The 72,089-nt window shown below is 34.7% G+C and overlaps 2 protein-coding genes and 1 long non-coding RNA gene across 6 annotated transcripts; 1 reads left to right on the top strand and 2 right to left on the bottom strand.

Moving 5' to 3' along the window:
- The first annotated feature begins 2,128 nt into the window (after positions 1-2,128).
- Positions 2,129-2,788, top strand: LOC105636244 (uncharacterized). The gene is made up of 2 exons (XM_012219473.1): positions 2,129-2,564; positions 2,664-2,788. Exons 1-2 carry the CDS (start codon positions 2,129-2,131, stop codon positions 2,786-2,788), a joined length of 561 nt encoding a protein of 186 aa, XP_012074863.1.
- A 20,830-nt stretch (positions 2,789-23,618) lies between these two features.
- LOC105636191 (DNA mismatch repair protein MutS, type 2) lies at positions 23,619-54,807 on the bottom strand. 4 transcript variants are annotated; one of them, XM_089721261.1, is made up of 23 exons: positions 54,329-54,807; positions 53,765-53,893; positions 53,456-53,623; positions 53,266-53,349; positions 53,089-53,139; positions 52,854-52,910; positions 52,682-52,764; positions 51,794-51,917; positions 51,648-51,707; positions 51,129-51,221; positions 50,607-50,846; positions 50,052-50,132; positions 49,773-49,920; positions 49,342-49,469; positions 48,850-48,897; positions 48,510-48,640; positions 48,189-48,271; positions 46,382-46,485; positions 46,094-46,164; positions 45,227-45,525; positions 44,888-45,048; positions 44,686-44,782; positions 23,619-24,033 (listed from the first exon to the last, which is right to left on the bottom strand). In XM_089721261.1, exons 1-21 carry the CDS (start codon positions 54,593-54,595, stop codon positions 44,891-44,893), a joined length of 2,607 nt encoding a protein of 868 aa, XP_089577387.1. In that variant the 5' UTR covers positions 54,596-54,807; the 3' UTR covers positions 23,619-24,033; positions 44,686-44,782; positions 44,888-44,890. The 4 variants fall into 4 exon arrangements, with proteins under 4 accessions (XP_089577387.1, XP_089577389.1, XP_089577390.1 ...); XM_089721262.1 differs by lacking the exon at positions 23,619-24,033 and adding an exon at positions 40,884-41,109; XM_089721263.1 differs by lacking the exon at positions 51,129-51,221 and having other exon boundaries at positions 54,329-54,806.
- Positions 54,808-60,350: 5,543 nt separating this feature from the next.
- On the bottom strand, positions 60,351-62,976 carry LOC149496302 (uncharacterized). The gene is made up of 2 exons (XR_016320823.1): positions 62,462-62,976; positions 60,351-60,572 (listed from the first exon to the last, which is right to left on the bottom strand). It is a non-coding gene; the product is annotated as an uncharacterized LOC149496302 (long non-coding RNA).
- Between the last annotated feature and the right edge of the window lie 9,113 nt (positions 62,977-72,089).

The following is a 72,089-nucleotide window of genomic DNA, read 5'->3' as shown; positions in this document are numbered from 1 at the left end:
ATTAATTTTATTTCTTTAATTGCAGGAGCTTGTTTGGGGAAAGTGTTTGAATATTCTAAACCTCTTCTGAATTTTAATATTGGTGTTGATGTGCATAATTTCTTTGAAGATACTGGATTTGAGAACTTGATAAGCTTTGGGGAAAAAGATCATAGCTATCCTTGGTATTTAATTAGTGCTTTATTTTCCAATTATGATTCTGATAGTCAAGTATTTACTTTTGATTATAAAGATAAAATGAAATTATATTTTGGTTTGAGTGATATGTTGTATATTGTTGGTTGTGAATTAGTGATAATCAACTTATAATAGAACAAGATGATGGGAAAGATATAGCCTTTGAATTAATGTGGGAATTGATCTTTTCCATAAGACAAAGGGCTTCTAGATAGAAAAACTAAGGAAGATTGCAACTGCCAAAAGTGAAAAATAGTTATATTTATAGTTTGAGCTTAGAGTTAGGACAGTTGTTCTATATCTATTAGGAAAATATATTTTTCCTAGTTCATTTAGTGGATACATGAAATCTGTATATGGAAAATTTATAATTAATATACATGAGATTAAAAACTTTGCATGAGGAGAATCTACCTTGTTGAAGATGCATCACAACTTGTTAAAATCTTTTTTCAATAAAGTTGTCAAAATTTAGGAAAACTATATGATAATATACAAAAAAAAAAAATATGCATTAATAATAGTAAACTCTTAAATAAACTCCAATTACCAATTAATGTAGGATTCTTAACCCTTATCCTAAGGGAAATATCTTAAAATCCAGTATAAATACTACAAATTTACCCTCAGGATGGGTCCATTCACAATTTATCATTACTCAATTTTTGAGCATGTTATAATTGGTGCGGTTGGTCTGGAACACACCTTCACACCCTAGGAATCTAGATCTTTTTCTACTTTTTACCCTTGACAATCATAGCCAACAACCACATTAAACACCCTACCAAAGAGGGTCAGGGCGATAACTATGGTGAAGCAGTCGTGCAAACTATACTGGTTCCCTCACCCACGACCTACCCTCAGGTGGCGGCCATCCTGGCCAAGGCTTATTCACAATCCACAATTGTGTTGAAACACCTTTCGAAAACTCCTCACCCTAACGACAACCTAGCACCTTGAGGTGAACAGATGAACCAACACCTCGGAGAACACAACCGCAGCCCCACCGTCACTTAAACCGCCAAGTCTTCTAGCGCCTGAACAAGACCAGGAGGCAGAGTGAGAGGCAAAGCTCAGCATGATAGTCCCCTATAGTCAAGAATCGAGCCACACACAACTAATCATGGATAATGCCAACCTCCGAAACGTGGCAAAGGAACTGGTTAGAGAATGTAGAGAGTTGGGGGAAGTAGGAGACTATGGTCTTCGAAGTTCAAAATTCCAACCTTTTAATCACATGATGGGTCTTCTGATCCGCGAAGCCATCTGGCGACCTTACGAACTATGATGTACCTTCAAACCATCTCAGAAGATCTCATCTGTAACGTTTTCCCAATTACCTTGAAGGGAGCGGCCCAGGAGTGGTACAAACTCTTAAGATGGGGTCTGTTCACTCCTTCTCACAGTTAGCCAAAGTGTTTCAAGCTCACTTCATAACATGCGTGCCGTCTAGAAAGATATCATCTCATTTAGTAGACTTGAAAAGAGAAGAGGGAGAGACTCTAAGACAATACGTCTTTAAGTGTCAAAGGGTGGCGATGTAAGTGGAGAATTTAAATGATGAAGTGGCAATCAGTGCCATGGCAAAGAACTGTAGGTATAACAAGTTATTTGAAAGTTTGAGCATAGATCCTCCTTTAACTTTGACTGAACTCATGGCACGAGCTCACAAGTACACTAAGCTGGATGAAGCCTATGAGGCTTATCAACAGAGATCGCCCAAGGAAGAGAATACCAGGCACATGTGACACTTATCCCTAATATGAAGGTGCTCGCCAAGGCGGAGGTTGCCCACTAGACATCTGCAAACTAGCTATGCCGTTAGAATGCCCTATATAAAAGATGATAGGTCGCAGCTAGAACAGGAGTTCACCCCTCTGAACAGGCTTCAGAGATATTGTCTTGGGCAAGGGAGCATAGGAACCATGTCCAACTTTACTATCTAAGAAGAATGAAGGAAGACACCTCAGGTAGTCGAGATACAACTAAGTATTGTGAGTTCCATAGAGATGCAGGGCATGAGACCGAAGCTTGCTGGCAGTTGAAGAAAGAGATTGAGTGCCTTAAGCAAAAAGGCAAGCTGAAGGAGTTTGTTGGGCAAACCCAAGAAGTAACAATCAAGAGGGATAAGCAATCGAAGGAATGCCACACCTTAGGCACAATTCACACCATCTTCAAGGGCTTGTCAGGCAAGAATAACAACTCAGGTCAGAAAAGGAGAGCTAGGGACATCTACTCAATCCTACCCCAACGGAAGCCCGGGACAAGACCACCCATTTCATTCTCAGAGGCAGATGGTGAGCATGTGCATACTCTACATAATGATGCTCTAGTAATTGAGGGGATATTGGAAAATTTCCTGGCAAAGAGAATTTTGATAGATGAAGGTAATGCAATTAACTTACTGACTATGAAAGCCTTTAAAGCTTTAAAGTTAGACTAGGCGAAACTAAGGCCTATCCGAACTCCGCTAGTCGGGTTGGCAGGGAAGCCTGTACAAGTGCCAGGGTCTATAGATTTAACTCTTGAGCTCGGAACTGAAGGAACATCAAGAAAACTTAAAGCAAAATTCATGGTAGCAGACATCCACTTCCCATATAATTCTTTGTAGGCTAGCTTTGTATTGAAGGCAGCCACGTGTATCAGGTATGTCACCATGAAGTTTTACTCTGATAATGGCGAGGTCATAGTTGTAAAGGGCGATTAGAAGACAGCACAAGAGGCCTACATGATAGCATTAAAGAATTTACCCATTACCCTCCTAATCAAATGGATGCTCGACGGAGAACTACATGCAAAACTAGTCGAGCACAAGCCTTTTGACATACCCAGACACAATTCAGACTCCAACCCAACACCTCTGGGTGAGCTTATGACATGGGAAGTAGAGTTAGGGAAAAGTTTAACACTGGGGGTTGAGCTATCAGAGGAAGTGCAGAATGACATTAAGGTGGTTTTAGCAGGTAGCGTTGATTGCGTTGCTTGGACTGCAAAAGATATAGTTAGAATAATCCCTGACACCATAACCCACAACCTCAACATTAACCCAAGTTACAAACCAGTCAAGCAAAAGAAGCACAATCACGGACTAGAGAGGCAGCAAGCTATAGTAGCCGAGGTAGACAGATTGTTGAAGGCCGATTTCATAAGGGAGGTTAGTTACCCTAAATGGTTAGCAAGTGTGGTGTTAGTACTGAAATCCAATTGCAAGTGGAGACTTGTGTTGACTTCACCGATCTAAATAAGGAATGCCCTAAAGACTCTTATTCTCTACCCAACATAGACCAACTAGTAGACTCAACCGTTGGCTTTGAAGTATATAGTTTTATAGATATAGGAGTAGGGTATCACCAGATAAGAACAAGCTGGATGAGGAGAAGATGAGTTCTACCACTGATAAGGGATCTATTGTTACCAAGTCATGCCTTTTGGACTTAAAAATGCAAGAGCCACATACCAGAGGCTGGTCAACAGTATGTTCCAACACCAAATTGGGCGAACAATGAAGTATATGTGGATGATATGATCATCAAAAGCACCCAAGCTACTAACCATTCTAGGGATCTACAGGAGGTATTCTAGATTTTAAACGAATTCAACATGAAACTTAACCCAGACAAGTGCATGTTCGGAGTGAAGGCAGAAAAATTTATGGGGTTCATAATATCATAGAGAGGGAAGTGAACCTTGAAAAGATAAAAGCAATATTGTAGATGCAAACACCTACCAACATTTATGAAGTCCAGCAGTTGAACGGTCGACTCACAGCTCTTGGGCATTTCATCTCATGCTCGGCTAAGAGATGCATGCCCTTTTACCAAACTTTGAAGCAATCGAAGGGTCTCCAGTGGGATGATAATTGTCAGCTCGCCTTTGAAAAGATAAAGGATTTCCTATCTTCAGCACTTCTCCTAAGCAAGCCCAGAAACGACGAACCTCTGTACTTGTACTTAGCCACTACTGAAGACAGGGTAGCATCGGTGCTAGTCAAAGAAGAAAAAGGCGAGCAGTACCCCATCTACTACACTAGCAAAGTTTTAAGAGGTGCTGAGTTGCGATATCCAAATATTAAAAAGTTGGCCTTTACCATCCTTACCTCGGCAAACAGATTACAAACATTACTTCCATTCTCATGTTGCGTTTGTCTGCACTAACCGTCCTTCAAAGAAGGTCTTGTACCGAGCTGAGACATCTGGGAGATCGGTTTAATGGTCAATTAGGCTACTCAAATTTGACATTAGGTATACACCTCGCCCTACTCTTAAGGCACAAGTATTGCAGACTTTGTAGTTGAGTTCTCTAGGGGACATCAAGAGGGCGAACCAATAGCCAGTGAGATGAATCTTGATAGCGACACTTGGTTGCTACACATAGATAGGGCCCTAGGAAGTTTGGTTGCGGCGGGAATTGCGATGCAAGGACTAGGGAAAATAAAGGTTCTATACACCGTGCAATTAGACTTTGCAACAACCAATAATGACGCTGAGTATAAGGGCTTAATCACAAGGCTCAAGCTACCCTAGAGGTACGTGCTCCAACGCTTCACATTTTCCTAGACTCCGAGCTTGTGGTTAACCAAATCACAGGTACATTCACCACCAAAGAGGCATGCTTAACCAAGTATCACTCCTTAGCCCTCTCCCTCTAGCACAAGCTAGAAAGAGAGGGCTGTACTTGGAAAATAACTCAAATAGATCGGGAGGATAACAAAGACAGATGCCATAGCTAAAATCACAGCAAAAGGGGAGGGGTTACCAGGAGCAGTAATGGTTGAGCATCAAAGCTAGCCGAGCTACAAGCTCAATGAAATCCTTGTGTCTCAGACTACCAGCAATTGGATGAGTCCGATCATTGACTTTATACAGAATGATGTGAGCCCAATTAACAGATAGGAGGCGATCAGACTCTATAGAAAAGCTGCAAACTATGCAGTTGAGAATGGAGAACTCTATAAAAGATCAAAGTCGCATCCTTGGGCAAAGTGCCTAACTGAAGAAGAAGGCAACTACATTATAAGAGAAACCCATGAAGGTGTTTGTGGGACACATGAAGGTTCAAACACAACGTTTAGGAAGATTCTACTCCTAGGGTATTACTGGCCGACAATGAAGAAGGATGTTCACCAATAAGTTCGCCACTGCAATACTTGCCAAAAATATAACCGTGTACCCAGGAAGCCTTCCACAGAGTTACAGCCCTTAGGTTAGGCTTGGCCCTTTGCTCAATGCGGAATAGATATACTAGGGCCATTTCCTGTGATGATGGGGTAGAGAAAGTTTGTAGTAGTTGCGATTGACCACTTCTCTAAATGGGTAGAAGCGAAAGCCTTGAGCACCATTACCCCAACTCGAGTCATTAGGTTCTTTAAGAATAATGTGATATTCAGATGTAGAGTACCCCATAGACTTATTACTGACAACGGCAAACAATTTGATTCAAGGGCTTTCAGATCATTTTGTGAAGATTGGCATATTGGGCTCCATTTCACCTCAGTAGCTCATCCCCAAACTAACTGTCTTATCGAAGTCATAAATAGAACTATTTTACAGGGTCTAAAAAAGAGGCTAGATGGGGAAAAGCCTAATTGGGTGGAAGAATTAAATACCATACTATAGGCTTACAGGACCACACCTAGGCAAACAACTAGGCAAACTCCTTTCTCCCTTGTCTATGGGACTGATATGGTGCCAATTGAAATAGGTATTCCCAGCAGAAGAACAGGAAAATATGATGAACCTATCAGCAATGAGAGCCTGAAAGTCAACCTAGACTTAGCAAAAGAACTTAGAGAAGAGGCAATAGTTCAAGCCGAGGCATGAAAGCAAAGGATGAGAATGTACTTCAATTGGCGAGTTCAGAGCAGATAGTTCAAAATAGGAGATACGATGTGGCGAAAAGAAAAAATAATCAGATGCTCAGTTGGGGTAGGCAAGTTAGGACAGAGCTGGGAGGGCCCCTATGAAATATCACAACAGCTAGGTCCAGGCACATACAAACTTAGGAAAATTGAAGAAAAACCGAGCTGCCTAGAACATGGAATGCAGACAATTTGAAGAAAGCTTACTGTGTTTTCACTTAAAGAGATGTAATATATCTTTCAATTGCTATAATAATAAAAGAACTTCAGATTTTTTTACTTAATAAATCATGCCTTATGAAGATAAAAGGGGGCATAATATATTAAGTTTTTCCTGAGAGTTCTTACTTCAAATTTGTTGCTTTGACTTAATCCCAAACCAAGTCCATAGCTCGGACATACGTAGCTCGCCTACATAGACCTAACCAGTCCCTAAACTAAGTCCATAGCTCAAACATATGTAGCTCGCCTACATAAACCTAAGCGGTCCCCAAACTAAGTCCATAGCTTAGACATAAATAGCTCGCCCTATATAGACTCATGCGGCCTCTTAACCAAGTCTATAACTCAGACACACATGGCTCGCCCAACCCGAAGACTTAAAATGTTCTTTTAATAAAGTCCATAGCTTGGACACACATAGCTCGCCAAGCTTAGGCATTTGTGATCTCGTAAATAAAGTCCCATAGCTCGGACATATTTGACTCTTCTAGCCTAAATCTAAATGCACTCTTCACTAAGTCCATCAGATCAGGCATATCTAAGTTCACCTGTGCTCTAACATTGACATAACAAGAAGACAATACTATTACAAGTACGGGCAAGGAGATACAACACATGGAATATAAATTATCTTCATTAATGTCAAAAAGAAGAATGTTACATGAGACGATTACAAAAAGGTCTTTACACAAAGAAACCTCCCTACAAACTAAATAAAAATAACTTATAACTAAATATTTTACCCTACAGGCAAGACTTCAATAGTGCCTCACCCCTTTGAAGAGATGATGTGAATGTCTGGTTGCACCTCGGTGTTTGCATGTTGGGAAGGCGAGACGTTTGCAATAGTAGTTTCTTGCAAAACATCAACTTCAACCTCTCCTATCCCATCCTCTTCTCCTTCACCTTCCTCATCATCATCAGGATACATATCATTAACCCAGCTCCAATTCTTATTTGGATCTCATGCTTTCAGTGTAACATCCCTTCCTGGTCCACCCGTAAACCCGAATGAACCGAACCGAGACGCTACAAACTGGTTGACTGTATGGCCTGACATGCTGAAATCATAATGTATATTGAATATAATAGCATGCTGATGGTGTTTACAAAAATAATGTATTTAATATTTACAAGACATGTTACTAGCTTACAAAATGAAATGGGCCCAACTGTGTGCCCTGTACATGCCATGAAAAGGCTAGACAAAAAATACACCTTAAAATGAGTAGCTACCCTGAAGACTGAGTCTTCTACAGATGAACTGCAGCAGTTGCAAGCTGACTCTCTACGGTCCAGTCTCAAAACCTGCGAGTTAAACAGGTAACTCGATGAGCAAATAAAGCTCAGTGGATATCTCAACATATAAAGAAACAATTAAGCACATATGTAGATAGAAATAAGCATGTAAATGCATATGGATAAGTAAACATAGAAGCACATATAGCATGATCTTATCATTATACCTTGATTATCTTTCGTATGAATGATTCATGAAATGTTATGACAAGATATCTGTATGGCTCCATAAGGTTATAGTGAAACCGAAGTGATAAGAAAAACTGTATGAAACTGGATGAATACTGTATGCTTGGCTGCTATGGCCCATATATAATCATATTCACTCAACGGCCTGTAGCCGGAGTATCGAACTGTATGGGGTGCAGATCTGCTATCCTATGTCGCGACATAGCCTTATCTACATGGTTTCTACCTAACCTCAATGGAGCATAATGTTGGTATGTCCATAGTATAACACAACATCATATTAATAGTTCATAACTTCATAAATCATAATGTTTATTTGATTTCACATCATTTGCATGCTTGCATGTTGTTTTGATACATGTTCTAATGTTGTATTTTGGTGTTAAAATGATTGGAGGCATATAAGTTAAGCAAAGGAATACAATTGCATTGAAAATGAAGTCCAAAAGTGCATGAAAACACAAGTCGCGAGCGCGCCTTGCAAGGTCGCGAGCGCGTAAAGCACAAAATGAGAGACAGTGAGTTTCAGGTGAAAGGCGCGAGCGCGCACTTGAAAGTCGCGAGCGCGTAGAGTGTAAAATGAGAGACAGTGAGTTATCGGGCACAAGTCGCGAGCGCGCAGTGCAAAGTCGCGAGCGCGAGAAGTGCCAAATGAGAGTCAAAGAGTTTCAGGTGAAAGTCGCAAGCGCGCAGTTCAAATTCGCGAGCGCGAGAAGTGCAACGCGAGCTCGTCATGCAATTCGCGCGCGCGTCGCGTTTTCTAGCCTGCACAGTCTGTACTCTTTTGATCATATCTCTCAATATACAACTCCGATTTGGATGATTCAAAAACCCATGTAAAGATAACACATAGAGGAACAAATAACTCTTCTATGACACTTCCTAATTCCATCATTAAATGGGGTCAAAATCAAGATGAAGTTACTGGTAAAATTTCCAGCAAACCCTGTTTCAACATAAACTCAATATTTACTTCATTTATTCAATTCCTCCCCTATTTTCTCACCATAACCAGTCCTCCCACTCAACATGAAGCAATATATTGTCTCACTAGCAACACACCACACAAATTCTCATGCGAAGAAAATGGAAAATGACAAGAGATATCAAACCTTTACTCCAAAAAGCTTGAGTTCTTCTTTAGCTTCTTTTTTCTACTACCTTTGAACTCACTTCACCTATAAATAAGAATTCTTATGAATATTCTAAAAATAGCACCAAATGATTCAATTATGAACTTCAAGAAGGTTTACTTACTTGGATAGAAGAGAAGTTGAAGTTAAGGCTTAACTACCATGAAAATGGATGGAGAAAGGAAAGAGATGAAGTAGATGAAGATAAGGATGAAAATGGGAAAGTGAAATGGTTAGTACGGGTAGGCCATCAAAATATCAATGAATTTTATGTGAAAATTCCTAAATGGTACCTCAAGTGGAAAAAGGCTATAACTTAATACCCAAGCTTGATCTTTTAATGCAACTAAATCCTAACCCTTATACTTTGATCTTTTCTCTCAATCAAGTAACTCCACTTATAAACCCATTCTACCCCAACCGGGTTTGGTTCAACTCGACTCAACTCGACTACTCGACTCTATGCTAAGACTCGACTCGGTAGGATGTCACATTCAGCTCAGCAATAATTTTTGTTCTAAGGCTTAAACACGCCTTCGCCAAATCCTTTGCCATAGTCCCTTCCAGATTCCGAAGTACCTGTAACTCCTCCCCTACCTCCTTTGTCTTACTCTCCAAATCCCTATTCTTAACTAATATGTCCCAGTTCTCCTCTTTTAACTTGTCAAGCTCAGTTTCTTGAGCTTCAATATCAGCTTTATGCCTAGCCTCATGCTCCCTCATAGTCATTTTTGCACTCTTTAGTGCATCTTCTAGTTGGTTTTTCTTAACCTCCATTTCTGAATAACCTCCCCTCAGCTAGGTTATCCTAGCAAAGCTCAAGTTGTTAGCGTTTAGAGCTTGGTTGATAAAGTTTTTTCTATCCAAGTCATCCATATGATCGAAGTATCATACATCAGCAGCAAAAAGACAAAGATGAGCGATCTCTTAGCTCGACCCGTTCTCTTAGAGACTACAATTCACCCCATACTTCTTCATAAAATACCCTTTGATATCCAAAGCCTCGCCAGCCTTAGGAGGAACAAAAGGGGGAATATGGAGGGGGCATTTCTCTCTGCCTCTTTCACGGAGGCTCAAATGGAGGACTCAAGGGGGTAGGCTAGGAGTGGGGGTCCCCCAAGGCAACTTCAACCTCAGGCGTGTGTTGATCCAACACCGTCGCAGGGACTTCTTTCCCAGAACTCTCAGCCGCAAGCTTGTTTCCTCATTGCCTCAGCCACATTCATGATTTTGGAACTCTTCGCTTTCTTAGGAGCCATACCTGCACAAAGGTAAGAAGAAAAAAATTTATAGATGGTCAGTTAGTAAACCAATATACAGCGTGACTAAAATAAAAAATTACCAGGGTTAGGTATTATAGTACTATTAGGGGAAGAGGTTAGATAACCCTCAGTTATCACTTGCTTCAAGTCAACCGATCTTAAACCCCTAGCCTTTATCATCACCACACATACTTCGTCATAAAGGGTAGGGGAGGCAAGTTGTCGACGAAGTGGATCGGTAGTCCATTGATTCGGTATTCTGAACCCTCCTGAGTGCTTTACAATGAAGAACTTAGACTTCCAATTTTTTAAGGAGGATATCTTTGACTTATTAGCAAACATGTTGCAGTCCTTCTTTACCTAGAGGAAACAATGATCCTCGTTCGGATGGACACCAATGTGGTAAAGCTCCCGAACCACCCGAGCTGTCACAACATGATCGTCTTGGCAAGCTAAGGCAACTATGCCACATAGAAACCTCAGACCATTAGGATGTAATTGGCTGATGGTTATATTATATTCATTAAAAAAAGGATTTGAGGGACTCTGACAAAGGGAGCCGAACCTTAGTTCTAAAACTTTCTTAATACATCATGATATAATTCTTATCCAGAGGCTCGGTAATCCTCATCTGCTCCTTGGGTCTGATTAGTTCATACTCTGAAGGAATCTGATACACTAAACTTATGTCTAGTAGCTTGCCATCATCAATATTAGATGGCATGTTAGCCACTCGCACATTCTCTTTTCTACACCTAGCCTCACCTACCCCCGAATCTACCTCCTCGTCATGATCATCATTGACCAATAAAACGAAACTCGAATATCTTCTCCACCAAGAGAACCCATGACTTCAAAAGAAAATTAGAAGAAAAACAGATATAGGAATAAAGAAACTTACTTGAGTTAGAGAGAGAAAGTTCTAAAGAGAGATGCTCTGGATTTAGAAAGTGAAGAGTGAAGCAAATAAGGAGAAATGAGCCCCTATTTATAGAGGGCCGAGACACTGAAGGGTCACGCTCATTAATTGAGAAACCCATGGGTTTCCCCTTGGCGAACGAAGCAACACCTCATTTTTCCCAAAAAAAAAAAAGAAAAAAGAAGGCTATCCCATTATAACACAAGCAGATGAAAAGACACTAAAATAAAAATGAAAATAATATGAATTAAATAAAAACTTCTATTTGGACATAAATGACCAAATAACTAAGGGGTGACTGCTGATAATATACAATAATAAAATATGTATTAATAATATTAAACTCCTAAATAAACTCCAATTACCAATTAATGTAGAATTTTTCATCCTTATCCTAAGGGAAATATCTTAAAATCCAGTATAACTACTATAAATTTACCCTAAGAACGGGTCAATTCACAATTTACCACTGCTCAATTTCTGAGCACATAACACTATAATTCTAAATCTTCAAAGGAAATTATTACGGACATTAGAGGATGCATGGTTGCTCTAATGGTAGTATATTTCTTCTATTCTTGCATTTGCTTTGAACCATATTTGTTTTAAATCATATTCAACTCAAGAAGTTTAATTTAATTTTCATTTTGTAGGCTTTTACTTTTCAATATATTAAGTCTTTATGGGAGCTATACAATGTGAAGAACTTGCATGAAGAATTTCCTTTAGCTTGTGGATGGGCTAGCAAGTTATCCAAAACTCTTAAAGGTTCATATTCTATTGTAGACTCGAAAGAAATAAGGCGGTGCTTAAAAAATTTTGAAGTTTATATGTTCCTATCATTACTCTTTTTTTAATTTTTTTATAACTGCTTTGAGAAGTTCATATTCTAATGTATGCTTAGTGCATATGAAGGATGACATTTGTTCTTCTTACGAAAGTATTTTCGAGCTTATGCCACCAAATATCAAAATAAAAAACAAATGTGATTGGTAATGGTGTCAATATTTAACTTGCATTATGGATTTTTTAATAGGCCTATATTTGTGAGGAGCAATTTTGAGCTTACCAAACAAGAACAAAAAAAAAATGCAAAACTGATTGAAGTCAAATGTGAGACAAAAAATGAAACACAAACTCATGACTTGTAATGACTAAAATGTAATATTTGCTATAAACATGAGAGAAAATGTTCTATTTCTTTATTATTAAAAATATTCTCTTTTTATGTATTAAGAAAAGGAAGTAAAAATTATTGGGAGTTATGGGAAGACAAATTGTCCATTAGTGCCACTGATGCAAGAGACCAAATACGCAATTAACAATGCAAGAGACCAAATATTCTACCAAGATGCTACCGAAGATTATAAGCTTTGGCCTCATTTGTTCCTCGTACATCGTGGGTTTTATGGTCCTTCCCTTTACAATCTCCAAAGTAACAAATCATTTTGCAATTTTACAATGAACCTGTCCATGCAAAATTCAAATCAGGTGTTATATATTAAAACAAAATATCCTACAAAAAGAATATTATGATTCTTGATACTTACTAGGTTTGGAAATGAGGGTCGATATCCCCCCCCCCCCCCAAAATATTGTACTGCCTTAAATGACAAAGGTCTGCAACTAGAACTATTATATTATTTTTGGGGTGGTCGACGACGAGATAATAAGTCCATTCATGATTTATTTTATTTAATTCATTGACAAGCAATCCTTACTACCAAAAAAAGAAAATACATTAATGTATTCACCTTATATTCTTCAACATTAAGATAAGTTGTAATTAAGCTTTTATTTACCACAATCTCCTTAATTATTTGTGTCATACTCAGACATTAACTTGTGTGAAAGTATCCAACACAAATTTTATTTTCTTTAATATTTGCGACCATTGCATACCAATGCAAATTGAGATTTAATAGCAGAAAAATCTAAAATATCATACAATAAACAATTAGAAAAATCTATCATATCATGCAATAAACACACTTTTTTGTCCTCCACATTAGCAATTAGTTACCGTTGTTGTCACTTTACACTTTTCAATGGAATTTTCTTCTAACTGGTAATAGTCTACTATCTCAGCATTTAGATAGGCAAGTACATAATGGATCTAAATGCAAGACAAGGAAATAAATTTGTTAGCTACAAGGAAAAATAGATGTAAATGCAAGACAAGAAAATGCAAATGAGAAATTCAAAAATATCAGAACTTACCATCAACATAGGATTTACAAATACGAAATCTTGATATTCATTTTGGAGTAATTTTAAGTACATCACTATCAACTAAAATAATCAAAAAGATTGACTTTATAAATTTCTTGATATTTGAAAAAGCTATTAATAGAAAGAGAATATAAAGATTCAAAAATCTTATCGGGTCATCATACTAATACATGGAACTATAGACTCTTTTAATCTTTCGTTCATAACATTCCAAGTATCACATAGATTTGCTGAAACTTTTCAACTATTGACAATAAAATTAAAAAAAAAAATAACATTGATTATGAGATTGTTATGGACTTATTGCTTGAAAATCCTAGCATTTGGGGCATTGGAGATACTATTTCTCTAGATGGTAATCTAGAAAGTAGGGACAATGAGGCAATTTGAAGCATTGCAGTGAGGAATTAATATATGCAATCATGGGAATAACTGTTGCTATATTTTCATTCTTATTATTGATTTTTACCACTTAAATTTTATTTAGATCTTTAAACATCATCGACTTTTCATCATTGCCCAAGATTTTATTACTTAAAAATTGTGCATCTATTTTGACTGTGCAGATACAATAAAAATTTACTAAGAAATTCTATCAAGAGATAGACTTTTGAGGTTAAAGAGGAATGTACCCAGCAAAAGACGAGATCAAGACCAGGGACTTCTTTTTTCAGCTTTTGACATATTTCTTCTATGTGCATTTTAGACGACCAAATAGCAATATCATATCTTATTGAGCAAAATTACAAAAATTCTTTGCAATATGGTCTATACACAACTTTTGGTTTGCTTGATTCAATTTAAAAAAACAATCCAATTAGTTTATCATCAATATGTACAAATTGGTCTTACAATTTAAATTAGCCTTAGCTCTCACCTATTTTTCCTTTTTATATGCAAAAGCACTCCGTTCAAGTAAAAAATTATAAGCTTTAGCCTCATTTCTTTCTTATAGATCGTGGGTTTTATGATTCTTCCCTTTGTAATCTCCAAAGCAATAAATAATCTTGCAATTTTACAATGAGGCTGTACATGCAAAACTTCAAATCCGGTGTCATATATTAAAACAAAATATCCTACAAGAAGAATATCATGATTCTTGATACTTACTAGGTTTGGAAATGAGGGTCGATATCCCATTGCCCAACATTGAACTGCCTTAAATGAAAAAGGTTCACAATTGGAACTATCATATTGTTTTTGGTGGTCAACAATGAGATAATAAGTCTATGCATGATTTATTCCATTTAATTCATTTACAAGCAACCCCTACAACCGAAAAAAGAAAACACACTAATGTATTCACCTTATGTTCTTCAATAATAAGATAAGTTACAGTTAAGCTTTTACTTACACAATCTACAACCAAATAAGTCGATGCATGATTATGAGACTGTTATGGGCGTATTGCTTGAAAATCCTAGCATTTAGGGCATTAAAGATAATATTTCACTAAATGGTAATCCAGAAAGTAGGGACAAGGAGGCAATCTGAAGCACTACATCGAGGAATTGTTATATCCAATCATTGGAATAACTGTTGATATATTTTCCTTCTCATTGTTGATTTTCCCCTCTCAAACTTTATTTAAATCTTTAAACATTATTAACTTTTCATCATTGCCTAAGACTTTCTTACATGAAATTGTGCACCTATTTTGACTCTACAAAATACAACAAAAATGTTACCAAGATTCTACTAAGAGAGACTTTTTAAGGTTAAAGATGAACATACCCAGCAAAAGATGAGATCAAGACTAGGGACTTCTTTTTTTAGCTTTTGACATATTTCTTCTATGTGCATTTTGGACGACCAAATAGCAATATCATATCTTCTCGAGCAAAACTGTAAAATTTCTTTACAATGTGGTCTATACACAATTTTTGGTTTGCTTGATTCAATTTAAAAAAGCAATCCAATTAGTTTGCCATCAATAAATATAGATTAACCTTAGCTCTCACCTTTTTCTCTTTTTATATATAAAAGCACTCCGTTCAAGTAAAAAATTATAAGCTTTGGCCTCATTTCTTCCTCATACATTGTAGGTTTTATGGTTATTCTCTTTGCAATCTCTAAAGCAATAAATAATCTTGCACTTTTCCAATGAGCTTGTACATACAAAACTTCAAATTAGGTGTCATATATTAAAACAAAATGTCCTACAAGAAGAATATAATGATTCTTGATACTTACTAGGTTTGGAAATGAGGGTCGATATCCTGCCGCCTATTATATTGTTTTGGGTGGTCAACGACAAGATAATAAGTCCACTCATGATTTATTCCATTTAATTCTTTGACAAGGAACCCCTACAACCAAAAAAAGAAAATATACTAATATATTCACCTTATGTTCTTCAACAGTAAGAAAAGTTGTACTTAAGCTTTTACTTAACTCAATCTCTTTATTTGTGTCATACTCAGACTTAACTTGTGTGAGAGTATCCAACTCATAAATTTTATTTTCTTTCATATTTACGACCATTGCATTCCAATGCGAACTAAGATTTAATGGCAGAAAAATCTACAATATCATACAATAAAAAATTAGAAAAATCTATTATATCATACAATAAACACAGACTTTCTTGTCCTCCACATGAGCAATCAGTTACTATTGTTGCCACTCTACACTTTTTCAATGGAATTTTCTTTTAAGTGGTAATAGTCTACTATCTAGGCATTCGGATAGGAAAGTACGTAATGGATTTAAATGCAAGACAAGAAAATAAATTTTCAGCTATGAGGAAAAATTAGTCTCAATGCAAGACAAAGAAATGCAAATGAGAAATTTAAAAATATCAGAACTTACCACCATCATAGGATTTACAAATATGAAATGTTGATACTAGTTTTGGAGTAATTTCAAGTACATCACCATCAATTAAAATAATAAAAAAGATTGAGTTTATAAATTTCTTGATATTTTAAAAAGCTATTAATAGAAAGAGGATATAAGGGTTCAAAAATCTTGCCAGGTTATTAAACTAATACTGGGGATCTATAGACTCTTTTAATCTTTCCTTCATAACATTCCAAGTATCACATGCATTTGTTGAAACTTTCTAACTATTGATAATAAAATTAGAAAGAAAAAAAAAACAATGACATATTCTTTTTAAATAAAGCCAATAACAGTCAACTTATGCATCGATGAAATCATTCACTAACATTTTCAAATGTTTCAGATTACACTTTGCGTCCTCTACCTCTTCCAGGAAGCTTAAGTCCTCAAGCTTAACAGTATTCATTTTTTCTTTTAGGATGTCTTCCTTTACTCCCAATATTTTTTATCCTATGAAAATAAAAGTAGTAAATTGAAAATAAAAGAAATACAATGAAAATTTTAACATTTCAAGCTATTTATAACTTACAAATGAAAGCTTCTTTCCCACTTTTGGTAAAATCTTCATAGGTGAAGATGTAGGCATCTGTTTCAAAATAAAGTAATTATAATGTATCCAAGTTTTCATTTTATTTCTATCTGTCAATGTCTAAGTTGTTTCAAGTATTACCCTTTTTGTCTTCTTGTATGCACATTTAATTTTTTTTATCTTTGGAGGGATATGTCATCATTTTAGGGAACTTTTTTGGATTTTTTCACTTCCGAACATTTCCTTCTGGTGTTTCAAGGGGCATGGCTTCTAAGGTTTTTACAAGCCACTTTGGAGAGTTCTTTCCTTATGGTTCAATATTAATAAAATCCATGACACCACTTTGGATTTCTATGTTCCAGCTTATGTTATCAGAATCAGCAACCTTATCTTCTTTCTCTTGCTGCTTTGTAACTTTATCCTCCTCCTCTTCCTCCTCTCTAAGCCAAGTTTGAGCTTCAATATTCCTGGTCTCCATGACATCGATCCTCAATTTTCTAAAGTGACTCGCTTCATTATTGAACACAATCATGTGTTTGCTTCACCTACCAAAAGACATTTATTAAGATATGTACGGTCAGCTTTCCATGCAAGGGGTCTTGTGTTGGAATCAATGGTAAATGCAGGTATTCGAACAATTGATGCATATTCATACATGAGAGAAGAATGATGTGGTTTTGCAAATCTTAGATTTACGAAAAAGGATTAGTATTTTATATTCATGTGTAGAAGAATAAGTTAATTGAGGTTGGAGACTCCCAGACTTTGGTTCAACATTTCAAGATGGAAGCAAATAAAGAAGGTGCAATGTCTATTGGGATGTGCAACTTGATGATCAAGGACGAATGGTGAATTTTTATTTGTGTGATGGTAGATCAAGATTTAACTATGATAATTTTGGAAATGTGGTAATCTTTGATACTGCATACCGAACGAATAGATATAATTTAGTTTGTGCACCATTTGTTGGAGTGAACCATCATTGGCAAAATACATGGATGAAATAATCACATCTTTTGAGTGGCTTTTTGATACTTTTTTGCAGTCATTGGAAAATCAAGTACCAAAGACAATTTTTACATATCAAGATTAGGCAATGGCAAAAGCAATAGAAAAGGTCTTAGCTAGTACCAGACATCGGTTATGCTTTAGATCTTTAGGAGAATAATCTTTCACAAAGTTTATTATTCGAATTTAATCCTACTTGTATAAAGGATGTTCATTTGTATAAAAATAAGCTATTGAGATCATTAATGGATGCATTTTATAATTGCCCTTTGTTGGTTGTTTTATATTTAAGCCATAATAATTTTGTAGGACACATTCCGAGATGGATTGGTGACAAGTATTAATCAAGTTATATATATATATATATATATATTTTTTTTTTTTTGTCTCCATAATTTTGAAGGTAAACTTCCAATTCAATTATGCAAGTTGGATCGATTAATCTTAATTGATCTTTCTCATAATAATTTTTTTCAGTTTTATTCTGCCTTTTTAAGACCGAGAAGTGAGTGGAATAAGTAACAAGAAATATCTTCTAATTATTTTATTATTGATTTAGCTTCTGCTTTATCTTCAAATTCAGAGCTGCAACAACCTGTGGTGTTCACAAAATAAGAATGCATCATATTGTTATATATACTAAGCGGCGTGTAAAATTACTGTTGCTATCATAGTGATTTTACAATTTAACCCTTATATTTTTATTAATTATATCTCTATCCAAAGATATTTTATCTTTTAACTCTTTTGTTATTCTTTAACTACATTCTTACCACAATAATATCTTTCTCACTTAACTTTTATATTATTCTTAAACTATATTTATGTCTAACATTATTTTCCCACTTAATTCTTTTATTATTCTTTATTTACATTCTTGCCATAACTTTAATTTTATTATCCATTTAAAATTATATAAGTAAAGCTTAATGTGAGTTTTTCATTCTATTTAAATGCATAATTATAAATGTGTTTGAATAGTTAATTTTTTAATATATATAATTGATGTACTTTGACTTAAATATAAAAAATTGTTAATAGTTAACTTTTTCATTAATTCGATCTGTTTCCATATTTTTTCATTTTCCTAGACCCATCGGTAAATGATATATATCTTCTCTTATAACGTGGAAATCATTGGAATTTAAAAGTTTTAATAGTTCATGTATGTATATATTACTATTAGCGTCAAATATATGCATTTATAATAAACAGTTATCAATCAAATACTAACAAGTTGATGATAATTTTTTCAAGCAAATTAAAGATTAATATTTCATACTTATGTAAAACTTTACTAATACCATTTTAGAATAATATTTTTTATTTTTTATTTTTTATTAGTTCAATTAATTTGACATCTTATTTAAATCCAAAATAATAATATCTATATAAATTTAAATTTTTTTTATCTAAATTGACTCAAATTAAAATTTCACAGATGCAAAAATTAATAATTTATATAAGTTGTCCATTCTCATTTGAGAAATATTATATATCCATTAGATTCATGTTAATTTTTTTTTCATACATTTATATTAAAAGACTTTAATTGAGATATTAAATAGATAAAAAAGTTAATTTTTACTCAAAATAATGAGTCATAAAATTATAGTGTGTAAGTTACTTAAAGATAATAGATGCACCATTAATTTTAATCTTTGCTATATATCTAAGTTTATATATCACTTAATATACATGTAAAAAAAATTCTTATTTTCTATAGTATTTCATGCATTTATTTTCAATTAATTATGAATATAAATTGTCTTTAATGATTATTTAAATTATAAATTTATGATAAAATTAATTTCATTAATATTCCATTTAATGGTTATTTTTATTTTTAAAAATTATTATAGATTGACAATAAAATGGTATTATTAAAAAATGTTAAAAAAAAAGTTGTGCCAAGTAAAGTAAACACACACATATATATGGATTTCTAACTTTATTTGCTTAAAAAACATATTTTGAGACAACAAATATTTTGAAAAAGTAGCATTACGGAACTGTATAGATATTTTTATGGTTTTTATATAATTATGCGTGCATGTTAATGTCAATATAGTAATCATGATATCGTCTATAAATAAACAAATGTGAATTATCATACATAATATTATATAATATTATATTTCATTATATTTTAAAATAATTTTAAATTATATTTATAAATGTAACATTTAGTGCTAATGAACCTATGCATTGCGTGGGGTTATATAACTCGTACTACTATCCAAGAACCCTCCAATATTTTTCGGGATTGATCTCGCTTGCAATAACTTTTTAGGAGATTCCACTTGAAATTAGAAATCTTAGTACAGTTTTCAGTGTAGCACACAACGACTTATCTGGCAGGACACCAGAGAGGGAGTTGTACAAGTCGCAACATCCTTTTCTTTGATATTTCTTACCAAAGGCTTGAAATACAACAATATATCTAGCATCAATGCAACTTCAATGGAAAAAAAAATTCATAATTTATGGTATACTCTTGCGAATAATGAATGTAATATAAATTATAAGTTTAAATTGTATTGAAAAATGTCAGTTAAAAAACATATTAGAGAGGAAACTTGGATTTGCATTTATGTCTATATTCTTATTGCTATGAACCTTTTTTTATTCTTAGAATATCGTCTTTTTTTGAGATTTAAACTTAAGACCTTTTAGCTCTGAAAATAACTCTGACACTGTTAAATCAAAACTCTAGTATGTTATCCAAAATTATTTCTAATATTTTTATTCATCGTACTAGTATGTTATCCACATGTATATTTAAAAGTTTATAATCTAATTTTTACATATGTTATATACCTAACAATTCTTATTCTACATAAACCCTTATGGAATTAAAGAATTACATAGAAAAACACTATTCTACGGTTCAGTTTTAAATCGGAACCCAACCGATCAATACCGGTATAAAATCGTAGTCAACGGTTCTAGTTTCAAACTATAACTGAAACTGTGGACTTAAAGTTTAGTTCTGATTGTTTATTTTTTAAAATTGAAACCAGAGGTTTTGGTTTAAAACTGGAGGTTCCGGTTTGAAATCATGAAAAATATATTCTTAAAGAAACTCTTAACTTATTTTTTTATTTTATTATAATTTTCTAAAGTAACTTTTAAGAATTGTTGTTAAATTGGTTTAGTTATTATTATTTATTCAAGCTACAAATCTAAAAAAGCATTTTAAAAAGTTTAAAATACATTATTTAATTTCGATTTAAAGTCGGAACAAAACCAAAACCAGCGACTTCAAAAAACCGTTTTAGAAATCGCCTAAAAGCGATTTAGTTCCGGTTCCACCTTTTTATAACTAGAACCGGTGATTTGAAATAGAAACCGGCGGTTCTGGAACTGTAGTCATGCCTTTGTGTGTGTGTATATATAGAGAGAGTTTAATTAAACTTAAAAATTATAATTCATTTATTTAAAATGAATTATCAAATTCATTTTTACAATTTATTACAAATTTTAGATTCATTTTTATCCATAAATTAATCAATTATATATATAATTTATTTTAAAAAAAAGTAATATGTGACAATATATTGCTAGTTTTTTCTGAGATTACATTGTTTGTACTGTTAGATTTATTCGTAATTTCTTTATATATAATTTTTTTATCTTTTCTTGTATATTATAATATTATAAACCACCTATAAATATAAACAAGAAAACATGTTTTGTTCACTTTTAAAAGAAGGAAAATAGAAAACTAAAAACAAAACCCATTTCAAACCACTCCCCAATTAGCTTCCATTCCAATGTTATTTGCTTCTTTAGTTAAAATGCGTGCATAAAAGTTTACACTTTTTCTTGACTCCACAAGTGCCAATGTTCTCATCTTCTTTTTCGCTCTCTACACAACAATTTCATACCACTTTTCCATGACCCATTTGGATGAAGAAGAGACAAGACATGCACTGCGTTTACCTACATTAGCAATGGCAGCAATAGAGGAATTAGTAGAGTTTAGAGATGTTTGGTTTTGGGAACTGTGCAAACTCGTAGCAGATACCAAAATAAATTTCTCAGAAGATGAGGTTACTGCACATTCTTTAGCTACCACATTTGCTCTTGGAACAGATTGAGTCTTATTTTGTAGTTTTTGGGTTATGTTCTCTTAGCATGTTTAGATTCATGGCAATAATAATTATATAATTTTTGAAACAACTTCCTCTCTGTTGTGATTATTTCTATCATGATTGCCAAAAAACCTCTATTTCCTCCGATGTTTACTTGTCCGCTAAAGTCATTGCCACTAGCAAGTGCACTATTGATTGCCTGCAATAGCTCAGAATTTTCTGTACAAAGTATTCTAGTGAAAGTATTAAAAAGGAAATTTCAGAACCAAAGAGATATGCAGACTTAGCTACCTCACGTGAAGTTCCTCATACACCCTCTTAAAGTTCATAAAATAAGCAATTAGAGAAAAGTAACCGAGCATCCTCTTGAAGCCAGGTCTATCTCGTATCATCAGTGGGTGAATCTTTTGTCATCTTTATCTAAGCTTCATAGATAAATACAAATAGTTTTGCTCCGCTCCAGATAATTAGAACCATTAAGTTTGTGTTCCGTGATCTAAGTCATCACAGGAACCACATCAGTAGTTGTTTTGTTTCATCATCCGTGATCCTTTAAGAAACAAAATCAAAATCACAAAGCTAACTCAGAGTTGAAAACGCAGCAAACCGTGTTGAACCACACAAGTACAAACCAAACAGCAGCTCACAGAAACTGCAAAATAGAGACAGCAGCACACAAAAGGAGCACCAAGACTATCAAACTGAATGGACAACAAGACAACAGCTCAAAGGGCTGCCTACGAGCAAACCAGCAGTCCAAACTCCAATTTATCTAGTGGACAGCAGCCCATAATTCGGACTAATCAAATGGAGAACAGCTCTAGTTTGAAATATTTCAAACCAAAAAGAGAATCTGCGGTTTGGAAAGCAGCTCTAATACTACGAAATGATGGTTTATATATTTTATTCTCATCAGAAGTTTTCTTGGTACATAATCTATATATACACATGTGATTCTACTCCTAAAACTCACTCCTAAATCAAGCTAAAGTAATTCTTCTAATCAAGCCTAATGATATTCTTCCCTATTTACATTGACTTTCCATAACAGTTACAAGGGTGGCAAAAATGCACAAGCTCATTAGGATCATATTCTGATGCTTTCTATGTTCGATTTGGTGAACTGAATCACTTCTGGAGTACAAAATATACTTCAAAAAACTGAAATTCTTAATGACTAAAATCACCTCTACTCTAAATTTTTCATGTTCCATTGCAAGTTCTATTATTTAGTTATCAAATGAACTCAAATCTCCCAACAATGCACATGTAAAGCTATAAAGAAATGGACTTGTCACTGATGTTATTATTATATTATTTATTTCCAATGAAAAATTAAACAAAAAACAGTAAACTTCTCCCTAGAATTTAAAATAAAATTGCATTCTTATTTTATTCATTAGATGAAAAACATACAAGAAAAATAAAAACCCTCTCATGTTCAACATTAATCATTACAAATCTAGATTACTATTCTTCATAGCTATGGTAAGAATTTCATGGACTAATGGATGCTTAAACATTAGTCTCATAACATCTTTCATTTCTTTCCACCATTTGGCAACCAATATATTTTCAATTATGATGCACTTGCCAATATTATTAATGGAGAAAATATCCATCTCATCCCCAACATTTATAAAGTTGGGGTTCCTAACAAATTTCCTTTCATGTAAAATCCTCAACCACACTCTCATCCATTGTCACAAGTAACATCACATAGTTGTAGTTATAGATAAACAATTGATATGTCTAAAGCTAAATTAACATTCAGATGGTTATCGTTGTCAAGGAAAAAAATATATATATATATATCAAGGGAAGATGAAAGAATAATAAAACACCCGGACTGCACAACAACCAAAGTTTGTAAGAGGTTTTCTGTACAAAGATAGAAGCTCTGCACAACATATTTTACATGTATATTCCACCCTTGTTGTCTTTATATAGGAGAGCACATGGTTCGTACACCATGTCCACTTTTGCCAACAAATGAGAAAAAACAAAAACATAATGCCCGAATCACTTCTCAACTCCTCAAACTCTATAAACTAACAGCATAAAACCAAAGCTTAACATAGCTACACATTATTTCGTACCTAAAATTGCATCTGACAATCTCACAATCAAGTCACTCAGAGTACATATGCATGTTGGTGATTCCACGGACATTCTACATTCAGACTCGACATTCCTGGGGTGTAATCTGCATAAATCCTCTTATATTCAATATTTGTCAATCGTCATTATCCTCTTTGATTGTGCCTAAAGATAAAGTCCCACTGTTAGCAAAATCCCATCTTCCAAAGTCTTGCATAAAGTATATACAAGTAAATAAATCAATAATAAGAAATGACTTATGCATACAACTCTCAAGTACTCATAATAGATAGTAGGAGCAATATTTAGCATAGAACCGAGTGCTGGAGTCATTATCATTAATAAGGTAAGAAAAAAAAAAAAAAAAAAAAAGAAAGACAGAGGATAGTTTACATGTGTTTTTGCAACTTGCTGTGCAATTCTATATCTACAATGTATCTAATCATTTCATGCACAAACATAAGATGTCGATGCAGGACCTAAAGGCCAAAACCAATCCTGTTATTTATTTTTCCTGGTTGTGTAACTAGAAGTTCAAGCCTATTTTGGTTGTTTTTTGATCACTTTTGTCCTCTTTTTTTTTCGACATTCTTGTCTAATCTACCTAATTTAGGGTTGGGGTTACTTTTTGCAAATAAGGTGTAATTCTAATACATTCATTGAACTAAAAGAAAACATTAAAATATATTTGTATTAGCAAAGCATCACCCATGTAATCAATATTTAATTGGTCAAAGTATTCCTAATTGTAGTACTTATATTTGCATTTTGATTGGATAGAAGAATTATTAATTGAAAGAAACTTGCAATATGCATAATAAAAACAACTTGCATGCATAATATTTTCATTTCCGTTACCAATAAAACAATAAGTTACGCGCAACACTTAAAGTTAACAGTAGATGCAACAGTCTCTGCATATTGTATATTTTATTCAAGAAATGCTAAAACTAGGTTCTCATGCGGTTTTGGTTGTACAAGTGCCTGTTAATCTAACTAACAGATATTATTGTAAGTTAGCTAATTAGTTGTGTAAAATGTATTCTTAGTTTTTGATATGAAGTAGACATGCACATACCTATAAAGTATGTAACTAAATAAAATATGTTGAAATCTTTATGATTAAAGTAAATATTGTGTTTCCTAGTTTAGGTTTATTCCTAATTAGTGTAAAGATTGTGTTTCCTAGTTTAGGTTTATTCCTATTTAGATTACTTCCTATATTGGAACAAGTTTTTGTATATATATATAGTGGAGTAGAGGTTGAAAAATATAACACAATTGAAAGAAATAAAACATATTCCTTCCTTTAACTCTACATGGTATCAGAGCCATTGCCGTGAATTTTTCGGCAACGGTTTCAGTTTGCAAAGTGGTCTGAGATACACACAGCACCGCCCGAAATGGGAGTTGGTCGTCACTGCCTGTCTCAGAAGGAAGAACGACCGCCGATCGGCACTCCGTCCAAATCGTGTCGCCATTCGACCACGCGTGTGTGCACACGTACCTCCAGAAGATTCTGACTGTTCTTCACGCGTCGGCGCGTGCGGTTGTTTCCGGCGAGCTCCATCGACGATTCTTGTTCCTGCGACCTCGACTCGGTGTGGCGACTCAGACCTACTGGTTCTTCAGCACCAGTTTTGCCTTTTTTGGAATTTTTTTCCCTTTCCACCACTGTTGCTGCCTTTTACCGCTGGTACCTTTTTTACCACTGCTGCCGTTTAAATTTTTTTTTTTTTTAAGATATGGTTGAAGGAAAGAAGGTAGATATGGTTTTTCACTCAGAGAGCCCCTCACTTCAAATTAATCTGGTGAAGTTAGATGGAACAAACTACCTGGCTTAGTCTCGGTCTTGTTTATTATTCATTGAAGCTAGAGGTTTACAGGGATACCTTGATGGTGGAGCAACTAAACCAATTTCGACAGATCCAGCCTTTAACAAGTGGAAATCCGAGAATTCTCTTATTATGTCTTGGTTAATAAATTTCATGCAGCCAACTATTTCCCGATGATATTTGTTTCTTGATACAGCTAAGAAGATATGGGATGCTACTCCACAGACGTATTCACAAACTGGAAACTATGCTCAGAGGTATGAATTGCGACAGAAAGTTCATAAAACCAAGCATGGAGATCTGACTATCGCTCAGTATTTTGCTGAACTTAGTGGTTTATGGCAGGAACTGGATTATTATCAAGACTTTCAAGCAAGATGTATTGATGATGCGACTCAAGTTCAAAAGTTGATTGAAGTAGAACGTGTGTATGATTTTCTAGCTGGCCTAAATAACGAGTATGATCATATTCGAGTCCAAGTTCTTGGACGAGATCCTTTTCCATCCTTACGACAAGCATACTCATTTGTACAACAAGAGGAGACTAGGAGGAACGCTATGGTTCACAGATCTACCATTGACAAAGCAAAGTTGATTGCTAATTCTGCAAGAGAACATATCTAGGTTGCAAAGAGCAATTCTTCAGATAGAGATCAATTATTTTGTGACTATTGCAGTAAGAACAGGCACACAAAGGAGTTCTGCTGGAAATTACATGGACGCACAACTAAAGGGCGTGGAGGAAAGCGGGTCAGTTCTTCTAGACCATAAGCACACATATCTGATAGTGGAGCTTTATCTAAGGAACCATCTACTGCTGGAAGCTTTTCTGAGAAGGAGATTCAGTCCCTGAAACAGATTGTTGTCACAGCTTGATTCGTCCTCAACTCGGACTGCAACCTAATTTTGTTAATTCAGGTAATGATTTCCTTACCTTTCTTACAAAAATTGCAAAACCCTCTTGGGTTATAGATTCAGGAGCAAATAAACATACAACAGGCTCTATAAAACATTTCCTCACATATTCTAAATATCAAGGCACAGACAAAATTCGCATTGCTGGCACAGGTTCTATTGACTATAGTTCCAATATTAAACTCTCCCCTGTTCTTCATGTTCCTCGATTTCCTATTAATCTATTATCTGTTAACTTAATCATAAAAGCACTTAATTGCAAAGTAACTTTTTACCTTATTGTATATTTCAGGAATTGAATACAGGGAGAACGATTGGCAGTGGTAGCTTGCGCGATGGACTGTATCTGTTGGATGACGTTTGTCGTTTCTCAAATTCAGATACCAGTCAAGCTTTGTTAGGAACTTCTAGAAATCCTTCCCATGGAGTTATTCAATGGCATAGGAGATTAGGACATACCTCTTTTTCTATTTTAAGACGTTTATTTTCCACTTTGTTTGCTAAATGTGATTTTAATTCATTAGTATGCGATGCTTGTCAACTTGCCAAACACACCAGGCATTCTTATTCTCCAATTAATAATAAGAATTTGATTCATTTTGCTACTATTCATTCTGATGTTTGAGGTCCTACTAAAACAGTCTCTCTTTCTGGTTATAGATGGTTTGTGACCTTTATTGATTGTTGCACTAGATTGACTTGGGTTTATTTGATGAAAACAAAAATGAAGTTTTTTCGTGTTTTTAGAACTTCCATAAAATGATTTGTACTCAGTTTGATGCGCATGTTAAAATCCTAAGAACTGATAATGGCACTGAATACATGAATGCAATTTTTCGTACCTATTTAAATTCTAATGGTATTATACATCAGACTAGTTGTGTCAATACTAGTGCTCAAAATGGAGTAGCGGAAAGGAAAAATAGGCATTTACTGGAAGTAGCTAGGTCCCTTATATTCACTATGAATCTTCCCAAACCATATTGGGGGATACTATTTTAACTGCTGCTTACCTTATTAATCGTATGCCTCTTCGTACTTTAAATTTTAAAACTCCATTAGAGGTTCTTCAAGGAAAAAGCTATTATATTGTACCTCCTAAAGTCTTTGGTTGTGTTTGCTTTGTTCATCAGAATGGTAAGCAAATTAGATCCTCGAGCCTTGAAGTGTGTGTTTGTTGGTTACTCTACTACTCAAAAAGGATACAAGTGTTATCATCCTTCTTCTAGGAAATACTTTGTGAGTATAGATATTACCTTTCGGGAGTTTGAATCTTATTTTCCTTCCCAGTCACCTCTTCAGGGGGAGAATTATCAGATGGAAGAGGTGATGGATGACATTTCTTTCCAGGGGAGATTCCTGTAGATGACAGTGCTTTCGCAAGTGTATGAAATCGCACAAGTAATATATGATAAGTAGAGTATCATTTCCACGAGGATTGTATACTGTTAAGGATTAGTTGTAAATAGAACTCTATTAGGAGTTGTAAATAGAACTCTATTAGGAGTTAGATTCTAAATAGGTTTATAGTATCTTGTATGTGTATATATATGTGTCCCTATTGATGAATCAAATATAGAAAAATATTTTCCCACATTAAATCTACATGGTATCAGAGCCTGTGGCTCTTTAAACTTGATTTTTTGCCGTTTGCATAGAAAATTCCGGCGTTCCCTCAAAATCCGGTCACCGGATTTCCTGCAGGTGGTGGCTGTCAGTGTTGGTGACTGTTCTAGGGTCACTTTTTTGTCTCACCGCCCACTCCAGGAGTTGCTACAGCTGCCGATCGGTCTTTCCCCAGAATCCGGTCACCGGATTCCCTGCGCGTGGGCCTCACGCGCCGATACAAGATTCTGCTACAGTACCACGCGCCGGCGCGTGGCGGCGCGTCCAGCTGTTTCCGGCGATCGGAAATTGTGTTCTGGCTTCGTTTTTCTGTCAGCAGTCTACTCAGGTGGTTGTTTTTCCGATCCGGCGACATTTTGGTAGGGGCGTACTCAGTTTTGTCAATTTGGCGTTTCAGGTTACCTTTCGCTCCTGTTTGCATTGAAAGACTATTTTTTTGGTGTCTGTTTCTGCGTTGCTGGTAGGGGATTTAGTTTTTATTAATAATGGATCCTCCAACTACAGATTCTAAAACTACTATTACTGAATTGATCCCAGCAATGAATAAGATCACAGAACATAAATTGAAAGGAAATAATTATTTAGATTGGAGTAAGACAATTCGAATTTATTTGCGAAGTGTTGAAAAAGATGATCATCTAATTGATGATCCACCAACTGATGACACTAGGCAACGTTGGCTCAGGGAAGATGCTAAGTTATTCCTACTGATTCGCAATTCTATTGACAGTGAAGTAGTTGGATTAATCAATCATTGTGAGTTTGTTAAAGAATTAATGGAATATCTTGAATTCTTGTATTCGGGAAAAGGTAATCTGTCTCGTATGTATGAGGTCTGCAAAGGATTTTATCCGGCTGACCAGCGAGATATGCCCCTTACAGCTTATTTCATGGAATTTAAAAAGATTTACGAGGAACTTAATGTTTTATTGCCTTTTAGTCCCGATGTTAAGGTTCAACAAACGCAGCGAGAACAAATGGCTGTGATGAGTTTTCTTGCAGGTCTTGCTCCAGTTTTTGAAACTGCCAAATCACAAGTTCTTTCAGGCAGTGATGTTACCTCTCTTCAGGAGACTTTTGCTAGATTGCTACGTACTGAAGGTTCTCATACACCTTCCCCTTCTGATAATAGTGCCCTTGTGAGTCATAATCAAGTAGCTAGACAGCCAGGAAACAGAGGAAGAGGAGGAAATAACCGTGGTAATGGACCAATCACTCGGGAGACAAGCATTCTTATCTGTCATTATTGTCATGAACCTGGTCACACTAAACGGTATTGCAAGAAACTAATAAATAAGCCACCAAGGGTAAATATGGCACATCAAGATTATGCAGTTACTTCTTCTAACAACAATGTAACAATTTCTGCTGCGGAGTATGCTGAGCTCTCTAGATACCGTTCCTCTAAGTCTACTGATTCCTCAATTGCTGCTGCTGCCAACTCAGGTACTCCTCCTTCCTGTCTTATGTCTACCTCATCAGAGTGGGTCATTGATTCTGGTTGCACCGATCACATGACAGGTAACCCTAGTCTCTTATCCTCATTAAAAGAACCTAAACAATTTAATCGTCATGTTACTCTAGCTGATGGGTCCACATCTCCTGTCAAGTGTATTGGCACTGCCAATCCCATTCCATCTCTTCCATTGTCTTCTGTTTTTTGTTTGCCTCGTTTTTCGTTTAATTTATTATCTGTTAGCAAAATTACTCGTATGCTGAATTGTTGTGTCAAATTTTATCCTACTTATTGTGTGTTTCAGGATCTTTTGACGAAGCGGATTATTGGTAGAGGACGTGAGTCTAGTGGCCTTTATCTTCTGGATGAACACGTTTCATTATCTCTGGCTTGTGCTGGTGCTCTATCTCCTCTTGAGGTTCATTGTCGTTTGGGTCATCCATCATTGTCTACTTTAAAGAAGTTGTGTCCGCAGTTTCAGTCTTTATCAAGTTTAGAATGTGAATCTTGTCAATTTGCCAAACATCATCGTTTACCTTTAGTTCCTCGAGTCAATAAACGGGTTTCATCCCCTTTTGAGTTAGTTCATTCTGATGTTTGGGGTCCATGTCCTGTTATTTCTAAAACTGGCTTTCGGTATTTTGTAACTTTCGTGGATGATTATTCTCGTGTTACTTGGTTATTTTTAATGAAAACTCGTTCTGAGATATTCTCTATTTTTTGTTCTTTTTGTGCTGAAATTAAAACTCAATTTAATACTTCTATTCGCATATTGCACAGTGATAATGCTAAAGAATACCTATCTAGTTCCTTCCAATCTTATATGTCACAAAATGGTATTCTCCATCAAACGTCTTGTGTTGATACTCCTTCTCAAAATGGGGTTGCAGAAAGAAAGAATCGACATCTTCTTGAGGTTGCTAGGGCACTTTTATTCCAAATGAAGGTCCCTAAACATTTTTGGGCTGATGCTGTCTCTACTGCATGTTTTTTGATTAATCGCATGCCTTCTTCTGTGCTTAATGGTGCAATTCCTTATAATGTCTTGTTTCCTTCTAAACTTTTATTCCCCATTGAACCTCGTATTTTTGGTTGTACTTGTTTTGTTCGTGATGTTCATCCACAGGTTTCCAAATTAGATCCAAAGTCCCTTCGTTGTGTTTTCCTTGGGTATTCTCGGGATCAAAAAGGGTATCGTTGTTTCTCTCCCGATCTTGACCGTTATCTTATTTCTGCAGATGTCACATTTTTTGAAAATACTCCATTTTTTCCTTCTTCTATACATAAGAGTGAGGGGGAGGATGATGACCTTTTAGTCTATGCTATCCAGCAAGTTCATAAATCTCCTGCTCCTGCTCGTATTCCTGACCTTGCTCCTGCTCCTACTCCAGTGTCTGCTGCTCCTATGCCCACTCCTGCACCAGCATCTACACGCCCTCGTTTTGAACAGGTTTATTCTAGGAGACTAGGGACTCTTGACTCACTTCCTCCACCTGCCGTTTCAACAGAAGATCCGGTTCTCTCCACTCAACCTGAGCATGTGCCATCCACTCCCCAGTCAGACCTTGACCTTCCCATTGCTCTTCGAAAAGGTAAACGCCAGTGTACCTACCCTATTTCCTCTTTTGTTAGTTATGATCATCTTTCTTCTTCATCTCGTTGTTTTGTAAGTAACTTATACTCTGTCTCTATTCCTAAAACTGTTGTCCAAGCTTTGTCTCATCCTGGTTGGTGTGCAGCAATGAAAGAGGAGATGGCTGCCTTAGATACTAATGGTACTTGGGATCTTGTGCCTCTCCCGGCAGGTAAGAAAGCTATTGGTTGTAAGTGGGTTTTCACCGTTAAAGTGAATCCTGATGGGACTGTTGCTCGTCTCAAGGCTCGATTAGTTGCAAAGGGCTATTCTCAGATCTATGGCCTTGATTATTCTGATACTTTTTCTCCTGTTGCCAAATTGTCTTCTGTTCGTTTATTTATTTCATTAGCAGCTACTTTTGACTGGCCTTTACATCAGCTGGACGTTAAAAATGCCTTTCTTCATGGGGATCTTCAGGAGGAAGTTTACATGGAGCAACCACCAGGCTTTGTTGCTCAGGGGGAGTCGGGTAAAGTGTGTAAACTTCGAAAATCTCTTTATGGCCTAAAACAGAGTCCTCGAGCTTGGTTTGGTAGATTTTGCAATGTGGTACATCAATTTGGCATGCAGAAGAGTACTTCTGATCATTCTGTATTTTTCAGAAGTACTAAGACTGGTTTGATTCTACTTGTGGTTTATGTTGATGACATTGTTATTACAGGGAGTGATTCAGCCGGCATTACATCACTCAAATCATTTCTCCAGACCCAGTTCCAGACAAAAGACATAGGACTGTTGAAGTATTTTTTGGGTATTGAAGTATCTAGGTGTAAGAGAGGCATCTTCTTATCTCAAAGGAAGTATGTCCTTGACTTACTGAAGGAAACTGGAAAGTTGGGTGCCAAGCCATGCAGTGCTCCAATGACTCCAAATATGCAACTTTCAATTGGTGGTGAGCTATTTGATGATCCTGAGATGTATAGAAGGTTAGTGGGCAAATTGAATTATCTTACTGTAACACGTCCAGATATTGCTTACTCTGTGAGCGTCTTGAGCCAGTTTATGTCTTCTCCTACTGTTATCCATTGGGAAGCTTTAGGACAGATTTTGTGCTATTTGAAAGGTAATCCAGGTCGTGGCCTGCTTTACAGTAATCATAGGCATTTGAACATTGAATGTTTTTCAGATGCGGATTGGGCAGGTTCGAAGGTTGATAGAAGATCAACTTCAGGATATTGTGTCTTTGTAGGTGGAAACTTGATATCATGGAGGAGCAAGAAACAAAATGTAGTCTCACGATCGAGTGCTGAATCAGAATATCGAGCTATGGCACAATCTGCTTGTGAATTAATTTGGATTCGTCAGTTGTTAGAGGAAATTGGCTTCAAGTCATCCTTGCCTGCAAAGTTATGGTGTGATAATCAAGCTGCTCTTCACATTGCATCAAATCCAGTATTCCATGAACGAACAAAACATATTGAGATTGATTGTCATTTCATTCGTGAAAAGATACAACAAGGTGTTATCTCTACAGGACATGTTAAAACAAGTGAACAGTTAGGGGATATCTTTACAAAAGCTTTAAACGGACCCCGGGTTGACTATCTTTGTAACAAGTTAGGCATGATTAATATCTATGCTCCAACTTGAGGGGGAGTGTTAAGGATTAGTTGTAAATAGAACTCTATTAGGAGTTGTAAATAGAACTCTATTAGGAGTTAGATTCTAAATAGGTTTATAGTATCTTGTATGTGTATATATATGTGTCCCTATTGATGAATCAAATATAGAAAAATATTTTCCCACATTAAATCTACATATACTAAGTACCAAAATTGTGTTATCCTATTATTATTTAAACGATAAATGAGGGAATTGATTCAAGAATTTAAATTCAATAAGTAAAATAAACAAAAGTCAAGTAAACAAAATTTGATTAAAGAAATCAAGGAATTGAAACTACTAGGGGTTTTGATTTCATTTAATTCTATCCAATTTATTTAATTAGTTCATTAATCAATTTAATTATTTAAGTAGGGGAAACAACTCTAAAATCACTAACAAGCTCTTCCGATGTAATGCTAGCTATTTTAATTCCATTTAATTACCTATCTTCCAGTAGCACAATCAAATATGAATTAAATCATTAAATTTTGTAGTTGTTTATGAATTCATAATTTAAGGTTGATAAATCATGAAAACCCCCCATGAGTCAAACCATATAGCTTCCGCATCAAGTTATTATTTTCATGTGATTTATTAACCTTTTCGTATCAAAAATCCTTCTTCCGATAGTGATAAATAAAATAAATCAATCCAGGGGGAAACCTCTGCCTGGAAGCATTAAGTTTATCAATAAATCATAACTTGAATAAGGAAAAATAAATCTAATAACATTAATTGGAAAAAGAGATTAAGCTACATCAAACCCCTAGTATAAGAGTTTAGTTAGACATAGTACTTAAATAAAACTCAATAATACTTGATAAGTATTTCATAATCAATAAGAATAATGAAAGAAATAAACAAGATTAAAAGTTTAGAAATAAGAACTAGTGACAATTGGTTTGGATGGCTTCCTTGAACCTTTGAACAACTCTTGAATACTTAACTTCTAAAGAAAATGAAACTATATACAAAGCTATGAGAGATTTACAAGAGAGATGGGATAAGAGATATGGAGTGTAGTAGTCTTTTTGGAGTGGCTTCTTCTCCTCTTTATATAGACTTCTTGGGGGAGCAATCCACATGCTTTAATGAATAAAGTCCAACTTTGTTAGGTGGAAAAGCTCTAAATCAAGCCATAAATTTCTCTCAATTATGGCTTTCCATGTACATATGTTTGAAGCTTGACTGGTATGTGAAGAAAGTATCTAAAGTAAGCTGTGAAAATGGCAAGAATTAGTTGGCAACTTTTGACTCAATTCAGGATCCCTTGCTTGGCACGGGCGTGCTTAGTGGCACGGTCTGGGGCATGCCAGGCTCTGGAAGTCTGGAGGTTTCAGCACGGGCCGTGCTGTCTAGCACGCTTGAGAAGGTTCTTTTGGCACGGTTGTGCGCCATAGCACGGCCTGGGCGTGCTAGGCTTTGCAAGTCTGAGCGCAATTGTAGCACGGGCGTGCTTCCGCGGCACGGCCCAGGATTGTATCTTCCATGCGGGCACGGGCGTGCGCCTTAGCACAGGCTGGGGCGGGCACCGGCTGGAGCGTGCGCGCCTCTGACTCTTTGCTTGTTTTGCCTTACTCCTAGCACGGGCATGCTGATTAGCACGGGCTGGGCGTGCTAAATTATATTTTGCCTCATTTTTGTCCTTTTCTTGCAAAAGCGCTTATGGGATTTGATTTTGATAGTGTTAATTTTTATAATATTTTTGACTAAGATTTCTAGTATTTTTAATTTATTTAAATTAGTTTCTATGTAATATTGTAATGTTTTAACTTAAAAGCTTCCTTGTAACACAATTCACTTGATCTTGAGAAAATTTGTAGGGTTTTGCAAGAAAAGGACAAAAATAAGGCAAAAATTAAATTAGCACGGCCAGCCCGTGCCAATCAGCACGCCCGTGCTAAGAGCAAGGCAAAACAAGCAAAAAGTCAGAGGCGCGCACGCCCCAGCCCATGCTGAGCCGCACGCCCGTGCCGCAATCGCCCTGGACTTCCAGAACCTAGCACGCCCTAGACCGTGCTATGGCGCACGACCGTGCCAATAGACCCTCCTCAAGCGTGCTAGACAGCATGGCCCGTGCTGAAACCTCCAGACTTCCAGAGCCTGGCACGCCCCAGACCGTGCCATTCAGCATGCCCGTGCCAAGCAAGGAATCCTGAATTGAGTTAAAAGTTGCCAACTAATTCCTACCATTTTCACAGCTCACCTTGGACACTTTCTTCACATGCCAATCAAGCTTTAAACATATGCACATGGAAAGCCATAATTGAGAGGAATTTATGGCTTGATTTAGAGCTTTTCCACCTAACAAAGTTGGACTTTATTCATTAACACATGTGGATTGCTCCCCCAAGGAGTCTACATAAAGCAGAGAAGAAGCCACTACTAGACACAATTTTTTTTATTACACTACTACACTACACTCCACTCCATATCTCTTCTCCCATCTCTCATATCTTATAGCTTTGTATATAGTTTTATTTAGAAGTTAAGTATTCAAGAGTTGTGCAAAGGTTCAAGGAACCCATCCAAGCCAATTGTTACTAGTTCTTATTTCTAAACTCTTAATCTTGTTTATTTCTTTCATTATTCTTAATGATCATGAAATACTTATCAAGCATTATTGAGTTTTATTTAAGTGTCATGTCTAACTAAATTCTTATACTAGGGATTTGATGTAGCTTAATCTTTGTTCCAATTTATGCTATTAGATTTATTTTTCCTTATTCAAGTTATGATTTATTGATAAACTTAATGCTTCCAGGCAGAGGTTTCCCCTGGATCGATTTATTTCAATCATCACTATCGGAAGAAAGATTTTTGATATGAAAAGGTTAATAAGACACATGAGAATAATAACTTGATGTGGAAGCTATATGGTTTGACTCATGGGGGGTTTTCATGATTTATCAACCCTAAATTATGAATTCATAAACAACTACATAACTTAATGATTTAATTCATATTTGATTGTGCTATTGGAAGATAGGTAATTAAATGGAATTAAAATAGCTAGCAATACATCGGAAGAGCTTATTAGTGATTTAAGAGTTGTTTCCCCTACTTGAATAATTAAATTGATTAATGAACTAATAAAATAAATTGGATAGAATTAAGTGAAATCAAAACCCCTAGTAGTTTCAATTCCTTGATTCCTTTTAATCAAATTCTGCTTACTTGATTTTAGTTTATTAATTTATTTACATTTGTGAATCAAATCTCTCATTTATAGTCTAAATAATAACAAGATAACACAATTTTGCTACTTGGTACACAATCCTCGTGGGAACGATACTTTACTCATCATATATTACTTGTGGCGATTCGTACACTTGCGAAATAAGCTGTCAAGTTTTTGGCGCCGTTGCCGGGGATTGGCAATACCAATATCAATACGAATTATCCTGTTATTAATTTAGACATTTATTTACTTATTCATTTGTTTCTAATTATTAAATTTTTCTGAAGAATACCTCAGGTTTTTATGCAAAGAAGATCAGGAAGAACAGAACCCCTGACCGTGCTAATCCGCACGGCCGTGCCACGACACCCTATTTAAATAGCACGCCCTAATCCTGTTTCATTCTAAAACGCACGCCTAGCCGCCAGCCTCTTTTCTCTCATTTTCTCTCATCTTCTCTCATTTTCTTTCACACCAAAGCATCCACACTCCATTTTTTTCTCAATATTTATCATCATCATGCGTCCAAGGTACAAACGCAGCAGGCCCGCTTCATCCGTAGAAGCTGGACGCCGCTCCACAAAACGCTCTTCCACTGCCTCTCCACCATCTGACAGTCCACCACTACCTCCATTTGAGACGGGTTCCCCCGAGCAACTTGAAAGGTATAATAAACTCTCATCACGTCCTATTTTACCAAATAGATTTATAGATGAGAATGCATTATCACAGGTTGGGCTTAGGGATGCTGTGATAGAACCACTTAGGCGTGTGGGGTGGGGAAATTTTATCGAGATGAAAGATCCTGTGTATGCTCATTTAACCTTAGAATTTTTAAGTTCATATTCCTCAATTATTAAATTCCCAACTGGAAGTTATCCGGATAAGATTCAATTTAGATTACTTGGCAGAGATTTTGAACTTTCAATCAATGAAGTAAGTCACATTTTTGGTTTTCCCACCGAAAATGCAATTACACAAGTCCCTGTGGATTATTTGGATTACAGTAGGTGGAATGATTTGACAGGCGAACGCAATTATAATCCTAGGGTCTCTAAGGCATCTAAATTGAAAAATCCTGCTTTGAGATATATACATAAATTTCTAGTCAATACAATCTTTGGTAGAAATGAGAGTGATGGAGTTTTGGGACGCAATGAACTTTATTTTCTATGGGCCATTAACCAAGGAATCTTGCTAAATGTCGGTTATTGGTTGTGTCAAAAATGGGCTCGAGTGGCAAGGGCGGATAAGGGGGCCATCATGATAGGTAGTTTTGTCACACGCATTGCCACCTATTTAAGGGTGTGGAATCCTGCTAGGCCAATTTATGACAGTATTGGCGGAGGGAGAGGGACCGGGTTAGATATAGATCTGACGATTCACATGAAAATAGTTGAAAAGGTCAGAGACTCCTACCGTTTGATGGGTACCCAAGATGATGAGGAACATCAGGATGCTGGTGGCGCTAACACAAAGAATGATACTCCACCTCCTTTCCCTAGTTTTGGTGTTTCTTCTGGTTCAGGTACTTCCGAAGCTAGACCTTCATTTTAGGGAGCCTCCACCGTGTCCAATGATGAGGTGCTTGCCCGAATGTTATCCCGCATGGTCGTGTTTGACACTCGGCTTACTGGCATGGAATCGATGATTGCTGACCGATTCCAGTCGATTAAGATCACGCAGGGCAGCCTCGACTCCCGTCTTTACACTGTGCAGGGTCAACTTCAGACTATACTTCAATTACTGCAGCCTCCTCCACCTCCACCACCAGAGCTTGATGGACTTCGCGTTATTTTTGGTTAATCTTTCTATTTTTGTGTGTGTTGAACATTTCACTTTTGTTTTTGTTTAAATACTTTGGATTTCAGTTTCAATACTTTGGATTTCTTTTTAGTATGTTTCTAACTTTATAGCTTGGATAAACTTCACCGCCCGACTTTCTTATATTGTCTCCAATCAATGATGGTATTTTTCTCCACTTCTTATTCTTTTATTGACGTATCCATAATTTCATAAGTTTGGGGAAATGCATATAGCTCATTGAGGACAATGTGCTCAATTAAGTTGGGGGAGCACATTTTATTTTATCTAAACTATAAAATTCTCATGATTTTGTTTTATTTTAGTAAATAAAATAAGGTTGGAATAATTGTGATCAAATTTAAAATTTATCTTCAATTCATTAGCCTTTAATTAAATTAATTGTTTTTCTAAAGTTAATTACTTTTAACCAAAATTCAAATTTTTAACTTAACATATTTCTTTGATTTAACTATTTGTTTCTAAGATTATAAACATTAACTTTGTTAAAATTTTATGATAAATAGGTATGTTTTTCATAAAAACTTATTTAACCTTAACACTCCTAGAACAAATTAGAATTCTCTTCAAAACAAATTTGTGCTTACAAATTAGAAAGAAATGATTTAGGCATTCTTTGCAAAACCTCATATCTAGCTTTGACCACCTAAGAAAGTATGACCCTTGCAACCACTTTGAAGTCTATATCAAAAATTTTATTGTTCATCTTAATTGAACCTAGCCATCAAACCAAATTAATTTTCCATCCTAAATGCAATAATGTGTAATTGACGGATTTGATTTTTATTAAAAACATAACAACAAAGGGAGAAAGCTCTATTAATACTAGCAAAAGAGGAAAAGAAAAATACCCCGCAAGAAAAGAAATCGGTCAAAAATTCAAGTTTGGGAAACTTTAGCAAGGAAGAAATTATCAAAAATATTATGAAGAGACATTGCCAAAATATTACCTCTAAAAATGTAAGTCAGCTCAATCTCCCTTTACAAATACAAATTGATTTTAATATAAATACAAAATCCTAATATGAAACATTTGTTGCATTTTTCTTTATCACATTGCTTTTTCCTCTTTAACCAAAACTTTATCCCTAAAACCCCATTACAACCTAAATAAAGACCTTCTGATCTTTCAAAATTGTATGCATTTCAATTGTGGAGGAGAGATGACTAATATTGCTTATGGGAGTGTTACACTTATATTCTATTTAAAGGTTAAAATTATTTTTGTAAATTCATATTCTAATTATCATAAAATTAAATAAATGTTGATGATAAAAATCTTGTTAACATATGTTTTATTAAGAGAATATGTTCTATTAAAAATTTAATTTTGGCTAGAAAATAATTGACATAAGAAACACATAATTTATTCTTATGTTAATAATTTGGATATTTATTAAATTTGTGAATAATTATTCCAAAACATTTTAAACTAGCATTTTAAGTTTTATTGCTTGAGGACAAGCAATAGTTTAAGTTTGGGGAATTTTGATAGTGTTAATTTTTATAGCATTTTTTATTGTAATTTTTACTAAGATTTCTAGTATTTTTAATTTATTTAAATTAGTTTCAATGTAATATTGTTATGTTTTAACTTAAAAACTTTCTTGGAACACAACTCACTTGATCTTGAAAAAATTTTTAGGGTTTTGCAAGAAAAGAACAAAAATAAGGCAAAAATTAAATTAGCACGGCTAGCCCGTGCCAATCAGCATGCCCGTGCTAAGAGCAAGGCAAAACAAGCAAAAAGTCAGAGGCGCGCACACCCCAGCCCATGCTGAGCCGCACGCCCGTGCCGCAATCGCCCTGGACTTCCAGAACCTAGCACGCCCCAGACCGTGCTATGGCGCATGGCCGTGCCAATAGACCCTCCTCAAGCGTGCTAGACAGCACGGCCCGTGCTGAAACCTCCAGACTTCCAAAGCCTGGCACGCCCCAGACCGTGCCATTCAGCATGCCCGTGCCAAGCAAGGAATCCTGAATTGAGTCAAAAGTTGCCCACTAATTCTTACCATTTTCACAGCTCACCTTGGACACTTTCTTCACATGCCAATCAAGCTTTAAACATATGCACATGGAAAGCCATAATTGAGAGGAATTTATGGCTTGATTTAGAGCTTTTCCACCTAACAAAGTTGGACTTTATTCATTAAAACATGTGGATTGCTCCCCCAAGGAGTCTATATAAAGAAGAGAAGAAGCCACTACTAGACACAATTTTTTGTATTACACTACTACACTACACTCCACTTCACTCCATATCTCTTCTCCCATCTCTCATATCTTATAGCTTTGTATATAGTTTTATTTAGAAGTTAAGTATTCAAGAGTTGTGTAAAGGTTCAAGGAACCCATCCAAGCCAATTGTTACTAGTTCTTCTTTCTAAACTCTTAATCTTGTTTATTTCTTTCATTGTTCTTATTGATCATGAAATACTTATCAAGCATTATTGAGTTTTATTTAAGTGTCATGTCTAACTAAATTCTTATACTAGGGGTTTGATGTAGCTTAATCTCGTTTCCAATTTATGCTATTAGATTTATTTTTCCTTATTCAAGTTATGATTTATTGATAAACTTAATGCTTCAGGTTTCCCCTGGATTGATTTATTTCAATCATCACTATCGGAAGAAGGATTTTTGATATGAAAAGGTTAATAAAACACATGAGAATAATAACTTGATGCGGAAGCTATATGATTTGACTCATTGGGGGTTTTCATGATTTATCAACGCTAAATTATGAATTCATAAATAACTACATAACTTAGTGATTTAATTCATATTTGATTGTGCTATTGGAAGATAGGTAATTAAATGGAATTAAAATAGCTAGCAATACATCGGAAGAGCTTGTTAGTGATTTAAGAGTTATTTCCCCTACTTGAATAATTAAATTGATTAATAAACTAATAAAATAAATTGGATAGAATTAAATGAAATCAAAACCCCTAGTAGTTTCAATTCCTTGATTCCTTTTAATCAAATCCTGCTTACTTGATTTTAGTTTATTAATTTATTTACATTTGTGAATCAAATCTCTCATTTATAGTCTAAATAATAACAAGATAACACAATTTTGATACTTGGTACATAATCCTCGTGGGAAATCCTTCTTCCAATAGTGATGATTGAAATAAATCAATCCAGGGGAAACCTCTACCTGGAAGCATTAAGTTTATCAATAAATCATAACTTGAATAAGGAAAAATAAATCTAATAGCATAAATTGGAAAAGAGATTAAGCTACATCAAACATCTAGTATAAGAATTTAGTTAGACATAGTACTTAAATAAAACTCAATAATACTTGATAAGTATTTCATAATCAATAAGAATAATGAAAGAAATAAACAAGATTAAGAGTTTAGAAATAAGAACTAGTGACAATTGGTTTGGATGGCTTCCTTGAACCTTTGCACAACTCTTGAATACTTAACTTCTAAAGAAAATGAAACTATATACAAAGCTATGAAAAGATAAGAGAGATTTATAAGAGATGGACAAGAGAGATGGGATAAGAGATATGGAGTGAAGTGGAGTGAAGTGGAGTGTAGTGTAGTAGTCTTTTTGGAATGGCTTCTTCTCCTCTTTATATAGACTTCTTGGGGGAGCAATCCACAAGCTTTAATGAATAAAGTCCAACTTTGTTAGGTGGAAAAGCTCTAAATCAAGCCATAAATTTCTCTCAATTATGGCTTTCCATGTGCATATGTTTGAAGCTTGACTGGTATGTGAAGAAAGTATCCAAAGTGAGCTATGAAAATGGCAGGAATCAATTGGCAACTTTTGACTCAATTCAGGATCCCTTGCTTGGCACGGGCGTGCTGAGTGGCATGGTCTAGGGCGTGCCAGGAGGTTTCAGCACGGGCCGTGCTGTCTAGCACGCTTAAGGAGGTTCTTTTGGCACGGCCGTGCGCCATAGCACGGCTTGGGCGTGCTAGGCTCTGCAAGTCTGAGCGCAATTGTAGCACGGGCGTGCTTCCACGGCACGGCCCAGGATTGTATCTTCAATGCGGGCACGAGCGTGCGCCTTAGCACGGGCTGGGGCGTGCGCGCCTCTGGAGGTCTAGGGAAATTGTGGCACGGGCGTGCGGCTCAGCATGGGCTGGGGCGTGCGCGCCTCTGACTCTTTGCTTGTTTTTCCTTACTCCTAGCACCGGCGTGCTGATTAGCACGGGCTGGGCATGCTAAATTATATTTTGCCTCATTTTTGTCCTTTTCTTGCAAAACTCTACAAATTTTCTCAAGATCAAGTGAGTTGTGTTTCAAGGAAGCTTTTAAGTAAAAAAACATACAATATTATATAAAAACTAATTTAAATAAATTAAAAATACTAGAAATCTTAGTAAAATTACAATAAAAATACTATAAAAATTAACACTATCAGTAGACATAGATAGTAAGAGAGAGCAACCACCCAAATCTCTAGGAAGATTGGATAGACCTGATTTGAAAACCTACACACGGCAGACTAATACATATACAACCATGGAGCATGAGACCTCTGATCAACCGTCCTCTCCAATTTCAGTCCCTGAAGATATAGAAGAATAAGAACTTGGTGAGTCTTCTTTAATTCCTGTTGATTCTGATCCTAATCTTGATTCCAGTCCTTCTGACAGTGACATCCTAATCTTGATTCCAGTCCTTCTGACAGTGACCTTGATATTCTTATTGCTCTTAGAAAATGAGTTAGAACATGCACTAAACATCCCATCTCCCATTTTATCTCCTATAATGCTCTGTCCCCTTCCTATAGAGCCTTTGTTTTGTCTGTTTCTTCTGTTTCTATACCGCAGGATTGGCAAGAGGCATTACAGGACTCAAAATGGAAGGCTGCAATGGTTGAGGAGATGAGAACTTTGGCAAAATACGAGACATGGGATCTTGTAACTCCTCCACCAGGAAAGAAGCCAGTTGGATGTAAATGGGCGTTCACAGTTAAACATAAGGCAGATGATTCAATTGAGAGGTACAAGGGTAGATTGGTAGCCAGAGGATTCAGTCAGACCTATGGGGTTAATTATCAGGAACCATTTGCCCCTGTAGCCAAGATGAACACAATCAGAATTTTGTTGTCTTGTACGGTCAATCTTGACTAGGAGTTATATCAATTTGATGTTAAAAATGCTTTTCTACATGCTGATTTGAAAGAAGAGGTGTATATGGAGATTCCTCCTGGATTTGATGGTGACAAAACCAGAGGAAAAGTTTGCAAGCTGAGGAAGTCATTATATGAGTTGAAACAATCACCAAGAGCATGGTTCGAAATGTTTAGTAAAGCTATGCTTTCTTTTGGGTATATTCAGAGCGATGCTGATCATACTTTGTTCATTAAACATCATGAAGGTAAGATCACATTGCTTATTGTTTATGTTGATGATATAGTGATGACGGGAAATAATAAAGAAGAAATGACTCACTTAAGAAATTTGTTAGCTAGGGAGTTTGAGATTAAGGATTTGGGAAAGTTGAGATATTTCCTTGGGATAGAAGTTGCTAGGTCAGAAAAAGGGATTTTTATAAGTACATCCTTGATCTCCTTAAAGAAACTGGTATGTTGGGATGAAAACCTGCAGAATCACCTATTGAAGCCAATCATAAGCTTCAAGCTGGAGTGGAAAGTTCAGTTGATGTTGGCAGGTATCAGAGACTGATCAGGAGATTGATTTACCTTGCCCATACTAAACCAGATATTGCCTATGCTGTAATTTTAGTGAGTCAGTACATGCATGACCCTCCTGAGTCTCACTTAGAAGTAGTGCATCGGATTCTAAGATATTTAAAATCAGCTCCAAGTAGAGGACTTTTATTTTCTAAACATGGCCATTTAACAATAACAGGCTATATAGATGCGGATTGGGCCGATTCCCTTGATGACAGGAGAGCAACCTCAGGTTATTGTGTTTTTGTTGGAGGAAACCTGGTCACATGGAGAAGCAAGAAGCAGGCTGTTGTTGCAAGGTCCAGTGCAGAAGCTGAATATAGAGCTATGGCACAGAGAATCTGTGAACTTCTATGGTTGCGCAGATTAATGAAAGAGTTAAAGTTGGTTGAAACAACAAATATATCATTATTTTGTGATAGTAAAGTAGCCATCAGTATTATGAACATTCCAGTCTAGCATGATCGAACTAAGCACATAGAGATTGATCGTCACTTTATAAAAGAGAAGATAGTTGAAGGTTTTATAAGTGTCTCCTATATAGCTACAAAAGAGCAACTAGCTGATGTTTTCACAAAGGGTTTGCATAGTAAGTTGTTTCATCCTTTAGTTTGCTAGTTGGGCATGAGTAATATTTATGCACCAACTTGAGGGAGAGTGTTGAAATCTTTATGATTAAAGTAAATATTATGTTTCCTAGTTTAGGTTTATTCCTAATTAGTGTAAAGATTGTGTTTCCTAGTTTAGGTTTATTCTTAATTAGTGTAAAGATTGTGTTTCGTAGTTTAGGTTTATTCCTATTTAGATTACTTCCTATATTGGAACAATTTTTTGTATATATATAGTGGAGTAGAAGTTGAAAAATATAATACAATTGAAAGAAATAAAACATATTCTTTCCTTTAATTTCTACAAAATATTTACCCCTTCTTCTAATTCTTAGCATGTCATACACCAAAATAACTATCTAAAGATGACTTTGTATTCCACGTATAGCATCCAGACAAATATAGCATCCAGACAAACAAAAACACAGAGAAATGCAGAATTCAAATTTTTTATTATAGTTACCTTGACCCTTCAAAGCTAATGTTTCTTGGAAATGACTCTAGTGAAATATCTTTGACATTTTCAGAAAACAGCCAACTCCAAATCCTGGACATATATCCTGCACCCAAAATTTATCCCTCAATCCAAGCAGCCTAATGGTAATTAATGAACTAGACAGAAATGCATGGATCCAAGTGTTTATGCATGCAAGCTTATTTCTTACCATTCAAGTGTTAATATCCATTAATTTCAATTTCAACTTCATGCTGCCAGCTTGAACTACTATTTCTTCTTTAGATTTATCCACCTTTAAAACTGTTGCTTTCCTGCCTAGCGATAAAACTTGCACTGTATCACCAACCTGAGGAAGCTTAGTCCTCCTCACTGCAGTGAATAGGGAAGAGTATATTAAAATTCATAAACCTTTTCGCCTTGATAAAAATAAAGGTAGCATGATACTAGCAGCAAGAGCTTTCACATGACAATTTTTCCAAACAAGTATTTAGATCCTAACTGAACATTGTAACTGACAGAAGTAAATGTAATCAAAGTTTAATATTACCTGATAGCGAGTGTTTTCTGATTTCAACTGCAGATGAATGTCCACTTGCTGCAGTATGTTCATTCTTATCTTCTGTAGTATGTTGGTCAATTGCCAAATGTTGTCTTTTACTGGCTGTAGGGGGCTGAGAAGGTTTTGTTAAGCGTGCACGAAGCTGCCGTGCTTTCCTGTGAAGGATAGAGCGAGCCATTGCAGCAGCCTCAGATATTTCTTGCATCTTCCTGAATCTTTGACTAGAACCATGCTCCATGATCTTCTTTCTGGACTGCAGTAACTTTTCATGAAGGTTTCTTGAGAGCCTATTAAACAACAGAAACAGACTCGATGAGCATCCACATGCTTAGAGATTTATATCTGCTACTCTTACAGATGCGTAACACTGTTCAAAGCAAGATTCCATGTTGTAAAATATATTTCTGCCAAAATATTCGAGTTGCTGTGAAGAGGAAAAAAAAAAAAAAAAAGCTCAACCTAGGGTTAAAGAAAAAATTGAATTGAAAAGTTGATTGTTTTTATTGATCTTTACCGAGAAAAATAAATAGAACATGGCAGAAAACTTATATATAAATCATGGCTCTCCAGCGCAATTTAAATTGGATCAGATACATGGATTTTGTGCAGGGATGGACCCAGGATGGAAGGTCTGGGGGGCCAAAAAATCTCACATTAATTAATATTTATGTATTTTTTATGAACTAAAAATTAGACATAAAAAGGTGAAAGAGAAACACGAGAAAAGTTTCATATATTGGCTATTATGAATATAATTATTGTCATGATTGTTTATTCCAAATTTTTAGATAAAGGTACACCCTAATTGACATTACAAGAACAATTCTCAACAGATATTAAGCCATAGATTCTCACATCAAATGATGTTGTGCCTCGTGTAAAAGCTCTTGAAAATCTTGCTTGAACCTTTCCATATCAATTATAACCTGTAAGATAATGAGGATTATAGTCAACAAGTGAAGGGAGCAATGAAATAATTATCTAATAAAGTGATTGTATGTTGAAAATGACAACACCCCAACAAAATAATACGAAGCAAGTAGGGTACACCATAAACTGGAAATCAATTTCAAACTTAGTGATATATATATATATATATATACACACATATAATATATATAATACATATATGAAGCTTGTCACCTCATTAATCTCTGCACTAGCAGTACCATATAGCTCTCGAGCATTGCTGATAACTATCCCTGGTAGTCCCAATTTTTCAGATATATTGATGGCATTTGAACGACCTATAGAAAGAGTTGCATTAATTTAGATATGAACTAATGCTAATGTAGGAAAAACTGGAAAAACCAGAAAATCAATCAAATATTTTATACTACATTTTTAGGTGGATGAGGCAACACTGGTATGACATTTTATGAGAAAAATCAGTTTCTAACATAAACCAACGTAGTATTACTTTAGATTAAGCGTGGATATTTGGTCGGTCCGGTTAACCGTTTACCGAATTTGCATTTATCAATTTACCAAATGAGTATTTACTGTTTACCAATGGATTTTTACCATTTACCAAATGACTTACCACATAAAAAAAAATTAAAATGATGACATTTTGAATAAATTGGTAATTGGAGAATTCTGAATTTTTTGAGTACTTTTCCGAGCCATTTACTGTCACCGAATTTTGTCTAAAAAATTTACTGACCATTTGCCATTTACCGATTTACCAATTTACCGAACCATTTTTACTGAATAACCTCGGTTCAGCTCGGTAAATCGGTAATTACCGAAATTTGTCCACCCTAATTCAGATGCAAAAACCACTCTGAACTGCTTAAAATTAGAGGCAAGCACGTGTCAAGAGTACGAAACTGGTCATGTTTCTGAATAGTTCAAATCAAATTGGTGCACCACCCCCTCAAATCCCTCCCTCCCACTCTCTCCAATACACACCCTTCATATCAAAATGCACACTGAAATGCCAATAAATGAAAAGACGACTAATCAATATTTATCTTAAGAAAGAAATAAGGAAGAGGGATGAGCAATTTATATCAATAACAGGCTACTTATCCAAATTACTACTTGCAAGCTCACAATATTATACTACATCATCACCACTTATAACCTTTTGCAAGTCATGTTTACTGCAAACAAAAGAAATGTCTTTTCCTCTCTAGACTCTCTCTGATAAGCAAACAAAGAATGCTAGCTTTTCCTCTCTACAATAACTCACTGAATACTTCCATTAGTGTTCAAGTACCACCTTATGGCTATCCAATGCATCATGGTGGCTTCCTTCTCTAAATTTCACCTCCATATTGAAACTATCAAAGTTTTCCTGCCTCTATTTCCAAATGACCACATGATAGACTCCCGTTTATAACAATAGAAGAAAGTTAGGACTCCAGATTTATGCCCAAGATAATCATAACTTCAGGCATTAAACTATTTGAAAGAATCAGTAATACAATCAGTAATTCAAAGTCCAATTCTCAAGCATTTCACACATTTCAAGAAATATTAGCAGGGGTTGCATGATTCAGATACGCTTGGTGATATTTGAATGACAAATAGTGCCAATATATCAGCTATATTATGCAGAAGACAATGCAGCCATAGTCGCCCCTAACTTTGGAATGCAACTTTGCTCAGATTAGGTCCGCCATATCAGTTAAATGGAATGTGAGAGTTAGTGCCAAATGTTTTCAGTTTCAATCATTAACTTTCTCTATTTAATTGCTCAGGAGATGGGTAGATGAGACTCTGGCAATTTCACAACTGTTTGAGAGATCGGATGAGAGTTCTGTTCCTAATACTCACCAACTTTTCTTTGTTTCCTTAACAGTGAAACCCAGATTAGCACAATGAAGAATGAAAACAAATCACGTGCTTGAGGAACAGCTTCTATAAACTCAAACATAATTTCATAAATCCAGTCGTAGACCCAAAAAAAAATGTAAATGATCATGCAAGAAAGAGGGCAAACCTGGTACTCCCCAGAGAATCTTGTAAGTTGGCTTTAAATTCACTTCATCAAACTCCATACAAGCATTTTCAAAGGCACCATTACTGTCAAAGAAGCAAAAATTTTAAATGTGAAACGATGAACAGAGAGCTGGCAATCAAGTCTCTGTTATGTGTCAACGCCTGAATCACATATTGATGCATAATTATGGCTCAAACTAACTTTATTCACTTGTAGCTTTAATTGGTTGGGACTATATTTCTCTCTGAACTAGACATATCAGCAGATTGAGGCATAACATTCCCAGCATAACTATTACATCTTTACTACTTTACCACATGCCTGTATTTGAGGGATTTAAGTTCCCCATGATGTGTTGTAGCGATTGTCAACAAAGCACCACTATCAGCAAATGATTCAAGCAGTGACATCCCCAATGCAGCTCCTTCAAGTGGATTTGTCCCAGCACCAACCTAAAATATGCAAGAGGTACCATTAATGTGCTGTTTGCATTATTATTTGACTCCCAACCCTATGAGTAGTTGGATTATGCTGTTATCATCATAGTCATATCATAAAAATGTATTTGAACTGTGATAACAGTAACAATATCAAATAAGATTAGTATCACCCACAAAAAATTTAAAAAAAAAAAAAAGAAATTAAAAGTTTTGGAACAAACTTCATCCAGTAGCACCAGTGACCGATTTGTCGACTGAGATCGAATGTCCTGCATGATGAATCAAGTAAATTTCATAATTCTCCTCCCAATAGAAAGCATAAAAATGAAAAATAAGAAAGCCTGCAGATGCACAAAATGCGTATAGAAGACATCTTCTAGACAATTTGAAATCTTGTGAACTTGATAAACTATCATCAGTGCTATAACATCAAAATAAAGCATGACTTTTGACAATCTCAAATGTTAATAATTTTCATCAACACTACTGATCAATTTGGAAAATCTAAGGGTAACCGTGTTAACTTATAATGCATCAAAGAAGTCCACAATCAAAGTAAACACTGGAATAAACATTCACCGTTTGCACAAAAAATAAATAAATAAATAAAAATTAAAAAAAATAAAAAAAGGAGTCCAAGCAAGCTAAGCACTTTGTGATAGCAAACCTTAAAATGAAAGCCCAAAGAAGCCAAAAAATAAAGCTACACTTACACTTATTTGTTTTAAATGGCCAGAGAATGTAGACAAAGACTGGGACAAGGACTGTTCATCACCAATATCAGCTAAAATATAATCAAACCATGCAAGTTGTACAGATTCCGAAGACAAAACATGAAGACCTACAAAATTGAACAGAATTGTAGAAGGCCATAAGATAACAGAAAGATCTATAATTCTCTTTTCTTTATTATCTTTTAAAAAAAAAAAAGTCAATGAATAAAAACTAACAAATCAAGAATTTTGACTGACTTCAACTTTTCTTCCACTGCTTATACTAATGCAAATAGTAACTTCTTCCCATATACAGTCATTCGTTTTTATCATTAACCACCAGAGATAAAATTGCATCAGATTTCCATATACAATGGTTCCACAGATTGGCGCGAAAATATAACTGAAAGAATCAATGAAATTTAATCAACCTGATTTTGCCATCATAGCAGCCAATCCAACTGTCTTTAAGCAAATGGTTTTTCCCCCAGTATTGGGGCCAGTTATAATTAGGACCCTTGTCGTCTGAGCAATAAAAATATCAACTGGAACCGGATGAGCTTGTTCCAGTGCAGACACCTGGCAGCCATGAATAAGATTGCCTTGGAATCAAACAAACTGTAATAATTCGCCTAAAAAATGTTGTAACAACTTTAAGAAGCACAAAAGCAACAAACAACAGATAATCTTATAACCAATCAATAACATACCTTCATTTCTAGGGATGAAAGCTCGATATCTGTTTCTCCTTTCCATGCACCATTGTTTCCTTGGAATTTTCTCTTGATTTCCTAATGCCGAAAATAACAGGAAATAGACAAAAGATAAAATGAATGCCAACAGACATTAGAAAAATTTTTTGACTCCTGGAACCTCAACAAGGAAAGAAAATAGTTTGATTACTCAAAAAGTCTTGAACTTTTGCTCAATTTGCAATTATGGTCTGTACTTTGGAAATGGCATCTAAACCCATTTGATTATGTTACAAGTAAAATTTACTTACAAAAAGCTTGACAAATTTGGTGGCCTACCATCAATAGGCCTATCTTTCTGTTGATATGTCCTTCCATAATGACCATATTAAAAGCATATTTTACATATGATTAGATGAGTTTTATAAACTGGCTGCAATTGCACCCTATAACCGGAGTATAGGTCAAAATAAAGACTACAGCATAACTGAATTTTTGGTGAAGACTTTTTTGTGATTAACCGAATGAAAACAAACTCACAACTCAAGCTTGTTAGCCTGGTGTAATTCTTACAGCGGAAGCATCACTGACAGCCTTCCGCGCCTTCTTCAGATTTTGTCTGTGCTGCTGAAGTAATAAAGGGTGATGAGCTTTAGGCATATACAATATCCATTCTCTCCTCAAGGGGCATGAGGCCTTTGAAGCTTGCTTCTCTGAAGCTGCAACAGGGAAAGATCCATCAACGTCCTCTGGGAAATACAAATCAGGACATGCACCTCCAAATGAAAGACTATAAGTTGCTCGGGCATTGATCTATATATGAAAGTCAGTATAAGAAATAAATCACCAAAATATGAAGTTAATTTAATGGGAGCAAAGGCATTACAACTACAAATTTTTATCCGAAAATGCAATTACACTATCTGCTTTAAAGCACCTTTTGCCAAGACTTGCATCAGGAGCTATATTTTCTGGGTGTACGCATAGTAGCAAATTGACTCAAATGAAAATGACCCTGTTATTAGTGGCGGATCTAGAAAAGAAAATTTTCCAGGGCTAAATATAAAATAAAAATTATAAAGGATCTAATCTTACTTTCAAGAGGGGGGTCAATTGAGCTCCCCCCCCCCCCCCTCTCTCTCTCTCTCTTATCAGTGCAGATACACACTGCCAGCTATCATGAATTATCTGCATGATTTGTCAAACCGATGCAACAAAATGACTTAGATAATATATAATGGATAATATTTTAAATACCGATTAATATTTTAAACACCATGCCACCACCATTGCCTGTAACCCTCAGCGAGTACTCAAATCAATCATAAACATGACTATCGTAAATGATATGTACACAATATCCTAACCAATTATAAGCATTAAATTTAGGTGACATTGAAGGCTTCTCCCAGTAGAAGCTAAACAAAATTACGATAAAAGAAATTAGCACATCCAAATATATATATCAATTAGAATATGCCAATTAAGAAGACAGGATAATTCTAAGTATTAGAGAACATTTACTCTGAAAACCTTAATGAATAGATAAACTTAGCATGTGCCTGTTGGTTTTTGAGAGAGGGAGACATGTATAGCAGACTGGTAGACACCTACCACATCGAGTTGAATTACAATGTTCAATATTTTTTCAATGTCATCAAGATCCTTTTGCATCTGCATAGAGTACAACAAAATGAAAACATATAACGACAGGAAAATACAGAAAATCTACATAAATTTCACCAAACATAGCCAGCAACCTTTTCTGTTAACATCAGTAGGACATCCGTTTCTGCTTTTGCCACTGATGCTCTTGCTCTTTGCAATTCATCATTTAAAGGAACTGCTGAGAGTGGTTCTAAAATGCTTCCCCTTCCTGAATCACTACAGCACCAATATCATCTTTCAATAATAGAATTTTAAGCCTGTATGGCCTAAGCTCTGATTGGTGCAAAAGAATAATGTGGGCAAAGGTAGGCAGCTTTCCTGTACTTAATTTAGCAAAACTTCAGACTCGTCAAACAGATTTTAAACTCTCAATGGCTAAAACTTGCAGTCAATAGAAACAAAATATTGATTCCATTTCTATTACACATCATAGTTTATTGACAAGAAGTACCAATATATATATCATTCAAATTTTAAATTGTGTTGTCATTAATAGTCTCAGTCTAGATTTGTCTTTTACCTTTAAATTGCCAGAAATTATCAGATTTTATGATGTATGCGTTAAAAAAAATGATTTGAACTTTTCAATTCTCTTCCTCTGTATAATTGACAATTTAAATACCATTAAGCATTTAGCTATTTTGCTGTTGAGTTAACATTAGTAAACAGGATGTTGGCCCCACTGTATTGAGCTTTGATGATATTGCCATTTCTATCACAGTAGCATCATGGTTGGTGGCATGCATTGGTTAATGACTAAGATCAGTGACAGCGGGCAGTAATTTTTCTTTTCTTTTTTTTTTTTTTAAAAAAAAAAAAAAAAAAAAAAAAAAAAAAAAAAAGAGAGGGGGAGAGCATTTGCCATTTCCATTTGGATCCACACAGATCAATAAACAAACATCACTCACACATCACACATAATACTTATGAACAACCAAAATATTCATGTCAAAACACTGAAGAATGCTGTGAAAACGCACCTGGACAACAAAAGACCCCTGAAACTCGTCAGCTGATTAGTCCCTGATTTTATACACCATCTGCCGTCGACATTACTCACTTCCTGAACAAATACCATGACAATATCTAGGACAAAAAAAAAATAAAGGTGCTGAAAAAAGAAAAAAAAAGAAAGTTATGAGCTCATCTTACCAGAAAGGATGCTTCCTTCATATCATTCCTAATTATGCTGTCCATTAACTGAGACAACTGAAAAAATAGAAAATAAAAAATAAAACATAATAATGGCTGCAAAGATAATTGTCAATTTAAGATTCTGATTGGTGACTCTTTTCTATTATACATTGGTGTGAAACTTGAAGTTTTTGGATAAAATTGCCTACACAATTTAGGGGATGAAAAAATGAATGCAAAGATAGATTTTTACCTTTTTTTCAAGTATCCGAACTTGATCACGTGATCTTTTCAGTGCAGAACTCTAAGCCATGAAACAAAATTCAAAATGAGATTATCAAAACATGAAAGCATTCTTAATTAAAAAGGAAAACTACGTGCAGCAGGCTTGTCAGTGTGAGTAAAGACTCGAGTAGAAGAAGGAACAAACAGCAGAGTCTTTGACAGAGCCATCTTCATCAACAACTTGCCGTATCATCCTAACTAATGGTCGATTTATAGCCATCTCTAATATCTGCAAGTGATATATATTCAGGGAAAAAAACACAAGAAACAAGAGGTGAATAAAGCATATCAATTCAGGGAAACAAATGGAAAAAAGAATCTCTAATCCTTACTACCATTTGGGAAAGAGGCATAAAGCGATTGTACCAATCAGCATCTTCCCTGATTGCAGCTTCAAGATTAAGCTTCAAAAAACTGGAAAATTCTAGCATAGTTGTAACAGCCAAAGCTTCATTTGCACCGACTGGCAGACCCCTCTGTGCATTACTTATAGCATATTTCACCTTTCAAGTTACAAACAAAAGAACCCACTTCAGAGAATGCAAGGTGGTCCATATATATATATATATATATATATATATGTAAGAGAGAAAAAAAGAATACGTTTTAAACATAACAAATGGATAAAATAGGAAGCCACTGACCAGTTGAAGATCCATGCCAATAAAGTCCAAGCGGCAAGCACCATGCTTGTGCATTTCCAAAGCCGCATTGGTTTCTTGCAAAAGTCTCAAACTGTCCTCGTAGCTCTTATTCAAAGACCATAATTGCGCCTGCCAATGCCATCCATCAAACTAAGAGCTTGTTTGGTATCAAATGAATTGAATAAAATTATTCATTTACAAATCCTTAATTTACTTAGGCGTAAATGAAATGTTCATGTAGATTCATTCTAGTTCTGTGGAATTGGTTATGCTCGAACCAAATACTCCCAGTATTGACATAATTTACAATCGAACTCTAACTTAAAAAGGTTACAAGCTAGTAAAGCTAGCTATTTAAAATGAATTATATGGTCCATCAAAACATAAAAGAAACTCATTTGCAAATGAAATGAATTATATATGTAATTATTCCAAACACTACGTAATGCTAATATGAAAATGGATTATTCAATTTATCAATTTCTCATACAATTGTTCAGTTTTATTGAATTAAAAACCATTGAAGGCCATTACAAGCAACAAATGAAGAACAAGAACACTAACCTTAGTGGCTTCACGACCTAAGGAAGTACCGGCAAAAGAGGAGACCAAATCACAAACTTTATCCCATTCCAGAACTCTCAGGCTGTCATAGTAAACGTCTTGTTTCTTCTCCCTCAAATTTTGGCTTTGGAAACAGAAAATTTGCTTTGAGAAACTATATTCATAGTCCTTCTTCAATCTAATACTGTTACTACTCCTGAATAATTTAATCACTGGAAGAGGAGAGCGTACTGTCATCCAGTTGCCAACCGATGCATAGCATGCCATTTTCCTCTTCTGCTTTCGGAGGATTTGGTGGCTAATTACCAAGAACTGGAGAAGTTTAGGCTTACGCGGTTGAAAATTGGCAGGACGCTTTTCTATGGCAGACAGACAGTTCTATTTCTACAGATTGATTTCCAGAATATACATTTTTTCTTTTCTTTGTTTTTTGTTTTTTTTTTTTTTTATTTTGAGATTTGGCGAGTGCCCGGGCAGGGATCATCACGATTCAGTTTTAAACTGAAATCGATAGAAATCAAAGGAGTTAAAATTGGCACTAAATCATACTCAATGGTTTTCATTTTATCGGTTTTGGTTTTTCATTTTTGAAATTAAAACTGGTGATTTTAGTTTAAAACTGGCGGTTTCAACTTGAAACCGTGAAAAATATATTTTTTAAAAAAACTCTTATTTTATTTGATATAGTTTTTTTAAGTAATATTTAAGAATTATTATTAAATTGATTTAAATTTTTTTCAATATTAATGTTTGTTATTCTTTATAACAAACCGAACCAACTGAAGTTTGTATATGAACCGAATCAACCGAACCGAATCAGTCGGTTTGGTCTATTTTTATCAGTTTATGCCATTTCGAATCGGTTATAAGCCCAACCACCGAATTTGTGTAATCGAATTGAACCGAGCAATAAAAACGAACCAACCAACCGAATCTCTCTTGGGCACTTGACTAAACTGAGTCGAAATGAGTCAGTTGGGTCGGTAATTTTGCTCACCCCTAGTTATCATTATTTATTCAAGCTAAAAATCTTTAAAAATTATTTTAAAAAGTTTAAAATTGAAATGACCCGAAAATTCAATTTCGTAGAATTTTCATCTAAAAAACTAAATTTTTATTCCAACCAATGAAATTCAGCAGTAAATATTTTATTATTGCTAAACCAGACCTGTAAATCAGTTTGGATTTTTCAAAAACCAAGTGAAAAATCCGTAAACCAAGCAAAAATCGAATCAAATTGCTGAATTAGACCAAACCAGTTTGAATCGAACCGAAATAGTCAAGAAACCAGCCTTTTCTTTTTTTTTTTTTCCTTTCTCTTCTTCTTCTTTCCTCGGCTCCAACACGCACCGTTCCTCCCTTCCCGTTTCTGGCCACTGCTCGATGAGAGCGAGGTGGCGATCGACTCCCTTAGAGCCGCTAGTCCCTTTTCTGGCTTCCTTCCACACAAGCAGAGCCTTTAGTGGCGCAAATCGAGACTGTCTCCATCGGCAGTTCTCGTTCTTCGATTTCCAGCGATACCAGGCGACTCTGGTGACGTGAAGCTTCAAAGTGAGTCTCGATCGACTCAGCTCCTCCACGCGAACATTTTCCATCTAAGAATCGACGAAGTTGGTGGAGGGAACGAAAACCACCATAAGCGGCGGCATGGAGATGGCTGTGGCGGTCGATCCGGCCAACGAGCCTCTACCTCCTCAAAACAACACCATATTCGGCTTCTACAAATGATTTCGAGCATTTTGGCGTGCGATTTGCTTGATCCTGGGTCATTTGGGATTTTTCGGCCATCGTAGACGGCGGCGCTTCGATGACTGGCCGGCGAGGCCCTAAGAGACAAAATCCTCAGCTCCTCACGTAGATTGCGATGGTATATGCCAATCATCATTCGGTAAGCAATAGAACCCTTATTTGAAGTTAATTGCAACTTTATAGTTTATTTCTCTTTAGGATTTGAACTTGATCTTGACTATTGAAATTTTAATAATGTAACTGGTAAGTCGATCTTAAATTTAATTTGGCAATATAAATTCAGGTTTGAATTAGTGGATAATGTAAGTAAGTTTTCATTGAACTAATTCTTATTCGAGGTTTAAGTCTCTGACAAGATATAGCAAATTGTAAATTGTTAACTTATCAAGCTTAATCGAGCTTAGTTGATTTGTTACTGTGGTTTGAAAAGATTATTGAGCCTTATTAATTAAGGAATGTAAAGTTATGGCTAGATATAAACCCTAGATAATGATTTAGCAAAAGGCCTATGGACAATTTAGCCATTGTATAATTTTGATATTTAGGAATTACAAATGCACTTAATCTTTAGATTATACATGTGGAAACAAAAAATGTGACCTTAATGGTTTAGTTGAAATGAGTTGAGAAAATTCGATTTGGGCGATGAATTTTACTGTGAATAGTGCGATTAAAAATGGATTAAATGTTTTCGAAGTGTGGGAATTGACATAAATTGGAATATGTGAAGTAGTAGATTTAATATTCCTTTCATATTATTAAATTATTATTAATATATTATTATATACACTTGTATCATATTTGTATTATGCTAATACTAGTATATAATTATACTTTTATGTTGCACATTAAAGAATGATTTTCTGCATTACATTGAATGCATTGCTTGACTACTTGTGCTGTGAATTTGCTATGCTTTGTTTGTGTGGAATAGGGATGAAATAGGCCACCACGGGTTTGTGAGAACTGTCTGCGATACCGTCGGCCGTGTATGTGGAGATCAGTGGCCCCGTGTGCACCTGATATTATATGACATGGAAAAACCATGAGGTGGCTGCCTGTTGATATGAAAAAGAAAAGAGAGTATATAAAATGTAAATATGGGAGAGGACTGCTCAAGTGAGGATTAGACCGGTTGACCAGGTATGGGGGATCGGCTCCCTGGTGCACACGTTTGAGAGGGCAGGCTATGTGAGAGGACGACTCGTCAAGGTTTTCGGTGGCACCACTGACTAATTTCCACTTGCTTGATTATTTGAAGGTGTAATTACTTGTGGATACTGATGTTGTGCCATATGCCTGACCGGCTGTGTGTTCATTTTAGTATTTTAGGAAGCATTTCGTGTGAATGCTTGTGTTATGCAATAATTAATATTTATTATTAAACTCACATTTCTTTTATTTAACTTTTCCATGAAGTAGATTCCTCTTTGTCTCGGCTGAAGCTCTGTTTTCTTTACTGCAGAGCTAGAAAAGAAAATCCCCAATTTTAGTAATTAATTTATTATATAGTTACATGTACGAGAACTTGTTTATATTTATCTGTTAGTGAACTCCGTAGTTATAGGATTGTATCCGATAAACATAGATGGATGTCTAGTTATTTATTTATGAGAATACATGAACCAGTTAGCTCATATTACGAATGATTCTTATTATAATTGGGCGCGAGCAATAAAATGTTTAAGTTGCTAGTTTGGGCCAAAGTATAATATAATTATGAGATTTATTATGTATGGCAATATGGGCTAATAATTTGAAATTTATATTGATACAGTTGAATTTTATAGTTTAGGCTTACTACGAGTCTCGGAGGCCTTAAGCTTATATTGATACAGTTGACAAAGTATATTATTTAGTTTCGGTTCAAATCCAAGAAGAAAACGAAACTGACAGTTTCAAAATTGTTTAAAAGCAGTTCGGTTCCGATTCCACCTTTTTTGTAATAGAAACAGGTGATTTTAAAATCGAAACTAGTGATTCTAGAACCATGGTCATGCTTACAGCGCATAGATGTTGCCTTAACATGCATGAGAATATATAAAGCTGCAGAGAAAGAAATTTTTTGGTTTATTACTTGTTAAAAAAGACCTTGGGCTTCTTCAATAATAGCTGTTTTGTTTTATTAGCTTTGACCTGTTTGTGTAGCCAGTAGCTATTTGAATAGTTTTTCAAATAATGAAATTTTCAATATTGTTTTGATGAAATTTGAATATCCTAAACTAACTTAGGTACGAATAATTAGAAAATTATATTTTTTTAGCTGATTGGATATAATTTACTAAAATTATTTTTTAAATAAATAAATATAGATAATTAATTAAGCATTTTACAATTTTAAGTCTCATCTTTGAGCACTTTAATTTTATTGGTTAAAAAACAAAAATATTTTAATTTTGATTGATTATGTTAATTTTCTATTTGAATTTAAATTCTGGAAGTTTAATCTATTTCTAATTGGAAATTTATTGAATTATAAATATTTATCTATAATAATAATAATAATAATAATAATAATATATTAAATGTATATATTATGTTTTATTATGTTTTAGTATCTATTTTCAATCCCGATATCAAATGAACTCTATAAATCATGCATTCGACCATTAGAATAGTCTACTAAACATATACTAATTATAATTTTTTAGTACATCTATGAAAATTGTAAGAATTTAAACTTTATATCCCAAAATCGTAAGGAAAGTAATAATACCATTAACAATGACATTTACAGCACAATCCCAACTGGTCCTAACTCCTGACTGCACTGAAAATGAAATTTTAACGGAAAGTTGGCAAATTCAATTTTATTATATATTATTATTATGTTTATATATAATATATATATATATATATATATATATATATATATATATATATATATATATATATATATATATATATAGTGTACATATACCGATATTGTAGAAGTGTGTATGTATACACACACTTCTATTTTATTAATTAACTATTATATTCATATTAATCTCATATAGAATTTTCTTTTAACATTATAAAAATCTAAATAATATAAGTCAAAAATTATAATTAAAAATAAAAATGAGTATAAATAATGTAAAAGTGAGCAGTGAGACAAAAATTGAACGAGTATGAATAACGAGTATACTATATATAAATGCGAGAATAATGGAGAATAATAAGATTTCCTATACTAGCCTTAGTTTAATTTAAAATTTCTAATATATACTTTTAGTTAGATTTTTAATACATTCTAATTGGACAAAATATGTTCATTTATCCTTTTAGTTATATTTTTTCTACCTTTTAAGTTGAGAAAATAGATTCCATTTAATTTTTTGAATATCCTTTTACTTATATTTTTATGCATTTTAATTTGAGAAAATATGTATATTTGTATTCTCTATTTGATCTTACAATATTATTATCCAATGATTTTTATAATAATAGATTTTGATGTTCTTAATTATAAGTTCTCACGTAATATTATTTTTTATGAGGTAAATTGAAAATATTAATTCAAGTATTGAAACTCAAACTTAAATTTTTTACATTTATTATGTTCTAAATTTTTTAAAATATGGTTAATTAATTTACTATTAGAGTCTATTAGTTAAATACAATGAAATTAAAATAAAATTTTTTAAATATATTATTTCTCTTTGATTTAAACGTATTTGGATTATTTATACATTATTATATTTTAAAATTTATTATAATTCTAATTTAACAAAAACAATAGAACTATGGATCGAATTATAGTATTTGACTAATATATCAAATAAGAAAGTTATTCCTTTTTTAGTCTAATGAAATATTTTGAAAAAATAGGCTATAAAAGTTTCAATTAATGAAAAAATGGCTATTTATTTGCAATTATTTGTATTTTTAGCTTTTATATATTAGAGATGAAATAAAGAGAAAATTCAAAAACTCTATTCTTATTCAATATTTTATTCTCCTTTTTTTTAAATTTATCGAATTTCATTTAATTTTGTAATTGGCTGTATTTTTTTAAAAAAATAATTTTTAAAATAGATATAAAGATAATTAGACTTTTGAGATTTTTATTTTTTTTTGAATATTTTTTTAAATAAATATATAGAACTTTGAGATTTTCTGTCACGACCCGATTCCATGGGCCGGACCGGCACTAGGGCCCAGGTAAGCTTAAGGCCCCCGAGGCCCGTAGTAAGCCTGAAACACTAAAAATCTACTATCTCAATATAATTTTAAACATTTAGCCCATATTTATCAGTTACAACATTCCATAAATCGGGCTCAATTAACATTTCATCACATTTTTAATATGGCTCACATAATAATATCGTCTATGTTAATACATGACTAATTGTTCACAAATTCTACAACTGCAGAGTCACTAACTATTTGACATACATAGCTTTTTATACATATAGTTACATAACAAAATAATTACGGAACTAGGAAAATTTCTCTATTGCTCTGCGCCGAAGAAACATAGCCTAAATCGAATTAAAGAAAAACTTACTTCCTGAAAAAAAAATCAAACAAGACATGTGAGTTTTCTAAGGAGTAATAATTTTTGCACCACACACGCAGTCACACAAATGTGTAAACATATTAATCTAGTCGTCCGACTAGTTATATGCTCATGCAGCTAGTCACACAAATGGCAAATCACCAGCACTCACAATCATTAACATCTTCATATAATCACATCACGTGGAAATTAGTCAGTGGAGTCACCGAACACCCGATGAGCCGTCCTCCCACATGGCTCATCCTCTCACATGTGCACCAGGGAGCCGATCCCCCATACTGGCCGACCGGTCTAATCCTCACTTGACCAGCCCTCTCATTGTTTTTCTATCATCTCTTTTCTTTTTCATACCAACAGGAGGCAACCCGGTCGTCTCCATCAAATCTAGATCATCAGGCGCTCACAACAGGAGGCCACCCTGCGGGCTGCGATCAAATCTAGATTATCAGGTGCGCCCAATAAAGAAGCCAACCTGTGGTTAACAGTAACAGTAACAGTAGGTGCACACGGGGGCGCCGATCTCCCATTTACCCGGCTAACAGAAACAGAATCGGGATCCATATAACAGAATCAGAATATAACAGAAATCAGAATCAGGATCCGTATAACAGAAACAGTCTCACAAACCCATGGTGACCCACTTCATCCTAATTCCACACAAACAAAGCACAGCAATATCACAACACAATTAATCAAGTATTGCAATTAAATGCAAGCATATTAATCAATTAAACATCATAATGCAATGCAAATAACCAAATAAATAAATAGTATTAACAATAATAATGGAAATAAATAAATAAATATGTAAATCATTAAATGAGTAGTAAAGATAATAAATAATCAGAGCACTATATTTATTATGTACCAAGTTATAGAACTAATCTAACTAAACTTATTAATTATGTTGTTAATTAAAATTAATCTAAGTTCTATCGAAATTTCGGCAGCACCTCCCCTAAAAATATGACTATCTACCTGTTTAAACATCACCATTTAATATACTTAGCAATTATCAATCACACAGCCCATCCATCGGGCAATCAACCAATCACATACCCATCCTCAAATAGCAATATTACATTCCACAATTAATTCTTACTTAATATTCTTTAATTGATTACCTTACACAAATTTATTTAGATATGCTTCATGAGTCAAGTAGGAATTATGTACATATCTTCCTTTCTCCAAATTATTGCAAAAGACATCAAATTTCTGAAGTTTAATTTAAATATTCTTAGATTGAACTTCACTTTAAATAAAGATATACCCAGTAAATCCGTATCATCTTGAGGAAATCAAACACAACCATTCTTGCTTTCAATTAGCCGAAACTCATAAGAGCTAACCTCGCAACAATCGCCATTACATAAAAATTCTAAATTCCAACTTAAACTCATTTACTAGCAAATTCATTTAAATAACAAAGAATTCATTTTAATATACCGTTTCTAATCTCATCGTTATCAAACTCATCAGGATGAACAATATAGTTGCTGCCTTTAAGTTTCTCCACCAAAATTCATGTTTTACATAATAATCAATTCATTTCTCAACATAATTATTTTGTTTAATACCGTTCCTTCTAAAAAAATAGAACTCGTATAAATAATTAAGTTAGTTGCTGCCATAGTTAAGAGATCCTTGATTTCTTTGTAAACATCTGTAGTTTAAGCAAATAATCTACCTATTTTCTATACAAGAATTCAGATTGTATAGCTATTTTAAAGAGCAAAAATTGAAATTCCTAATCATACTCGTATAAATGGCAACGGAATATCCAAATTTCTACAATAGCTCAATTATATATCTCAAATCCTTCAACTAAGATCAAAGAACTCATGAATTAAAATGAAGAGGTTCATAATATGGTTTACCTAGTTGCAAAACGGGCTGGAACTTGAAATTTTCCGGTTGAAATGACCGGCAGTAGCAACAAGGCACCAACACAGTCGCTGCTGCCGCTGACGTGACCGGAAATGGGTGGAAAGGTGGCCGGAGGCACGCTGGAGGCGCGGAGAGAACGTAGTCCGGCCGGTCCTTGGCTGGGCTCCCTAAAAAATGGAAGGAGAAGCGTTGAAGAAGGCTACCGATCGGCAAAATGAAGTGTAGCTCGCTGTCCTTCCTCTTTCTCACTGAATCGCGAGCTACCAGTCACCAGAGGTGGAGCAACGGCGTTTGAGGGGTGCTGGAGACGAGGTGATTGGCCGGCTATGGGCTGGTGTCGCCGGAAAATCGAGGAGAAGGCTGCGACGCGACTTCCCGATCGAGGCAAAGTCACAGCTCCTCCTGCGACACTGCGTTCACCAGAAACGAAAGAAGAGAGGAAAGGAGAGGCCGGAGACGCACGGTGAGGAGGCGACGGCGGCAGGGAGTGGTGGCGGAGGCGCTGGTCTTCAGTGGTCGGAAAAACGAAAAGGAGAAAAGGGGAGGGGTGAGGTCGACGCTGCTGGAAGAAGAAGAAAAGAAAAGAAGAAAAGAAAAAGAAAAAAAAAAAAGAAAAGAAAAGAAAAGAAAATTATAAAGCTTCTAGACCATTCCGGTTCGATTCGAACCGGTTTGGTCTAATTCTATGATTTGGCTCAATTTGCTTGGTTTTCGAGTTTTTCGCTTGGTTTTTAAAAAAATCGAATTGGGTTACGGGTCCAGTTTAGCAATAATAAAATACTAGCTGGTATAATCTCATTGGTTGAAATAAAAAAAATTTAGTTTTTAAATGAAAATTCTTCGAAATTAAATTTTCGGGTCGTTTCATTTTCGAATCCCTATATGGAGCTTAGAACTTTAAGCAATTTATTTTTAGATTTTGTGTAAAACACACAGGATCCAAAATATTACATATTATTGACAAAATTTCCGTTTAACTTTATATGACAAAAATAATTGATGTGAAGATTAAATTTATATTTTATATCGTGGTTATATAGAGCAACTCTTGATTTATTAGATTAATGTCATAGCACACGCCACATTATAAAATATTTTGCAGTATGGCAAATGTAAAATTTTAGTTATTTTATATAATTAGTTAATAATAAAATTATAATTTTTATTAAATAGAGAAGCAAAAACATTGTTCTTTCTCAACTAGATGTTACATATTAAAAAGTAATTCATTATATTTATTTTAACCTCAGTTTACCGATACTAAACACTGTAAATTGTTTTGACTAATCAAAATGCTAAAAACTATTTAAAAAGTTATTGTCGAATACAGCTCTTATGGGGCTTAATATACACTTATACCTGACTTTTGGAGTTTGTTGCACTTACACTCTAATTTGAACTTTGTGACAACCACACCTTAAAATAAGAGGTTAGGAGTATTTACACCCCTCAATTAAATTAAGGGTTGATTTGAAATGAAAAATATATTTTCCAAGGACGCATAATTGAGCTTGGGATAATTTAACTATGACTTAAACCCAAACTAAAATCAGAACTATTGAAGAGGGAAAAAGTAATCTAATTTAAAATAGCTCTCATCTATCACTTGAGTACATTGTTGATTATTACAAAATTTTGCTTTCATAGAAAACAGTTAATTCGTAGAAAGCACTTCGAGTCCAGACAATGGCTTCAAAATTGATATGTTGACTTCTTTTATTTTAGTTCATATATGTCTATGTACGGTGATAGACACATGGATATTGTGTATTAATTTATATATTAAATGTACGTGAGAAGGATAGTTGAAAATAAATTTTGAAAAAATAAAAATTTAACAATTTGATAATCTTAGGATTTGATGAATTTAGAATAATTTATGCATGTTTAGAATTTATGTTGTATGTAACATCAGCCCATATACTCCATCTTCAGAATATACATACATTAATATTATTTAAACTAAAAAATCCATTTAATTAGTTTAGCTTTATATATAATTTGAACCAACCAGCAACATCAAAAGGTGATGATGTCAATGATGATATTTCTCATTGTTCAGAAACAAAAAATGGATTTTCCATTAGGTTCCATGAAGATTTATTTATTTTATTGCAAATCAATACTTAATTTAATTTATGTAAACATTCTTAACCATTCATTTTAGAGCTTGTTCGGTATTTTAGCGGTTCTAGTAGAGGTTAGCTGTTGTAGTAGCTGTCAGCTGTTTTACTAACTGTGAGCAGTTAGATATTAGCTGTTAGTGGTTGAATGTTTATATAGTGGTTTAAAATAAAAGTGTTCGATGAAAATAAGTTTTTGATTAGCTCTTTAATATAAAAAGACAAAAAAGAGTAAGGTCATAAAGAACAAAGCAAAGACAAGTAATGTGATAGGCATCATAAAAAATTTATAAAATGCTACACGTTAATAAGGATAATATTTTATGAAACACTACCTCAAATTCTAAATGTTAAGATAAATGTGACATTATTGACCACAATAATAAATTAAAACAGTATTTTAACCCAATCAAAACACTAAAAACTACTCTAGATGCTCTTGTCGAACAGAGCCTTAGAGTGTGGTTATGAAGAAGTTCAAATTAGGGTGTAAGTGTAACAAAATCCTAAGTTTAAGGTATAATTGCATATTAAGCCGCCCTTATGGCATCCAAATTATGCGGATGACCTGTTATGTCTCTAAAATTATAAAATTTTCTATAATTATACTCCTTGACATGTGTAGTTTATGGCAAATAATTATTAATATTATATTAATATTATGTTAAAAAGGAAAAAAAAATAGTCCTTCAATTTTCCTCTTCTCTGTCTTCTACCCATCTGAAATCTCAAATCCGTATAAATACTAAATTTGCATGTCATAGTTTAATTCAGCTTTCAAAACAAAAAGAAAAAAAAAATTATTGATTTTGCAAGACCTTCATTGCTCATTTGACAAAAAAAAAAAAAAAAAAAAAAGAAAAAGAAAAATTGAATGCTTCTAATGAGTACTTATAATCATCATCATCAGTTTCACAAATTTTAGCTATAGTCTAGAGCAATAGGATTACTAATGAGGTCGAATTTGATGAATTGGGCATGATTATGTTTCAGATGTTTGATAGATTTGCAGTAGAGTGAAGATAAATGACTTGAATGATTATTTTTTTTGGCGTGTGTAATTTGTAGTTAGAAGAAGTTTCTTTCTCTTTTTGCATTTCTCTTTTTTTTTTTTTTCTTGAAAATTTATAATTTTTCTATAAGATTTTTTCTCAAAAAATTGCAATTCTCTATAAAAACTTTGTACAAGAAGTTCTCATAATTTTCCTCAAAAAGTTTTTTTTTCTTATTATCTTGCCTAATTTTTGGTTAGATAATTTAAACATTTGATGGAATCAAGAATTTGATTATATAATTTAACCATTACATAATTTAGTTTATTCAATTATTTTTATTTCAATTTTCTAGGCTCGAGCATTTGATGGATTAAATTTGAATTGTCAAATTGGTGGAATGATATGGATTAATTCAAAAATGGAGTTTCTAACTTTTAAGTGTGTTGTTGAGTGAGAGAGTAAAGGAAAGAGTAGGAAAATTGAGAGAATTTGCTGAGAATAGGAAGAGAGAAATTAAGTGAAATTTTTTTGCCCTTACATATGCATCAGAGAGTAATCTGGTACAACTATTAGTCCCCTAGTGAAACACCCTGAATTTTTATTTTCGAAACCTTTGCATTTTTTATTAAATCAAAAATCGCAAATTTTGGCCGCGTGGGCTGCAATTGTAACACAGTCCCGATTCGAGCCCAAATTTTTGAATTGGGCCTAAGCCCAAAATAGTTCGTTCGGAAACTTTCGAGTAATAAAATGAAGTCCAGCAATTAATCTATTATGTATATATATATAAATTAATTTTCCTAAAAAAAACCAAATATGATTACTAACTATATTTTTTTAATTTCGATTTAGATAATGGAGGAAATGTTATGAAACCTAACTAAAATAATTAAATAAATCGAACCGGACCCGGAATCAGTTTGAATTGTCGGAAACCCCACGAATAATCCGAAAATCGAGTGAAAAACTCGAAAACCAAACGAAATCAGACCAAACCGGTTCAAATCGAACCGGAATGGTCTAGAAGCCACTTTCTTTCCTTTCCTCTTTTCTTTTCCTTTCCCTCCTCCCCTTCTTTCCTTCTTCTTCTTCCTCGCGCGCGACATCCTCTCCTCTCTTGCTCACTACGATCTCCGTTCACCGGCCAAGGAAGTCGACACCAAGCACTCCATCTTACTCCTCTCGTCGAGATGAACTCTTCTATGGTCTTAGTTCGCGTGATGAGGCCTGAAATTGAGAGAGAGATCGCGATTGGAAGGCTGTCCACCGCGCGATGAAGTTTTCCGGCGAAATCTCATCGATTCCGTCGACTCCAAGTGCTGGGGTTGGTCTCAAACAACTCCTCTCCTACATATGAACCTTTTTCCCCCATTAATTTGTGATGTTGCTTGAGTTTTGATAAACCACCATGGATGGCGGCTTGAAGGTGGCTGTGAAGCTAGATCCGGCCAAACTAGGCACTGGCTCAACAAAGTGATAGCAGATTTGGATTCCTCACGAAAATTGGAGGCAGGTGGTGGTGACCTTAAAATTTTCTGGGCGGTTTCACTTTTCCGGCCACCGTGCACGGCGGCCGGCGGCGGCGGTCCGGTGACCGGCCGACGGCACTCCGGCGAGGCCCCGAGAGACAGAATCCTCTTCCCTTCGCGCTGATCATGGAATCGTCGCCCGATTCCCAATGGGTACGTTCTAAGACTCAATTCTCAATTTTTATATATAAAAACTTAATTGATTGATTAATGAATTTAATTGAGTTATTTAATAGACTAAATTGAATAATAAGAAATTAACTTAAAAATATATGAACATTTATAGTCTTTTGTAAATAAAATTTCAACCTTTTCTAGTATATTTCATGAATTTTCTGATTTAGTGGGTGATTTGGTGTTATTGAGGTAATTTTCATTTATAGGCTAAGAATTGGATAAATGGCAACAACTTGTGATTAGAGAAATTGTAGTTTTCGGTTTAATTAAGTTCATATATAAGAATTTTTATTTACTGTTGAGGCAGCAGCTAGTTTAGTTATTTTGGTTAAATTTTGCTTAATGAGTAGCAAAGGCTATAGTGTATTGAGTTATAAATTCAATTCGTGCTAAGAATTGATTAGTTAAAGTATGCCTATTTAGTTATGCTTAATAGATAATTTAAATAGGGCGTTTCCTATAATCTTGCTTGGTGAGGATAGTGATTCACGGATTATTAAGTTGTTACATAAGATCCTAGTTAATGTTGGTCAAAGAAATATGAGCCATAACTTTGTATGATTATTGAAGGTATATAAGATCGGATAGTTTAAAGAAGTAGGATGTGGAGATTAAACAAATAACCATTTTCATTTAATCGCGTATTTATTTACTTATTTGTTTAATCTTAGTAAAGCTATGAATATTTTTGTATTAGTAGTAAACTAATTTGTATCAATGTTGAAATCATGTATTAAGTAAAGCTAAGGTTTTGTATAGATGGTTAAATAATAATTATTTTGTTACTTAGTTGGAGGAAGGGAGAATAAATTGATTGCTTGCCCGACGGATGGGCTGTGTGCTTTGATTGATAAAGATATAATGATATTGTGATATGTGAGCAGGTAGATAGTCCAATTTTTAGGGGAGGTGCTGCCGAAATTTTGACAGAAATTAAACTAAATTTTAATTAACAACATAATAAATAAGTTTATTTAGATTAGTTCTATAATTTGGTACATAATAAATCCGGTGCTCTAATTATTTATTATCTTTATTATTCATTTCATTATTTATATATTTATTTATTTATTTGCATTATTATTGTTATTATTGTTATTTATTTTATTATCGTTGTTTATTGTCAATTCTATTATTTATTTATTTATTTATTTGCATTGATTTTGGATGTTTAATTGTGCATTGCATTACGATGTCCAATTGAATAATATGTCTGCATTTGTTTGCAATGTTTGATTAATTGTGTTGTGATATTGCTGTGCTTTGCTTGTGTGGAATTGGGATGAAGTGGGTCACCATGGGTTTGTGAGGACGGTCGATAAAGCATGGATCCTGATTATGATGAATTGTGAAATTGGACCGTCGGCCGGGTAAATGGGAGATCGGCGCCCCCGTGTGCACCTGATGAATTGATGAAATGATGTTGATGAGATGGAAAAGAAAAGAGAGAATGTAAAATAAAATATTGAGAGGACTGGTCAAGTGAGGATTAGACCGGTCGGCCAGATATGGGGGATTGGCTCCCCGGGTGCACATGTTTGAGAGGACGGCTCGTCGGGGGTTTAGGTGACGCCACTGACTAATTTCCACGTGATGTGATTATTTGAAGGTGATATTGTTTGTGAGTGCTGGTGAGATGCCATTTGTGTGACTGGCTGCGTGAGCATATAACTAGTCGGATGACTAGATTGATATGTTTACACATCTGTGTGACTGTATGTGTTGTGCAATAATTATCATTTTAGGAAAAACTCACATGTCTTGTTTAATTTTTCAGGAAGTAAGTTCCTCTTTAGTTCGATTTAGGTTATGTTTCTTCGACGCAAGGCTTCAAAGAAATTTTCCTTAATTCCATAATTATTTCAGTATGTAACTGTATGTATAAAAGGCTATGTATATCAAACAGTTAGTGACTCCGCAGTTGTAGAATTTACTTACATTTAGTCGTGTATTATCGTAGACGAAATGATTCTGTGAGCCTATATTAGAAATGAGATGAAATAAAATCTTGAGGCTCATTTTTTTTTTTTTTTTTTTTTTTTTTTATATATGGGCTAAATATTTGAAATTTATATTAAGATAGCAAATTTTAGGGTTTCAGGCTTACTACGGGCCTCGGGGGCCTTAAGCTTACCTGGGCCCTAGTGCCGGTCCGGCCCGTGGAATCGGGTCGTGACAAAGTTGGTATCAGAGCTTAGGTTAGGGTTTTAGGACACAACTGCGGAGTATAGGAAATTTCTTTGTGTTGGGATCGGCCGTAACCAACATAAGGAAAGAAGCTTGGGAATTTCCTTCTTAGGGAGGGTGGACGCACTGAACCCTATGAAGGAAAAATCCATACTTGTTGTGCAAACCAATGGTCCATAGATAGAAGTATTTGAGTGAAAGTAGTGGACAATAGGATGAACCCATCGGAATACCTATAGGGGCTAGAGTTGGTATCATCCCTTAGGCTAGGGAATAGAGTAATACTTGTTGGTAGTGGATTGGCCTGATCACCCAGTACACTACTTTTCATGTGAACTCTATTCCTGTCAGTGAGTAGGATAGTGTAGAGAATAAATAGGATTTTCATTGGTATGGTAGATTCATGAACATAAATAATAACATTGAGGTAATTAGAAATTTGTGTCTAGTTTTCAACACATCTACTTAATTTCTTTAGAGTTTATTCAAAATATAAACCTTTTATTTTTGTTTTCATTTTATTTACCTGACATTTTAAATCTAAAACCCCATTTTAATTTTGAATTCAAATTGTGTTATGATAAATAATTTGAAATTGATTATTTATATAGAAAATTATTTTTGAAAGCTGTCTATTTATTTCACGAGGCCAATTGGATTAGAGCATGAAATGAAATGATTACTAGGATAGAAAAAATTTTGAAAGAAGATTGGGAAAAGAAGAATGAGACTGGTGGTGATAATAATAAGTAAGTAGACAGTTAGTAGTCAAGTTGAGAACATGAACGCTGGAAATGTCGGGTAGCCGATTTTGGTATAGAAGGTAAGTGGCGATTAGATGTGGAGTATAGGATTGTTTAATGTAATATTTGGATCGTAAGGTAGTATTAGGTCGGGAACTAACGAAATTTAATTGAAAAATCTGTGTTGATAGGTATTAGTTAAAGGTGAATATTTAAGATAGGTAATAAATACTAAGTTGAACTATTGGTGATTAGATAGATCGCGATTAATGATAATTAGTAGACAAAATAATTAATAAGAATACTCTCTTATCCTTAACAAATTAATAGGCAACATTAGTAGAATGGAAGGTTATCAAATGAGATTTAGGCTGTGAACGGAAGTGCGAATTACTAAGAGATATTATTATGAAAGTTAAGTTTTCGTGATGAGTATTAAGGCGACCTAAGGAATAAGTGTTAGAAAGAGAAATTGATGGTTAAGTGGAAGGAGTGAAAATTTTTATAGGATTGAGATAGCTAAGGGATGCAGTGATTTAGGAGTTGTATAACAGATGAACTAATCTATAGTAAAGATATTATACGGACAATCGAATTTGCATAGATGAGAAACAAAAACAGTTATTTCGAAGCGGCCCGTGATATAATAGATAGCGAAAATTACAGACGATTTTGCCTAAAGTTTTGAAGTAAAGCAACCAGTTTTCAAAAGTTTTGATTAATAAGGGTTTTATTAAATAACACATGTAAATTGAACGAGTTAATTCTTATGACTGTAAGCAAATCATAATTTCAATTGTTTGCGTTTGTAAATTATGTTTGGCCTTCACAGACGAATGTCTAATAAAATTTAAATTTTCAAATGAAGTTACATAGTTTTGAGAAAAAAAAAAATCTATGATATATGATATGTATTTTCCTGTTAAACCTGGTTTTATTGTCAAATTTTATTCAAAGAAAGATTTTCTAAAGATTTCAGTAGCTGTCTAAAGATAGTGATTGGAGATTTAGGTAATAAACTCAAACTCTTGTGAGTATTAGCTAGGTGGCACTAAATAAGATGGTTGGCGAGAGAATTACAACTAGAATACTTGACCCTTTTCTTTCCTAGGTTCATATTATCTACTCTCGAGCCGTGCCCTTGGTGTTGGAAGTAAATTCTTATGGCTTTGAAATTCTCTGTGTGTTCATTCTTAATCTCTCCTACCAGATTTCAATTCGAGGACGAATTGTCTTAAGGGGGGGAGATTGAAACACCCTGAATTTTTATTTTCGAAACCTTTGCATTTTTTATTAAATCAAAAATCGCAAATTTTGGCCGCGTGGGCTGCAATTGTAACACAGTCCCGATTCGAGCCCAAATTTTTGAATTGGGCCTAAGCCCAAAATAGTTCGTTCGGAAACTTTCGAGTAATAAAATGAAGTCCAGCAATTAATCTATTATGTATATATATATAAATTAATTTTCCTAAAAAAAACCAAATATGATTACTAACTATATTTTTTTAATTTCGATTTAGATAATGGAGGAAATGTTATGAAACCTAACTAAAATAATTAAATAAATCGAACCGGACCCGGAATCAGTTTGAATTGTCGGAAACCCCACGAATAATCCGAAAATCGAGTGAAAAACTCGAAAACCAAACGAAATCAGACCAAACCGGTTCAAATCGAACCGGAATGGTCTAGAAGCCACTTTCTTTCCTTTCCTCTTTTCTTTTCCTTTCCCTCCTCCCCTTCTTTCCTTCTTCTTCTTCCTCGCGCGCGACATCCTCTCCTCTCTTGCTCACTACGATCTCCGTTCACCGGCCAAGGAAGTCGACACCAAGCACTCCATCTTACTCCTCTCGTCGAGATGAAC

Source organism: Jatropha curcas, chromosome 5 (genome assembly GCF_041381405.1).
Source record: "Jatropha curcas cultivar XTBG-Jc1 chromosome 5, XTBG_Jcur_1.0, whole genome shotgun sequence".
NCBI lineage: Eukaryota > Viridiplantae > Streptophyta > Magnoliopsida > Malpighiales > Euphorbiaceae > Jatropha > Jatropha curcas.
This window is presented reverse-complemented; position numbering and strand designations above follow the sequence as displayed.

Excerpts from the sequence above, each read along its gene's own strand:
- LOC105636244 (XM_012219473.1), top strand. The coding sequence starts at position 2,129 with ATGAAGGAAGACACCTCAGGTAGTCGAGATACAACTAAGTATTGTGAG. Across the intron at positions 2,565-2,663 it reads GAGAATTTTGATAGATGAAG|GGAAGCCTGTACAAGTGCCA; the intron begins GTAATGCAATTA and ends TCGGGTTGGCAG.
- LOC105636191 (XM_089721261.1), bottom strand. The coding sequence starts at position 54,595 with ATGGCATGCTATGCATCGGTTGGCAACTGGATGACAGTACGCTCTCCT. Across the intron at positions 53,894-54,328 it reads TAGGTCGTGAAGCCACTAAG|GCGCAATTATGGTCTTTGAA; the intron begins GTTAGTGTTCTT and ends TGGCATTGGCAG. Across the intron at positions 51,708-51,793 it reads TACTGATGTTAACAGAAAAG|ATGCAAAAGGATCTTGATGA; the intron begins GTTGCTGGCTAT and ends TACTCTATGCAG.